General features: G+C 51.5%; 1 protein-coding gene across 1 annotated transcript; it reads right to left on the bottom strand.

Moving 5' to 3' along the window:
• Positions 1-5,554: 5,554 nt before the first annotated feature.
• GAS6 (growth arrest specific 6) lies at positions 5,555-52,922 on the bottom strand. Its single transcript, XM_081084956.1, has 15 exons — positions 52,428-52,922; positions 51,985-52,151; positions 38,898-38,922; positions 37,106-37,168; positions 25,643-25,765; positions 24,494-24,616; positions 20,509-20,631; positions 19,592-19,713; positions 17,966-18,084; positions 17,450-17,639; positions 15,267-15,431; positions 13,893-14,061; positions 9,972-10,144; positions 7,232-7,460; positions 5,555-6,116 (listed from the first exon to the last, which is right to left on the bottom strand). Exons 1-15 carry the CDS (start codon positions 52,504-52,506, stop codon positions 5,962-5,964), a joined length of 2,025 nt encoding a protein of 674 aa, XP_080941082.1. The 5' UTR covers positions 52,507-52,922; the 3' UTR covers positions 5,555-5,961.
• Positions 52,923-64,731: the final 11,809 nt, after the last annotated feature.

Raw genomic sequence — 64,731 nt, 5'->3', positions numbered from 1 at the left:
TCCTTTCACACTCTTACTAGTGCTTTTTGCAGAGCAGACGTTTTAACTTTAATGAAGTCCAGCTCATCAATTCTTTCTTTCATGGATCATGCCTCTGATGTTGTATCTAAAAAGTTATCGCCATATCCAAGGTCATCTAGATTTTCTTCTATGTCATCTTCTAGGAGTTTTATGGGTTTTGTGTATGTTTACTGATACATTTAGGTCTGTGGTCCATTTTGAGTTAATTTTTGTGAGGGGTATGAGGCCTGTGTCGAGATTCATTTTTTTTTGCATGTGGATGGATGTCCAGTTGTTCCAGCACCATTTGTTGAAAAGTCTGTCTTTGCTCCATTGTATTGTCTTTGCACCTTTGTCAGAGATTAATTGGCTGTATTTATGTGGGTCTATTTCTGGAGTTTCTATCCTGTCTGTTCTTTTTTAAAAAATTATTCTCTGGGCCACTTTTTAATAATTTTTAAAATTGGCTCTAGAGAGAAGAAGGGAGAGGGAGGGAGGGAGAGAGAGAAACATTGAATGGCTGCCTCCTGCATGCCCCTCAACCAGGGGTCAAAGTCACAACCTGGTTATGTGCTCTGACTGGGAATCAAACCTGCCACCCTTAGGTGCATGGGATGACCTTCCTACCAACTGAGCCACACTGGCCAGGGCTAGTTGTCTATTCTGTTGGTAATACTGGGCTGTATTGATTACTGTTGCTTTATAGTAAGTCTTGAAGTCAGGTAGCATCAGTCTTCCAACTTGGTTCTTGATTTTTTTTGTTTTTTGTTCTTGAAATTCTTTTTTGTTTGTTTGTTGTTGTTAATACTCACCCAAAGATATTTTCCCATTGCTTTTAGATAGAGTGGGAGGGAGGGAGAGTGGGCGGAAGAGAGGGAGGGAGAGAGGGGGAGAAACATGGACGTGAGAGAGACACTGATGGTTGCCTCCCACACATGCCCTAACTGGGGCCAGGGATCGAACCTGCAACCCAGGTACATGCACTTGACGGGGAATTGAATCCTCAACCCTTCAGTGTAAAGGCCGATGCTCTAACCAGCGAGCATACTGGCCAGGGTGAAATTCTTGATTTTACCATAGCCCAATTTTAAAATATTTTCCCTTATCATTAAGGCATTTTGTGTGTTATTTAAAAAATACTTATCGGCCTTGGGCAGGTAGTTCAGTTGGTTAGAGCATCGTCCTGATACACGAAGGTTATAGGTTCGATCCCTGGTCAGGGCACATACAAGAATCAACCAATGAATACATAAATAAGTGAAATAACAAAAATTGATGTTTCTCTCTCTCCCTCCCCCTCCTCCTCCCTGCTTTCCTTCCTCTCTTTCTAAAATCAATGAATTAAAAATAAATAAATAAATATTCCTCTGCCCTAGTCATGAAAATATTCTTCTATCAGAGAGATTAGTAAATTTTTCTGCAGAAGTCCAGATAGTATCCTAGGTTCTGAGGGTCAGTAGGTGTGTAGCAACTACTCAACTCTGCCATTTTGGTACAAAAAAAGCTGTAAATAATAGTAAATTAATGAGTGTAACTGTGTGCCAATAAAGCTTTATTAATAAAAACAAGGGAGGAGCACACTGGGCCCACAGGCTATAGTTACACATTACTTTTAGGCTTAAATATATACCAGTACTCTACCTAGAGTTAACTTTTTGGGTTATATGAGGTAGGGGTCAAATTTCCTTTTTCTAAAATGCAATAGTTTTCAACAAGGATGATTTTGCACCCAGGGGACATCTGACAATATCTGGAGACATTTTCGATTGTCATAAGTATGTGTGTGTGTGTGTGTGTGTGTGTGTGCGCGCTTTCGGTGTGTGTGGGGGTGTACTACTCATATCTAATGTGTAGTTGGCAAGGATGCTATTAAATGACCCAAATGCACAGAATAGCCCTCCACACAAAAAGGCATTCTCAATAAACAGTATCCTATAAACAAACACAAAGAACAAAAATAAATAAAATTATTACTGCTTTTCTCTTTAAAAAAAACTTTGAAATTAACTCAGACAATAAATGTGTCAATTGCATAATCCACTCCTTACTCTATCTCCACACATTCAATCAAATCATCTACTCCCTTTCTCCACAGCTCACACCCAGAACCCTCCCAGCTCCTCCTCCATAGCTCACACCCAGAACCCTCCCAGTTCCTCCTCCACAGCTCACACCCAGAACCCTTCCAGCTCCTCCTCCAGAGCTCACACTCAGAACCCTCCCAGTCCCTCCTCCACAGCTCACACCCAGAACCCTCCCAGCTCCTCCTCCATAGCTCATACCCAGAACCCTCCCAGTTCCTCCTCCACAGCTCACACCCAGAACCCTTCCAGCTCCTCCTCCAGAGCTCACACTCAGAACCCTCCCAGCTCCTCCTCCATAGCTCACACCCAGAACCCTCCCAGCGTCATCTCCACAGCTCACACACAGAACCCTCCCAGTTTCATCTCCACAGCTCACACCTAGAATCCTCCCAGCTCCATGTCCATAACTCACATCCAGAACCCTCCCAGCTTCATCTCCACAGCTCACACCTAGAATTCTCCCAGCTCCATGTCCATAACTCACATCCAGAACCCTCCCAGCTCCTCCTCCAGAGCTCACACTCAGAACCCTCCCAGTTCCTCCTCCACAGCTCACACCCAGAACCCTCCCAGCTCCTCCTCCATAGCTCACACCCAGAACCCTCCCAGCGTCATCTCCACAGCTCATATCCAGAACCCTCCCAGCTTCATCTCCACAGCTCACACCTAGAATCCTCCCAGCTCCATGTCCATAACTCACATCCAGAACCCTTCCAGCTCCGTCTCCACAGTGCACACTCAGAATCCTCCCAGCTCCATCACCATAGCTCACACCCAGAACCCTCCCAGCTCCTTGTCACAGCCCACCATCGGAGGATATGGGACTCTCTGTCACAGCCTCCTCTGCAGCCTGGCCTTGCCTGGGCTGGAGCGTGGCAAGGACGCCGACCTGGCTGGCACAGCTGGGGAATGTGTTGCAGCATTTGGCTCTGTGCTTGCTATAAGCTTTTTCTTGGCAGTAGTTAGAATAACCTCTGGCAGCCAGTGGAAGGCGAAGGAAGCCACGCCAGGGAACCTAGGTGTGTCTAGCTCTCCCTGGACAGAGGATGAACCCAAAGTCGTCAGAAAGCCTCTAAGATGCTGGTCTCCGTTGTGTGTCCCTGTGGGGGTTCCAGAGTGTCCAGGCCCAGAGCTCAGCGTGTGTCCTTCCTGGTCTTGGCCCTTCTGGCCTTCTCTGGATAATTGGGGCTGGCAGGAGGAGACTCCTAGCTGGCCAGGAGAGCATTCCTCAAGAACATTCCAGAGTTGCCTCCACAGTGGACAAAAATCAGAGAACACCACGGGGAATGCTGCAGTGACAGGGCTGAGAAACGGATGAGGCCACCGAAGTGGCTCTGGGCTCCCGTAGCTATAGGAGGTGGAGCTATGCATTCCACGCTTCTCAGAGCGGTGCTCAGCTGGCTCCGGGGCCATCCGGGCTGGGGTGAGACCTCCTGCTTCTTGAGCAGAGGGCGCCCCTGCCTGAGTCCTCCTGTTCAATGCCAGAGTCTTCAGGAACTGGGCTCTCATGCCCCAGATGGACAGCCCGAGGCTATGTCCTATAGCTCCAAGCCCTGGCCTGTGCAGCTCAGCCCATCCAGGCCGCCTGCCCATCCCAGAGCCAGCACCCGGTGCCTGGGCTTGGGGTCCATTTATAGTGTGAGCCGGCACACACATCCACCTGGGCCACAGACCGAGAGTGGGGAGACCCCAGAGCTGGGAGAAGAGGCTGGTGAGGACCCTCCTTCCACAAGGACCGTGGCTGGTGATGGGTATTCCACGAGGACACGGTGGGTTGAAGTGGCTCAGGGATGGCCTCTGCATTTATTTCTCATGCACCGATGTGAAAAACTACCTGAAGAACCTCTTAGACAAGTTTTCTGAAGTCCCGAGTCAACAAAACTTCCAACCAGATGCTGCGTAAAGGATGCAGCCAGCACAGCCTGAGCGAGCCGTGCCCCTGATGGTGGGGCAGGTGGGCCTGGTGCCTGACATACACATGGGGTTGTAGGATGGGCCGGGAAGCAGAAATGTGGGTTCGAGCCAGCAGGAACCCCAAAGACACAGGTGAGTGTGCGAAGGACCCATGGTGACCCTCAGTGGAGTGGACCCTGGCTACTCTGGCCAGCCCTGTCGGGACCTGGTTGCCTACATACCTCTGCCTTCATGTGTCCTTGCCAAGTCACCCTTGTACCTTCATGCCTCAGTCTGGTCCTCTGAGGTGAGCTTGGCCCAGGAGGTCCCTCTGGATGGGTGTCTGTGCTTGCCAACTCCTTCCAGTGACACCGGGATCCCTGCCCCTTCAAGGGGAAGCCAGGCCTCTGGTGAAAAGGACTATTGCTTCCCCTCACATGGTGCACTCGGGGTCACCCACCTGGCCCACCCAGCCAGGCGGGGCCTCGCACGCAGTCCTCGAGGCCCCTGCCCTCTTCTCGGAAAGCCAGAGGGGCGTTGCTCCTCCTCAGAGGGCCACACCAGGTGCGTTTCAGTCATTATTTAGCGGTGGGTGGATTCTTCAGGCTCCATCCTCCCTCCCGAACCCTGCTTATCTCCGAGTCAAGTTGTGACTTATGAACTCATGCTCAGCAGCCAGGAGGACGCAAAGACACCGACACCTAAGCCCCTAAGCCGCCTGATTCTGCGCTGGGCTAATGCGGCGTTTGGGGGTTAACTCCATCATGGTGGAATGACAGAGCCATGGGACTCTGCTGCCATCTGAGGAACGGGGTCTGAAAGGAAACAAACCCAAACCTGCCCGACCGCCTCCAACCACACAGGGGGTTGGTATTAAAAATAAAGAAGAAACTCAGTCTTCCAGTGCAGCCCCCACCAGATGCCGAAAGCTTCTCTGGGACCCTCTGCTTGAACATCACCGTGATGGCGCCCCCGGCTGTGGGGCACAGGCCCCCTCCCCTCCCGTCACGTCAGGCACAGCATGGACGTGTCCCACTGTACTCTCCCAGGTCAGGACCGCAGGCCGCAGTGGCCTCCGCTGTGTGTGCGTGGGGCTCCCGGCGCCCATGTGCGTTTCCCCACAGCTGGTGTTGTCATGGCCCCTCGCTCTCCTGGGGTCAGTATGAGGACTGTCTGCCCCACCCCCTATGGACCAGGAGCACCAGGAGCGAGGCCTGGGGGAGCCCAATGCGGGGCCCACCCCCTGGTTCCGTTCCAGCTGTTCACGGCCTCAGAGAAGATGTGGGGCTGAGGGGCCGACCCTGCGCTTCCATTGACCCCACTGCCCCGCTAGGAGGGCATCCGGGGCCAGCAGGGCCCCTCCCCACGGAGGTGGCTCAGCTCTCTTACAGAGCCCAGCTCCCCCCGGGCCTGGAGCTCAGGTGGGTGCTGGGGGATGCCGGCGAGTGGGCAGAGGTGAGGTCCGTGCACGAGGCCCCCCTCGGCCTCAGACCCTCGGCATAAGTCCGTCCTTCCGTCATTTCACCCCGAGCTGTTGAGCACTGACGCTGCAAGGAGCAGAGGCTACCAACACAAAGTTAAAAAGGTTTCTGTAAATAGTTTATTTCCCCATACTTTTAGGTCAGAAAGAAGCGTTTGGTAATAAAAATAACAGAGAATTATGTTCCTGGGTCCCCTCGGGCCTGCGTGGGCCCCCTGCCTCCACCCTCAGGCCGGCTCCTCGGAGCCCAGCTTCACGCAGGGCGCTCTGGGGGTTGGGGTGTGCTTCTGGGTCATTACATTAGTCTTCTCAACTATTTACACATATATTACAAGGTAAAGAAGGTCTCAAAAGAAACTCGGCTCGCGAGGAGGATTCAGTGTTTCGGGGAGCTGCTTGCGGGGCGGGGTGGGCTGGGGTGACTGCCGCCTTCCCTTCTGGCTTGTTGTGAAAAGAAAGCGCGAGGCGTGCTCCGTGGCCGCTCCTCCTGCAGCAGCGGTCACTCTAGGGGCTGGCCGGCTTGACCGGGGGACAGGAGTGCGACGTGATGTCGCTGTGCTTGTAGGCGGCCTCGTCCAGGTCCAGCGCCTTCTGGTTGACCTCTAGCGTCATGCAGCCGCGGTAGAAGGCCGTGACTGGCGCTGAGGTCACCGGCACAACTGGGCCAGCGGGGAAAGAACAAACACCGTCTTAGGAGGCCGGGCTCCCCACCCTGGCGTCCCCGCTGCAGCGCTCACTGGCACCGCGGGGCCTTCTCAGTCCCGGCCTTTCTCTCAAGGGCACTGATTCCTTTGACTCCAGAACATCCCTTGTATGTGCCCACAGGCAAGCACTGACCATCTGCCTGCCAGGCTCTGGCAAGAAACCCTCCTTTGCCCCACAAGGAAGTGCACACAGATAGTCAAGTCAGTTAAATAAATGTTATCTTCTTGGCCTGAATGAAACATTCATGCTGCAGGGCTGCCGGGCCCTCTCTCGCCCTCTTCAAAGCTTTGTTTATGAAAGCTAAATGGGAATTTGTGTCTGGTAGCCAAGACCGCAATCCTGCTATCCCCAGCAAGTGAAGACCTGCGGGGCCACGGGAGCACGTGGAGACTGGCTTACACATCATCAGCACCTGGCCCTCGTCTGCCTTTTTACCACTTTGCCCTGATCACTTGGCTCATGGCAGGCCCCAGGGGCAAGGACACTCTCCATCTGATCAGAAACAGGTCCAGCCCGGCCTGTAGGAGGCAGCTGTGCACTGCCTTCCCTCCTCGGCCCCCCTGCCCAACTCAGGAGGGGCTGGGGATTACTAGGCTCACTGCTGCAGCAGCTGGGCACCAGGCCTCAGGGGGAAGCCGGCCGGGGGCACTGGGCACCTGGCTCTAGCCTGCTCTAGGTCAGCTGGGCCTTCCCATGGGCCTTGGCTGGAGTCACTGCCTGACGCATGCCCAGCTGTTTGCTTCTGGAGGATGCAGGGGACGGGGGGTGGGGGGCTGGGGAGGCGGGGGGGTGGGGAGGTGGGGGGGGGGGTGGCAGGGGGCAGGTTCAGGCTGACGCTTGTTTCCAGGGACATGGTCTCAATCTCAACCGATAAGCTGCTAGGCTGGTGTTGATGAACATGAATGCTCACAATGCCAGCCAATAAACCTACCTGTGTTCTCTCTTGCTCTAAAAGAAAAGTGCATCTCAGTGAAGAAACTCCTAGGCTCAGTTTGGGGCAAGTGAGTCGGGGGTGGTCAGAACAGCCAGTGCCCCCACCTCTGAGCCTGCAGCCCACAGGGAACCCTACCTGGCAGTCCCCCGACGAAGGTGAGCAAAGGGTCCTGTAGGCGCCTCCCGAGGACGGCCAACTTCTCCTGCAGCTCCACGGGGCTCACTTCAGTCTGGCCTTTGGTGCCGTCAACAGCCAGGGTGGCCCCTCCCTTCGTCACAGAGATGGTCACCACATGCTCTTGGCTGTCACAGACCTTGATCTCCATCAGGGCGAGGGTGACATTCTCCACAGCCAAGATGACCAGCTGCAGGGCAGAAGCACACTTGAGCACCCAGGGGTGGCGGGGGGTGCAGCCCAGCAACCACCCGGTGTGCCCTGTCCTGGGCTGGCGGCCTGCTGGCCTTCCCCACGCCCTGCGCCCTCCGTGGGGGCAGGGGTCTCCTGCAGCCGGGAGGCATCACAGTAAGCCACCGGCACAGAACAGTGAGGGTGGGCAGCAAACATGAACAACCCAGCAGGCAGCGGGGCTCTGCAGTCTGGGGTGCTCATAGCGGGCAGGACATGCCTCTGACAACACGGGCTAGCAACACTGACAACACAGAACAGAAACACACTCTATAACGCGGGTCAGAAACACACTCTATGATTCGGGTCAGAAACACACGCTATAACATGGGTCAGAAACACACTCTATAACACAGAACAGAAACACACTCTATAACACGGGTCGGAAACACACTCTATAACATGGGTCAGAAACACACTCTATGATGCGGGTCAGAAACACACTCTATAACATGGGTCAGAAACACACTCTATGATTCGGGCCAGAAACACACTCTATAACACAGAACGGAAACACACTCTATGATTCGGGTCAGAAACACACGCTATAACACGGGTCAGAAACATACTCTATAACACAGAACAGAAACACACTCTATAACACGGGTCGGAAACACACTCTATGATGCGGGTCAGAAACACACTCTATAACATGGGTCAGAAACACACTCTATGATTCGGGTCAGAAACACACGCTATAACACGGGCCAGAAACACACTCTATAACACAGAACGGAAACACACTCTATGATTCGGGTCAGAAACACACGCTATAACACAGAACAGAAACACACTCTATAACACAGAACAGAAACACACTCTATAACACAGAACAGAAACACACTCTATGATGCGGGTCAGAAACACACTCTATGACACGTGTCAGACACACACTCTATAACACAGAACAGACACACACTCCATAACACGGGTCAGACACACACTCTGACAGAAGAAACCCTCGATAGCACAGGCAGTCTTGCCCTCGCCACCCCGCCTGGGTGGTGACCACAGCTGTTTATTGCAAACACCAGGAACTGCTGTGAATGTGCACCTGCGCCATGGTGGTGGTGAGGGCGTCTGGGCGTAAACTGAACCTGTCAGTGCCTAGTCCTGGTCAGCAGAAGAGCCTGACTGCCTTTGAGGACAGGCTAACTTGAACCCGCACCTCTGAGCGTCAGCAACGTTCCCTGCTTTGGACAGATCCGAGGGAATAAAACGTACTTCCAGGGCCTCAGCTGTTCTCTAAGAAAACAGTCAGCCCCAAGACCAGAGATAGTTGGCCTAGCATCGGGGGACAGTAGGGAGTGGTGGGGTCTGTGTTGAAGTGGACAGGACAGGCTGTGTTGGAGGGGCAGCTGTACTCAGAGCTCTTCTATAGTGTGTTCCTGACCCATGGTATAGAGCAGTGATGGCGAACCTATGACACACGTGTCAGAGGTGACACACGAACTCATTTTTTTGGTTGATTTTTCTTTGTTAAATGGCATTTAAATATATAAAATAAATATCAAAAATATAAGTCTTTGTTTTACTATGGTTGCAAATATCAAAATATTTCTATATGTGACACGGCACCAGAGTTAAGTTAGGGTTTTTCAAAATGCTGACACGCCGAGCTCAAAAGGTTCGCCATCATATACCATGGGTCAGGAACACCCTCTATACCAGTGATGGCGAACCTTTTGAGCTCAGCGTGTCAGCATTTTGAAAAACCCTAACTTAACTCTGGTGCCGTGTCACATATAGAAATGTTTTGATATTTGCAACCATAGTAAAACAAAGACTTATATTTTTGATATTTATTTTATATATTTAAATGCCATTTAACAAAGAAAAATCAACCAAAAAAATGAGTTCGCGTGTCACCTCTGACACGCGTGTCATAGGTTCGCCATCACTGGTATAGAGTGTGTTTCTGGCCATGTTGTCAGAGGCGTGTTCTGCAGCATGAGCCCTCCAGGCCACAGGGCCTGGCTGCCTGCTGGGATGTTTATGTTTGCTGCCTGCCCTTGCTCTTCTGTGTTGGTGGCTTCCAGAGAACAATGTTCTCAGAGGGTTTGCGCATCTGACTTTTCAAAAGAGACTGGAAATCTGAATTTGTTAGTGAAATCACCCAATTTAAATATGAGCAACTAATTCAAATAGTTCTAAACCTCAGAGCTGGCCAGCTGTATAGGCAGGAAGGTTGTCCCATTACACAACTGCCTCGAAGGCCCCTGGCCTCCCCAGGCCACGCAGTTTAGATGGACATTGTGTCAGGGGGTCTATGTCAAGTGTCCCCAAGCCAAGTGTGGCTGGTTAGACTCTGGTGAGAGACGTGTGAGGGTGGGACAGAACTTCCAGGGTCAGGGGATGGGTGACCGGACCCCAGGAAGGGCGCTGGGGCCTTGAGGGTGGACAGCCCCAAGGGTTGCTTGCTGGACGCAGGGGCAGCCCCTCCAACCTGGGGGCAGATGGGGAGTGGTACCTGCTTTTTGAGCTTCTTGGTGGAGTGGTAGTCGACCAGGGCCACGGAGAGGGTGACAGTGTGGTTGTCACCCACCAGCGCGAACAGCACCCCCGTGTCGGTGGCGGGGCGGATCCGAGCCACGACCTCTATTTCCCAGGTTGTTTCCGTCCCAACGTCCGGCGATGTTCGTGCTGCAATGAAGGCGGCGCATCAAGAGGCCATACAGACGCGGGAGAGATGGGAGTGAGCAGAGAGCACCCGCAGTAGCCCCAGCCCTGCCTGGCGCTGCAGGAGCAGGTAGGGAGCCGACCAAGAGCTCAGTGCTGGGCTCTTAAGAAGCCGTCCCACTGTCTGAGCCAACAGCCCTCAGCTGCAAAGTGACAGGACAGCTCGGGCACTTGATTCATTCAAAAGGCACTGGGGCCACTGAGGGCAGCTGCTTCCTTCCTGGCCAGCCAGTGCCCTGGTCTCCCGAACACCCCTGAGAATGACCACAGACCGGACAGGCAGGGTGCTGTGTGGGCCCTGGGCTCCCTCACGGCCTCTCCTGCAGGACTCGCCTCTTCCCCAGAACGTGTTGGAGGCACAGCCCCAGTCCCACTGCATCTCAGCTGTGGCTTTCAGGCAGTTCTACAAGGTTGGCTGCACGTTGGAGAGTTCAAACTGCACTGCAAATAGGAGCTGCCACGGGCATCATCCCAACAGACCATGTGCAATTGTGTATTCTGAGTTGCAGCTTTTTTACTATTCCAGTGCCTCAGTGGAGGGATTTTTATTTAGATGCATCATATGTCATATAGAAGTGATATGATATACCACACATGACGCATCTAAAGGAAATCTATACTAATAAAAGCGTAATATGCTAATTAGACTGGACAGTCAAATGACCTTCTGGAAGACCTTCCGGACGAAGCCGGGGCTGCGAGGGCCAAGCCCCTTGCATGAACTTTGTGCATCGGGCCTCTAGTATGTATATAATATGTCTATATCTTACACAAACAGTTCCAAAAACCACATTTTGGTGGGAAGGGCTGGATTGTGGTTCTTGGAGGGCAAATACCACCCCATGTTTCCTCCTTATGTTTGAATCGCCTGCTCATGAAGAAGCAAGAGAAAGCCTCTGCCCTCATGGTTTTTCAGTGTTTCTATCTCACAGGAACTTGAAAATCCTGATGGAGGAGCGTGTTCAGGCGGAATGACACTGAAGCAATGCTGCACACGCTCGAGCTCAGGTGAACCGAGGGTGAATCGTGATGCTGTTTCTGTCTCCTCCCCACTGGACTGTGAGCTCCTCGAATTATCTGTGGGTCCCGTCCCTAAGTGGGGTCCACTATGGTCCGTTCTCAGTAACTGTCCATTGAATCGAATGCACACAGAATTTAAAAATAACTATAAAAATAATTATAGATTTTATACACACACAATTTTCCTCTGTTGCCAAGTTTTCCCTTTAGTTGTGAGGGAAGCGAGAAGAGTTCTCTGGTGTGTGAATTTCCCCTGTGATGGGGTTTGGGCCCACGGCTGGCTGTTGGAGCTGTTGAGGGCACCAGTGCCTCAGCCCTCCTTGGGAACTGTCCTCGGGCACCGGCTTCTCGGACCTCGAGACCTAGCAAGTCCACATGGACTCTGAACTACTGCCAAGTGAAAGAAAGAGTATGGAACCTGATTTTCCAATGAGTCCTTCTGTTATAAAGTGGACACTAAGGGTACAGCTCAACACTCATTAAAAATGCATAGATTCTGAATACCGTTGGCACTTTGCTGTCACAGAACTTACAGATTAAACCACACAGCAAAGAGGGTAAGCAGACCGGGCCGTGTACTGTCATGGGAGTGTTTGCAGCCACTGCAGGTTATGCCTGTGATGTCTCTGTTACACCATGAAAAATGTTTAAAATTTAAGTGAAAAAAGAATTAAGCGTTTTATATTATAGGATTTAATGTTAAACATTGTACCTCGCTTTGTATGTATAAAGATGAAGACTAAAGGAATCATGTATGTATTATCTTAGGAGGTACAATTAGGAGTGAATGGTTCTTTTTTCCAAAATACCTTTAATGACACAGTAATGCTCTGATCATTAAAGCGAAGATACAAGGGGGCTGGTGATCCAGGGTCCTGAGAGGATGGCTGTCTTGCTAAGGAGGGAGGAGCATTCTCACCTCCTCCGAGCTGGATGGGCCCTCCTTGAATTCTGAGGCCCCGCTGCGTGCTGGAGGTGATGTGTGGAGATGAGGTCTGAAGGAGGGAGCATGCTGCTGGCCTTGGGCTGAGGAGCAGGTAAAAGACCGAGTGTGGAAGTTTAACGATAAAAGGCCCGGGGTTTAGGAACAGGGCGGGGCTGAGGCACCCCAGTGGGACTCCTGCAAGGTGGGAAGGCAGGGCAAACCCAGAAATGGCCCCAGGAGAGATGGCGTTGCAGTGATGCAGGGACCCTGGGCAGCGCTGGGCTGTGGAAAAGGGAGCATGAGGAATTCCCACAGAGCCTGCCTGGACCAGGATGCGGGCCAGGAGCCAGAGAGATGCAGGAAGCACCCGTAAGAGCCATCACACAGAGAAGGCTCTGGATGGGGTGCCCTGCGGGCTCCAGGGGCAGTGAACCCGCCGGAAGAGCTTGCACAATTCTGTGAGTGTGTATTTTCCTGGACCAGGATGCATGACTCTCCTAGCATTCCCAAGCTCAGAGCCACTCAGGCCTCTGAGCCCAGGCACAGTGACGATCGAGGGCTCCAACTGGGGTATGCTCGAGAAATAAAGGTTGATTTTAAACCTATCTAAGGAGAAGATTAGGGAAAACCTTGTGAGTATGGAATCAAACCACGGAGCTGTTTAGCCATCCACCACCATCCAAATCACTCTCGCCACATCCTCAGAACAGTGTTTCTATCATCGGGTAATCGATAACGTGACTTGGGATGTGAATTCATTTCCTGTAAAGTTTATGTCTATGGGAATGCTCACTTGTCAGCATGTTAGGATCATTTGTTCTTATTGTAAATTGCCACTCACTTGATAATAAAGGGAAAGAGGTAGCTGTGTTGTGTTTTGTTTTAAGAAATTGGGCCCTGCTTTACAGAAGCCAGGAGGGCCTCTGGGCCCACCCTCTGCAGCCACCCTCACTTCCTGGACGCTCGTGACTGAGTTACTGATGAAGGAGGGATTCCCAGCTGACCTCAGCCCCACCCCTCACCATCCCCACCATCCCCACACAGCTCAGTGTGTGCCAATGGCATCAGGGCCCCGCCCGCCACTCCTGCCTGCCTCTGTCTGCCCGTCTCCCGCCTTCTTCCCATTGTGCAGTATCGCACAGAGCGTCACCTCCCTTTCAGGGTGCCTTCTGTCTCCAGGTGTAAAAGGAAAGCTCCTTGGCTGCTTTCAACACTGGCTTGGGAGCCTCAATTCCTTTGGGGGTGACAGCCTTCTGGGCAGTGTCTGGGCTGGGGCCACGGGCTTCTAGTCACCCCCCTCCCCCCGCCCGTTCTCTTCTTTCTTTAACACTTGGGCTCCCTGGAGTCCCCCAGTCAGCCGCACTGTGATGTTCAGATACTGCCCCCTTTCAGTGCCTCGTGAGTCACTGGAGATGGCAATGCCAAGTACACTTCTGGGAGCTTCTCCATCCACTTGGACAAACCCAAGCTTGTCTCAGAGCTCTCTGCAAAGGCCCTCTTAGAGCCCTCCTGTCCTCCCCAGCCTTCCCAGCTCAGCCACCACGGCACCAGCAGGGGGGGGGGCCTCTTCTCTCCGGCTGCCATTTCTTCCTCACGGGGTAACTCAAAACAGGCCCGAGAGGTGGGGCCTGCATCCCCTGCCTCCAGCCCCACAGCCCATGGTGGGCTCGGCTTGCCCCCGGCACTGCCATCCCAGGTAGGAGGCTGTCCCTTGGCTTTCCATTGCCTAGAGTCTATCGGCTTCCCCACCTAGGAGCCCGGACTTACCATAGTCGAGGCTGTAGAAAGCAAACCCACTGCCCGGGTAGAAGGAGCCTTTCTCTGTCACAGAGAAGCACTGCATCTTCGTGTTCATTTTCACAGTTTCTTGGATGGTGGTGTCTTCGCCGTTCATCAAGTTCCAGCTCCTCATGCAGCCATCCAGGCGGGGGTTTATCTGGAAAGACAGAGAAATCCAAGTGGTTTCCTCACAGCCACCATCTCCCAGACACCACGAGGAGAGAACACATGGCGGGTGCCACCCTCGTCAGATGAGCAGGGCACCCTCTGGCTCAGGCCCATGGAAATCGGCTGCAAGATGGCCAAACCCTACTTGTGGAGGCCGTTTACTTCATAGAGGGGCACTGTCCTCGACAAACGACTCACTGCAGAGCCCCTCTGAGCGTGGCACACACGGTGGGCCCTCCTTCCCTGCAGTCTGAGAACGCGAATCGTGTCGTGAGCCCCACCTGCTCTGTCTGCATCGGTGGCCCCACTTACCAAACAGAGTAAGGAGCACTGGCCACTAGCTGAAAGGATGTGGGGTGAGGCAGCACTTATACCACAGTTGTACCTGGTCTTCCTACCCGGCACCCGAAAAGCACCCACGGATGTAAGTCCCGGGGCCGGGAATACTGATTCCAGCCTGGCCACCCACTTTGTAGATGGTCTTGAGCAAATCAGGGCACCTCAGCTTTGGTCTGTAGAATGAGGAGGCATAAGGGATGTAACTGGTAACTGTGGGAGGAAAGCCCTGGAATGGGGCTGGTCCTGGAGGCCGTGGGTAGGACAGGACGTCCCTCCCCTCCCCTCTGGAGGGAAGATAGTGCTAATACCACCCACTATGCAGAACACCAACTCATGACTCATATCTGGTGTGGAAACCATCGTCACAGTGCCAAAGACTCTGGCCCCGGACATCAGCATGCTGGGAGAGGGAGAAGCACGATGAGGGGCGAAGGCATGTGGTGCGGGGAGCGGTGGGAAGGGCAGGGCTCTAAACCTGACCAGTACTGACTGTCCGTTAGGCCTTTTCCCCTATGAAGATTCTGGCAAGGTCAACAACCCAAATGCTCTTAGGAATTGTCCAAAAAAGCAGATTGCTCTTTTCGTTAAAGAGTAATTTCATTGTGTTTTTATCTCCACTGCAAAATTGACATTTTTGTTACCAACTCAGATGGAAGCTCACATGAGTCTCATAGGAAGTGATGGCTGAGATAGATGCTATCCGTTGCACCTGCTGCCTGTTCACTTCTGGGAAAACTTGACCTTTCTCCGGTCCTTCGCCCAACCTAGTTAACCCTAAGCACAGGGCGGCTCACAGTAACCCTTGTCTTCAGCCCAACCCCAAGCCCCGACCCCAAGGGCGAGTGCCATACTTACAGGCTGGACGAGGTCTTTCTCCTTGAAGGGAATGCCTCCCACGGTGAGGTTGAGGTGGTACAGGCCCCTGACCTGCTGAAACAGATCCCCGGCCACCACGATCTTCATCACGGCATCCTTGTTCACCTTGATGACCAGACTCTGCTCCAGCTCCTCAATGGAGACCTGGGGAAACCAGCTATGAGAGTGGGAGTGTGCCATCTGAGGGGCACCGACCTCGGGGGACCACGCTCATCACCACCCAGGACCACAAGACACCCCACCTCAGGATGACATGCCCATTACCCACACCTCCTCCTGGCCTCCGTATGCCCACACAGCCTCCATGTGGTCGGTGGTGTGGCTCAGGTCTGACGGGCTCCCTCCCAGCACTGCTACCCATCCCCACTCCTGCCCATCCTCTCCCTACAAGGGAGCCCATTTGGAGCCATTTATCTCATCTAGTGTCTCTGAGCACTTCCCTAAACCTCAGCCAGGGAGTGGGAACTGTGGCTGACATGACAGCCCTGATGTCACCACCCCACTGGGTCAGCTCTTATGTCATCACCCCACTGGGTCAGCCTTCATGTCACTGGGCCAGCCCTGATGTCACCACCCCAGTGGGCCAGCCCTGATGTCACCACCCCACTGGGTCAGCTCTGATGTCACCACCCCACTGGGTCAGCCCTGATGTCACCACTCCACTAAGGCCAGCCCTGACATCACTGTGCCCCCATTTTGGTCCTTCTTATTCTTAGCTGTGCACCATTGAAGGCAGGAAAACACATTTTATTTCTAAATCTCCAATACTTATCTCAGAACATGGCATCCACTAGATGCTAAATGAACACATGAGTTCATTCTATGACTTTTCATCCTTTTCTACTTTCTGTGTAGAAAATATTTTAAAACCTCTCCCTCTATATACCGTGTATCTTCCAGAAATCTAAGTTTCCTCTTTGGCTAATGTGGAGAAACATTCAGGTACTTGGGTCTGAGTTTGGTCAAAAGAGCGTGGTGTCTGTGTGTGGGGTGCCGTGGGGGCAGGGACTGGTTGGAAACTGTGGGCAGATTGGAAAGAAATTGTCCCTGAGCTGACTCTGCTCCTCAAGGACCAGCTCCTTCTTAGGGTGATGGTACCTCTGTCGACCAACTGGCCATGCTGGCCCCACTTCCTCACCTGGGCACCGTCCCCAGCCACCCAGGACCCCTCACACCCACAGCCATGGAGGGAACACCTGCTTCAACCCATGTTGAAGGCGGCTTCCTTCCAGATCTATTGTTTTATCTGCAGCGTCACCGCTTTGGAGATACTTGCACTTTAAGAGGTTAGGAGAGAAGGAACTAAGCAGTACTTGACAGGATGGAAATATTAGCAAACATCTAAGTGTTTTCATTCACAGAGGCTGGGCGACTTTTCCATTTTATCTCCACTTGTAAAGGAAAAGAGAACGTTTTCCTCATTTCTCGTTCAAGTGTTTACTCTTCAAGGCCCACTTCCAACTATGGAGCCTCTGAACTGTTGGGGGGAGCCTGCGGCATCCCAGGCTGCTTTGCTCTGGGCGTGGGAGGCAGGACAAAGCAGAGTGCTCCAAAACCAACATCTGGCGGGACAGCTGCCTCCAGGTCAGGTCTCAGCAGGACTTTCTCCATAAAAAGGCACCCAAGGGTGATTTCAGCAGGAACAGGGCAGACACCAGAAGCCAGAGCCCGGGACAGTGTCAGTGCGTCCATCTGAGCCTGCCTTATGCTGAAAGGTGAGCTCCTGGAGCCTGAACGGCCACGTGGAGGCGGAGCAGGTGCCTGGACCCTGACCAGGGTTTCTCACCTGTAACACTATTAACAGTCTGAACCGGAGGGTTTGCTGCAGTGGGGCATTCTGTGTGCTGCAGGGTATCTAGCAACCTCCCTGACCTTGACCCAGTGCCAGGGCCCCCTACCCACAAACTGTGTCTCCAGATACAGACACATGCCCCCTGGAGGGATTGCCCCTGCTGACAGTCATGGCTCTCGAGGTGGGAGCCATGCTCTGATCACATGATGAGACATGCCCCATCAGACTTAAAGTTTTGGGGGGCCAGAGGGCCTGTCCTGCCAGGTGCAGTACCCACCAACTGTTGAGTGTGTGAGAGAATGAGTAACTGCCGGGGCCTCATCCCAGGAGACCCAAGCTGGCCCAGGAGGGGTCGTGGGGCTACGCTCACCGTCTGCCACATGCCGTGGTTGATGATGGGCCCGCTGCTGGTGACGCGGCCGACGCCATGGTAGCGGAGCTGCAGCTCCAGCCGCCCGGCCCGCAGGCCCAGGACGATCCAGTTGCTGCCTTGATGGCCTCCAGCAAAGAAGAGGATGCCTTCGGGGTCAAAGGTCCTGAAGTCGAACTCGGCCACCAATCTGAGTGCAGCACCGAGACAAAGTGGTTAGACGCAGGCCAGTGAGAGCCCAGACTGGCCCCAGCAAGAGAAACAGCAAAGCAGGCCGTGTCCCATGGCAACCCCTGCCAAGCCCCCCCAGGCAGCCGGGGCAGAGCGCCTACGGGACGTGTCTTGCTGTTGCTGACCCAGAGCCCAGCATGAAATCCGCACTGTGGCTGAGTCTGTGCCCAGACCGAGCTGATAGCCAGGGCAGCCAGGACCATTCTAGGTGTCACCCTGGGAACATGGGGAGCGGAGCCATCAGCCAGCTGTTTCCCAGGGCCTGCTGGGTAAGCCACCTCTCACCTTGTGGGCTGCAACCTTTTGAAGCGCAGTCTGATCACTGGTGTCCCACTGAACATGCGGCCCAGGTACAAGGACTTCACGCTTTTGGCCACATTGAAAGGCACACAGGGCAGAATGTCCTGTGGGAACGGGAGCGCGTCAGGCAGGGGCATGCCCTGGTTCAGCCCCTCTTCTGGCTCTGAAGGGCCTGCCAGGACACAGGCCCAGCCCTCTGTGTCCTGCCACTCACCCCGCCCAGCGAGGGCCCTGGCACACACACAGGTAGTGCTTGGCGTCAGGGCTCGATTCCTGCTACAACCCCTTAAGATTCTGTGAGAGCCCACCTTCCGTGTGGGGCTCCCAGGTGAGGCTGGACCCAGTCTCCCCGGAAGCCTCGGGCTCCTGCGCTCCCGGCGGGATCCCCTAGAGCACTTCTCCCTGCTATGCCACTGTCACCTTCCCTGCCAATGTTCCTTTCCCTCTTGTTTTTTTAAAATTATGAAATATTTCAAACCTACACAAAGTATAGGGAATCGTAAAAAGCAACTACAAAACATTGTAAAATCAATAAAATATGTAGGCTTGGAGGCTGGTGTTTCTGGATAGCTGCCATCCACTAACATTGGTCTCCTGATGCAGCGGTTCTCAACCTTCCTAATGCAGCAACCCTTTAATACAGTTCCTCATGTTGTGGTGACCCCCAACCATAACATTATTTTCGTTGCTACTTCATCACTGTAATTTTGCTACTGTTATGAATCGTAATGTAAATATCTGATATGCAGGGTGTATGTTCATTGTTCGCAACCCACAGGTTGAGAACCGCTAGGGGCAATGGTTAAAACGTTAGCGTTCTGGTCGCTGGAAAGCGTTTGTATGCTTTTGTTGATTAGTCAGACCATTTTCTAGGTTTTGTGTTACTTGTCTGGGCATGCGTTTCATTTTTTTGAGGAATTCTTCATAGATAATGATATGGTAATTGTGATTTCAAAAAAATCATCCGTTGAGCAGTATTTGGAGACTCGAGCGTCCCTGAAGCTCCCCTTGACCAGGTTGCATGAGTCAGTGTGCTTTGTTGTTCCCGTTGTTCCTCTGGTTACTGGAGGCTGCTCTACAGTGCAGCTTCTCCCTGCCAGAGGGACACTGCGGTGTGAGCCCCGAGGGGGTGGTCAGGGGCCAGCCAGCATCAGGAGGCACTGACCGCACATCTAAGGAACCTGAGTCAGGAGGCTCAGAGGGCACACCTGGGGAACCGCAGAGTCAGGAGGCTCAGAGGGCACACCTGGGGAACCTCAGACTCAGGAGGCATAGACGACACACCTGAGGAACCTGTGGGGCAAGGATACATCATATCCGTGCCAGCAATGCACACTGCAGATCCACACCACCTGGTCCGTGGTGGTGTAGGGAGCTGCTGTAGTGATCTCATAGATACAACCAAACCCCTGGGGCGGGACAAGCACGTCTCCCACCCCACATCTCTCCACGTAGCCCCAAGCACACTAGGCCTTTCAGCAAAAGCATTTCTCCCAGCAACCCTTCCACTAGCTTCTAAAGGACAAAAAAAAAAAAGAAAAGAAGAGCCTGCTTGGACAGCCCAGTCAATTGAGGGCAAGGCCGAGCGTCCTGGCTTTAGGTGGGTGCTACCTCGCAGGTGTTCATGTCCCGGGACAGCTTGAGGCCCCCGTGTCCGTTGCAGTGGCAGGTGTAGGTCCCCGGGGAGTTGACGCAGGCCTGCTCACAGCGCCCCTCCGTACACTCGTCCACATCTGTTGGCCACAAGGGAAACGTCCCCACCTCACTTTGTGCAATCACACATGCTTGCTCTCTGATCACATCCATGGCGTGTTCACTGTGACTTGGGAGGCACTCACCTCCAAGCCCCCACTCCCAGAGGCCCCACCCCGGCCTCCCAACTCCCGCTCAGCACCAGGCCCGCGGCCCCAGCGTCCAACCTGCTCTTTCCTAGGGGAGCAGTTACTGTACGAAGTGAGGGAGGATGTTAGGATAAGTGAAGCCTACCACACACTCCCAGGTCAGCAAACAATCTCGTCTGTACGACGCTTGGCTTGCAGGTTCTGGGGCAGGTTTGTGCCATGGACAGTAGTCCCTGGAGTGTTTGGGGGTCTCGAGAGTGGATCTGGGAGCTGGAGGAGGGTGTGGGGGCCGGGACCACCCTATCATCCCCCTCAAGTTTTGGGCAGCTGCCAGGGCACCAGGCAAGAAGCTGGGGAGAGAGAACATCTCTCTGAGCTCCCCGAGGACATGTCTGGGCTCAGCAGGGAAGTGAGAGCTCACAGGCCTGACCCCAAATACAGCTGGTTGAGTGGAGGCTGGAGAGAAGCCCCAGGAGCTGCAGGAGCACAGACATGGCCTTGTGTTGTTTATCTCTGTGTCTGTGGCATGTTGGAGAAGGTGCACAGCTGCATCAAGAAGCCCGTGTGTGCATATGTGTGTGGTGCACACATGTGTGGTGTGCATACATACAGGGCACATGTTTACATATGTGCAGTGCATGCATGTGTATGTATGTGTGTGGTGCCTGCAGCGACTGGGATGGGTACCTCGGCAGGCCTTGTCCTGGGAACTGAATGCGTAGCCCTCGTCGCACAGGCAGGAGTAGGAGCCGGGCAGGTTCTTGCAGCGCGCCTCCCCGCAGGCATCCGCATCTGCACATTCATCTATGTCTGCAAAACAACCCAGAGGACCACGGCTGTGTCCAGATTGACAGGGAGGATGCAGCCGGCCTAGGCCGCCCGTGGTGAGCCAGGAATGTACTGCCGCCCTGCTGGCAGGCTGACAACAGGCCCCTGAGAGCACCCTGGTCCCAGGTTCTGCTGGTCCTGACCCTGCCCTCTTCTTCTTCCTCCTCCCCCGTTCCTGCCTGTCCCCTTCTTTCCATCCACTGGACTTTTCAGCTCTAGGAGTGGGGACTGAGGATGGAGGGGCTTTCTGATCAGAGTCCCGACCGAAAAGGTCCATTTCAGACACTGGAGAGAGCACTGCTTGGCCAGAGGTGTGCACAGAATTGTTTAATTCAAATAACTGCAGCACAGGAAGGTAAAACAGCACCCCCTGGGGGCCTTTTGAGCTGCAGTCCCACCCTGCATCCCTGGAGCCCTTGCTTTCCCCGGGGCACCCTGGACTCATCACCACCACCAGGGACGGCCTCCACACTCCGCACACTGGGCTCTGTCTTTTGGAAATCAAACCTCAGTAATGACACATCACCAAGGCTCTGTCCTGCTATTTCCACCCACTCTGCCACTGCGGCAACCCAAAACCCTGCTGTGAAAAACCCATTCCCTTCAGCAACAGAAGGAATATCTAGAAAGTGTTGGTTCTAGAAAATGTGACTATTTCAAATAACATGTGATTCCTCCTATGGCTGCATAAAGGCCTGTATTACAAAGCTTCCCAACTATTCCTAATTTCTTTACAAGGATAGTTTACCAACAAACACAGGCTTTCAAACATGAACACGGTCAGACAAGCATGTCAAACTCAAAGGCTAACACGGGCCAAATAAATGAGGCAGGCGGCCCACAGCCCTCGGCCCGCGAGTTCGACATGCTTGCCGTAAGACCTTGCTCACAGATGTAAGAATGAGCCAACACCAACAGCGCGCGTTCCCCAAGAGAAAGTGTGTAAAACAGTCGGTTCTCCTGTGTCAGTATGGATCTGTGGTGATGCTTCTGAACCCGTATTTCATTTCAGGAGCCAGGCTGGCCAACCCCACATCGGGGAGCTGAGAAACCCGGCTTCCCCTCAGCAAGTGCATGGTGGGTGCAGACTGGCACCAGCCGCCCGAGCCCCCGGGAGCGGGGAGGAGACGGCTCTTCTGGGTGAGCACCCCGTGTACACTTGCGGCTGCCCCGACCCAGTGCTGGAGCAGCCACCCAGCACCAAGGATGGCTGGTTGGGCAAACTCTGACCATAGCAGATACTATCCTGCTGGCCGCTCCAGGATGCCCTGCACAGGATCCTCAGGCCCTAGCTGCCCCAGAGCCCCTGGAGGCCCTGCTCCACCTGGGTGGCCCACCCCCAACCTTCTGACTCCGGTGGCAGGGAGGACCCGAGAGGCGGCATTTTCCCACGTTCCAGAGCTGCTGGCCTGGGACACCCTTGGGGACCAGCGTCAGAGCAGCACCAGGGAAGGGCCTGGAGTGGGACTTTCTCTCCTGGCAGGAGTCTGTCCTTGCCGCAGCCCAGCAGCCCCAGCACTGGGCCATCTCTTCCCCACAAGAAACAGAAGATGGAACCCCGAATTCCACTGTGTCCATCATGACCCCCAGTCACCTCACTTTCTTCTCCCAGAGCAACTGCGCTGCTGCAGAGCCTCCCTCAATGCGGCTGGTGGAGCTGGGGCCCAGGCCACGCCCGACCCCCATTCTTACAGCCTCCATGACCTCAGACCCCCTCCCCTCCTTCCTCCTCAGTCCTCCTGACACTTTGCCCATTGAAGATGCCACTGTCCAATGATTAATCATAGTTGGCGACCCAGGAAATCTGAACGTGGGCAGGCAGGCGGATGGTGTTGGCACTGAGCACATAAAGCCCAAGCCCAAGCCCAATGTGTGCGTTGTGGCCAAGGGGCCCACAGGTGCCAACCCCCTTCCCAGGGGGTCCTCATCTGCTTCTCTCCTTAGGAGAGGGGCCGGCCCACTCTCCTGCCTGGCCACATGGCCTGAGATTGCTCAGTCCCTTCTTGCAGCCAAGGAGAGATGGTGGAGAGTCCTGAGCCCTGAACTCATCAACCCAGTGCCTGTTTTTCTCATGCTTCCCAGGGAAAGTGCTTGAAACAGGGGTTCAGGGCCCGCCCCCCCCCCCCCCCACCACTACCTCCCCCCTAGCATCCAAGGAGGATGTGATGAAAAGTCCGGTATCTTCCATGGTCCTCATTCCCCAAAGCGCCCTGTGCCGAAGTCTGGTGTCCCAAAGTCCCAAAAGAAATGGCCAAGAGAAGGGCGCTGTGTGAGGGCCAGTATCTGCAGGCACACGCTGAGGCCTGGCTACCAGGCGGGGTTCCTGCCATCACACTGATTACTAATCAGTCATGGTACGGGGAGAGCCTTTCGGCCCCCTGACTCGGGCAGGTGCAGACCCACCCTGCTGTCCTGCCCACACTCTGGGGGGAAAAGGCCACAGGATGCAGGGGTTCTCTCAGACCACTGTCTCCTCAGGCTTCACAGACCTGGTGGGAGGTTGAAAGTAAACTAAAGATGTGGTCACTTGGGGTCTTTCCAGGAGGTTAAAGCAGGGCTTCCCTCTGCAGAGCACAGCGTCACTGCCTGGGGCATCTAAAGAGCCCAGTAGTGAGCCTCACCCTGGAACCTGACGATGAGTGTGGGCAGCCCCAGACCCCCCTACCCCCCCCCCCCCCGCCCTGTGGCTGCAGGTGCACCAGATGCAAACTCGAGTTCAAGAGCTTCTGGTCTGCAGACAGGTCCTCAGGACTGGGGGTCCACTGGGCGCTGTGTAAAGCGCTTCTGCCCAGCAACGCAGTGTCCTCGGTTGCTCTTGGAGACAAGGACATGCCTGCAGGGCGCATGGCCGAGCCGGGGCTGGGCTTGGCGCCTGGCTGGCAGCCCTGATAGGTCGAGGAGGCAGATGGGAAGGGCAATGGGTTACTCTGTGCACTTAGGTGAGAACTGTCATATGGATGCAGGAATGGGGGCCACTGATGTGGACAAAAGTGGAAGCTGTTTTCCAAACTGGGAGCTCTGCCCTGGTCCTGATTCAGAGATGCGCCCGTGGTGCCAAGCCTGCGTTGGGCCCTCAGCCTGATGCTAGCACACTGGGATCGGAAGGGGGGAAAGAGGGAGAAGACTCCCCCTGAAAAGTGGGGTGCGGCTGCTGTGTGACTCATGGTGGCTCTGACCAGGCACCACGGGCTGCGCAGGAGCAGAGGGGATGGGCCACAGTTTGCAGTGTCCTTCGCGGGTCGGCTCAGGGTGCTGGGCCTCCGGGAGCCCCAGACTAGACTGGAAGCAGAAGGGGGAGTGGGCTGCTGAGCTGCTTCCTGCTTTACTCAGCCAGCGGGGGGCCTTTCTAGGAGGAATGCTGGCCACTGGGCGGGGAGCGGGCCCTGGGGATGGGAGCGGGGTGTGTGCAGGGAGTGATACCCTGGCACTGGGGCTCCCTGCCCACGGCCCCTGCGATGTCCTGGGCGCTTAGCTGCACAGAAAAGCCTGCAGGCTCCGTGGCACTGGAAGGAGGCCCAGCAGCCACACTCCCTCTGGGGCAGCGATCTCCATAGACACAGTGAATCATCCCGTCTGTGGTGCTGCCGAGATGGTGATGGGCAGCTCCCTCGGGCTGCCAGCATGCCCGGGCATGTGCTCCTTCTGCAGAAACCCTCCGCCCTCCTGCCCTCCCTTCCAGAACCAAAGAAGCAGCCACTGCCAAAGCCTCTTGCAGAGGAGCCAATGTGACTGCCAACTTCAGCAACTTGGCAATTGCAAAAGTGGAAGAGGGGAGGAGCCGCGAGGAGGGCGGGGCAGAGGAGGAGAGAGGCCGGGAAAGCCCGCGGTCGGGCCCAGGCCTTACCTTGGCAGCTCCGGCTGTCCCGGGAGAGCTTGTAGCCGCTGTAGCAGGCGCAGTGGAAGCTGCCTGGCTTGTTGTAGCATATTTGGTTGCATCCCCCGTTCTTCTGGCTGCATTCGTTGACATCTGGGTACACACAGGACACAGAGGGACTGGGGAGAGCCCGGAGGTGACACACATCCGCCTCGAGCACGTGGCAGTGTCTGCACGTCTCTCTCCTCTGCACCCACCCCCAGGCCACGGGCGGGAGGGCATAGGGAGCTCTCCGGTGCTGTGGGCGGTGACAGTCCAGTGCCAGCTCCGTGGCCATCTGAGTGTGCATGGGACGAGGGCAGAAGGCTGAAGTGCCCGAGGGTGGATATGGCCAGGCAGCCGCAAGGCCCAAACGCAGTCTGGCCAAGCCCCACACAGGCTGAGCTGAGCCCTCACGGACCACCTGTGGGCATGGCCTCCAGTTCTGCTCAGCGGCCCCAGGAGGAAACACCAGGAGGCCCTGAGGGGAGGCCCGGCTCTCCACCACAGTGAAGGGCCTACTGAGGTCCGGGTTCGGGGGGAGGGCGGGGTTGCAGCTTCTTTGCTGACACTGTACAACTGCAGACTCGAGGGAGAAGGAACTACTCTCGTCTCGTGTAATCACTGGGGTCTGAGGCTGAGGGGGCAGCCGCGAGGCTCCCGCGCGGGGGGGGGGAGGGGGGGGGGTCTTACTGCCTGCGGCGGCCCCGTCCTGTGCTCCAGCCCTGCTCTCGGAGAGGAACCCCTCTGCTCCTCCCCAGCTCTCTCAGGAGCTGACCGATGGCCTCTCCAGCTGGACAGCGCCCCTGTCCCAAGAGGCAAACAGGGCCTCCAGCACTGTGTTAACATTCTCACTCTGGGATGACTCTCGTGAGGGGCCGGGGATGCCCTGCCCACCCATCTTCTCCCTCTTCGCCCGGGAGCTGAGTGGAGGCCGGCCAGTGTGGGGCCTGGATCCTAGGACAGCCTGCAGGCACTTCCATGCCTCCCACTCCTGTCTCAGCCAGAATGGACCAGGATGGCCGTGTCCGCACGTGGGGCAGGGTGGTTGGGGCAGGGAGAGGAAAAGAGGGAGGGGCCCTGCAGGGAGGTCCCAATGCCCACACCTCATCCCTTATCTGGCAGCTGTGGTGGCCTTACCTTTGTCGCAGAGCCGTCCCGCCCAGCCGTCTTTGCACTGGCAGAAGAAGTTGCCCATGAGGTCTTGGCACACTTGGGTCCCCTCCTTACTGCAGGGGTTTGGAGAGCACTGGTCAGGCAGGTCTGGGATGAAAGGAAGGAGGAAACTGTCCTGAGCTGCTCCCGGCCAGCTGAGGGGGGCGGGGGGAGCAGTCATGGTGGGCAGGAGCACAGCCTCTTGTGGGACCCTGGGACACACTGGCCTCTGGCAGGAGCACTCTGAGGCAGGGCCTGGGCACCAGTGTCCTCTCCACTGGCCCAGGCCGGCCACATAGAACCCCACCTCTGGGCAGAACTAGGGTCACAGAACAGGCTGGCCAGGCCCCTGGCTGGTTCCAGGAGGGAGTGGCCACCCCCACACAGGGCCAGGGTGTTGGGGTCTTGGCCCCGCAGGGAGCAAGGGAGGAGGGAGTGAGCCTGGCTTAGCCCCATGAGCTCGGACCTCCCAGGGAGCAGGTCAACAGAGCCCTGGCTGACCCAAGGGCCCTCCAGGCAGATGTCCATAGTGGACATCTCCACCCTCTCAGGCCAGGCCCCCTGCCCACTCACACCATGAGCCCATCCACCTTTGCCAACATTCTCTCCACTGGGCTTGGCCTCTGTGGGAGCCCCACCCCATTTCCCCTAGAAATCTGCCTGCCCAGGATGGGGACTGCCCCAGGCCCAGGCTGCACTGCCTGCTCCCACAGTGCCCCGGGGTGGCAGTGCCCAGGCCGACGTGCCCAACCCACTCGCTTGGGAAGCCCTCTGCCTGGGATAATAGCATGTCAATCACCAGCATCATTTCCGCCTGTTTTAGGGACCACGGCTAAGAGACTGTCCCAGTGGGGTGCCTCCCGAGGGCTCTCCATGCGAGGAGGAGCTTCTCGCGAACACGGCTGAAGCTCCCACGACCTAGGCCGGCCGGGCACTTACCCCGTCCGTGTGGCGATTACACGCTCCCACGCTCAAGCAGCGGAGATCAGAGACCTGGGGAAGCTATGACTGCACCCAGAGCTCCAGGAATCCTCCCATGAGGCTCCTGGCCACACCAAGGTGGGCCTGGCCGGGAGAGACAAGTCTTTCTGGCCCTTTCTCTGCCATCGGCACTCAGTCAGGACACCGTGGAGAGGCCGGACTCCACTGGCCTGAGGAAGGCTCATGCCTACAGACAACACGATGGCTGGGCCGTTTCTGGAGGTGGAGGAGCCCAGAGCTGGCCAGGCACAGCTGGTGGGGGAACACAGGCAGGTCCTGGGAACAGCAGGCCCTGCATCCACCGCTGCTCACCTGCTGAGGTTTCCCAGTGACTCTCCTCGAGTGCAGGTGTGTCCTGACTCAGCCCAGCCCAAGCTGTGTCCACACTGGCCTCCGCAGCATGTCTCATCCAGCTCAGACAGAAAGCGCCACGTGACCGTCTGCTCCTGAAAGGCCCTTTCTCTTCCCTCATTTAAAGCTGCTTTTGCCTTTGCTCCTCGCAGAATCTACTGACTGTCTTTCCCTCATGAGTCTACAGACATCAAACATCTCCCGGTGACTCTCTGCTGTTTTCCTACTTCTCTCTCCTCCAGTTCTTATCCAGGCCCCGAACAGCATGGGGTTCATGGCCGAAGCTGTCTCGTTCAGTCAGATGGGCAAGGCACCCAGACTGCCCTCCGGAAACTCGTCAGTGCCCCCGGTGAGTGGGTTTTAGCTGCATTGACAACCGAAAGCAAAATCGGCTTCTCGGTTTTGTTTTTAGTTAAGGGCAGCTGGGTACATTTCCTCAGCAGCCCTGGAGATGTGGTCACCCAGGCCAATTGACTGTCACAACCTCCAGGCCCAGGCAGGTGGCACACCAGGCAGCAGCAGGGCAGGTGACACCAAGGGCGTGCCACCCAGGTACGGCTCAGACCAGCTACACTGACACCCTCTCTGACACTCAGAACCCACTGTCATTCACACCATGTCACTTGTGTGGTTTCCAAGGGCCACACACCCATCGACAGCACGTGAATCAGGTATTATCACCTTTTTAATGTACAAAGTGAATAGCTCAGCTTAGGTAATGTGGCAGGTGAGTAGAGGATCATCTGACCCCCGGGGACCTAGGATTCAATGGTTCTTCAGCTTTTCCTTTCTGCCCCCACCCCGTCCAGACCTGCAGACACCACGCATTCCACTGCCTGGCCCCTGGGAACAGGCCAAGCTGAAAGCACCAGGTGTCACGTACGGTTGATCACTTCGTTCTTAAAATGACTGATGTTTCCAGCTCGACTCCAAATTTGGGGACAGCGTTCCCACCGCAGGGCTTGCTCTTGTCACCACAATGAGTCCTGGTAGACCTGCTCCCCTGCCACCAGCACAGGATGGCAGTGGTCTCTGCGTTCCTCGCGGGACCCGGCGTGGGCCCCCATCGCTGTGCTTTATGTTCTCGGCTGCCCACGCGGTCTGTGCACCCGATCCTCGGGGAATCTGCATAACCTTGTCTACAAACTGGAACCCAAGTCTCTCATTGTGTTTTTCTTGTGATCTCCCCATGGCACACCTCAAAGTGGGCTTGTATGCATGGTCACAACCAACACAAAACACTTGCGAGTGTAGACTGATCATGCCTCCCAGTATTTGTGAGGCACTGCACAGTTGTTTTTGGCAGGGAGCTGTAATGCCTTCTCCCAGTAAGCAAGTAGGAACTGGGTCCGGCGATCACAGGAATTTGGTCATGGAATACTGGGTCACCCACAGCTGCCTCAGATCCTCCCGAGGTCAGCCCTGAGGTTCCACATGCTGCATGGATGCCTTCCCAGGCTGCTGCACTCGCTGTAAAGAGGGTTATACTCTGGGGGCAGAAAGGACTAGACTGTGAGGTCAAGTCTAGCCCCAGGACTAGGGAGTTGAAGGGACAGGTCTGCTTTCCTGACTTCGTCCTGACAGGAAGGGGCTCTGATGGCAGAAGGGTCAGAGACTGGAGGTAGGCGACATACCGGCCTGGCCAACACCTGAGCCCAGGTGGAGCAGCTGGTTCACCTGACACCTCCCACAACACTCAATCCAAAGCCCAGATGGGCCCCCACAGGAGAAAAGGGTCAAGGAGGTGGTATGGGTCTCCACTTGACATATTGGTTAAAGATTTAAAGTTAAAGGTACACACATGTACCTTTGACGTGAAGAGCTGGTTAACTTTGTCTAGAATTTGCCTAAAATGCCTAAACCCTCCTTAAAAAACAACTCACACAGTCCCCAGGGTTGAAAGGCCAACACCAACTTCTACTGGGGTGGGGTTTTCTGAGAGATTCCTACGCAACACCCATCCCAGAAGAAAATCCCTCAGAGCCCCTTCCTGCCAAGATATGTCCCTTCATCTCTCTAGTCTTTGGGCTAGACTTGACCTCACCCTCCCCATCCTTTCTGCCCCCAGAGTATAACTCTTGTTACAGCGAGTGCAGCAGCCTGGAAAGGCATCCATGCAGCCTGTGGGACCTCAGGGCTGACCTCGGGTGGATCTGAGGCAGCTGTGGGTGACCCACTACTCCATGACTAAATTCCTCTGATCGCTGGACCCAGTTTCTACTTGCTTACCGGTAGAAGGCATTACGGTTCCCTGCCCTCGCCAAAAAATGTGCAGTGAAGGAAGGAAATAATAACAATCAGAGCAGAAATAAAATCTAGCAAAAACAATATAAAAGACCAATAAAACCAAGAACTGTTTCTTTGAAAAGATAAACAAGATTGACAAACCTTTAACGGTTAACCAGACCCATCAAGAAGAGACAGAACCCAAATAAAATCAGAAATGAACGAGGAGAAGTAACAACTGACGCCAAAGAAATACAAAGGATTGCAAGAAAATATTACCAACAACTGTATGCCAACAAATTGGACAATCTGGAAGAAATGAATAAATTCCTAGAAATATCCAATCTTCCAAAACTGAATCAGGAAGATTCAGAGAATCTGAATAGATTGCAACTAGTGAAATTGAAGCAGTAATAAAAAATAAAAAAACTCCCCCAAAACAAAAGTCCTGGACCAGATGGCTTCACAGGTGAATTTTACCAAACATTCAAAGAACTAAAACGTATCCTTCTCAAACTATTATAAAAAATTAAGATTGCCGAAACCGGTTTGGCTCAGTGGATAGAGCGTCGGCCTGCGGACTGAAAGGTCCCAGGTTCGATTCTGGTCAAGGGCATGTACCTGGGTTGTGGGCACATCCCCAGTAGGAGATGTGCAGGAGGCGGCTGATCGATGTTTCTCTCCCATCGATGTTTCTAACTCTCTATCTCTCTCTCCCTTCCTCTCTGTAAAAAATCAATAAAATATATTTTAAAAAAAATTAAGAAGAAGGAAGACTCCCAAGCTCATTTTACAAGACTAGAATTATCCCATTTCCAAAACCAAATAAAGACACTACAAGAAAGAAAATTATAGGCCAATCTGCTGAACATATATGCTAAAATCCTCAACAAAATATTTGCAAACCAGATTCAGCAATACATTAAAAAGATCCTATACCATGATCAAGTAGGATTTATTCTGGGGATGCAAGGATGGTACAATATCCATATATCAATAAAAGTGATACACCACATAAAATGAAAGATAAAAAGCAAATTATCATATTAATAGATGCAGACCACGCATTTGATAAAATCCAGCACCCATTTTTGGTAAAAACACTAAAAAAATGGGAAGAGATGGAACATACTTCAACATAATAAAAGCAATATATGACAAACCCACAGCCAACATCATACTCAATGGGCAAACACTACAAGTGCTTCTCTTAAGATTGGTAACAAGACAGGAATGTCTGCTTTCACTACGCTTATTCAACATCATAGTAGAAGTCCTAACCACAGCAATCAGACAAGAAGAAGAAGAAAAAAAGGGGATTGAAACTAGAAAGGAAGAAGTAAAACTTTCATTTTTGCAGATGACATGATACAGTATATAGAGAGCCCTAAAGATTCCACCAAAAAATGACTAGAACTGACAAATGAATTCAATAAAGTAGTAGGATACAAATTAAATATCCAGAAACCTGTTGCATGTTTATACACCAACTAGAGGCCTGGTGCATGAAATGCATGCATTGGGGGAGGGGTGTCCCTCAGCCCAGCCTGCACCCACTCCAATCTGGGACCCCTCGGGGGATGTCTGACTGTTGGTTTAGGTCTGATCCCACAGGTCAACCCTCTCACAATCTGGGACTGCTGGCTCCCAACCGCTCACCTGCCTGCCTGCCTGATTGCCCCTAACCGCTTCTGCCTGCCAGCCTGATCACCCCCTAACCACTCCTCTGCCAGCCTGATCGATGCCTAACTGCTCCCCTGCCAGCCCAATTGCCCCCAACTGCCCTCCCCTGTCAGCCTGGTCCCCCCAACTGCCCTCTCTCCCCTGTAGGCTCAGTTTCCCCCAACTGCCCTCCCCTGCTGGCCTGATCACCCACAATTACCCTCCCCTGCCAGCCATCTTGTGGCATCCATCTTTGACCACATGGGCAGCCATCTTGTGCGAGGGCATGATGGTCAATTTGCATATTACCTCTTTATTATATAGGATAATAAACTATCAGAAAAGGAAACTAGGAAAACAATCCTATTCACAATTGTTTCAAAACAGACAAAATACCTAGGAATATATTTAACCAAGGATGTAAAAGACCTATACTCAGAAAATTATAAGACACTGAAGAAAGAAAGGTAAGAAGATATAAGTAAGTGGAAGCCTATACCATGTTCATGGATAGGAATAATTAACATCATTAAAATGTCCATATAATCCAAACCAATCTGTAGATTTAACACAACCCCTATCAAAATATCAATGGTATACTTCACAGATCTAGAACAAATATTCCAAAAATTTATATGGAATCACAAAAGATCCAGAATAACCACAGCAATCTTGAGGAAGAAGAACAAAGTTGGAGGAATTATGATACCTGATATCAAACTATACTACATGGACAGAGAAATCAAAACATCATGGCAATGGCATAAAAACAGACATATAGAAAAATGGAACAGAAATAAACCTATGCCTTTATAGTCAATTAATATTTGACAAAGGAAGCAAGTAATGGGATAAAGGTAGTCTATTCAATAAATGATGTTGGAAAAATTGAACAGATACATGCACCCCGCCCCACCCCCCCCCCCCACGCAAATAACCAGACCACCTTCTTACACCATACACAAGAATAAACTCAAAATTGATTAAAGATGTAAACGTTAGACTCAAAGCCATAGAAATCAAAGAAGAAATGGGACTACATCAACCTAGAAAGTTTTTGCACAGCAAAGGAAACCATCAACAAAATAAAAAGACAACCCACTGAATAGGAGCACATATTTGCCAATGATAAATCTGATATGCGGTTAACATCCAAAATTTATAAAGAACTTACAAAATTCAACACCAAAAAAACAAACAATCCAATTAAGAAATGGGCAAAGAAAAAAGAAAGAAAGGGGCAAAGAACTTGAATACACACTTCTCCAAAGAGGACACACAGAAGGCTAACAGACATATGAAAAGATGCTCAACATCAGTAATCATCAGAGAAATGCAAATGAAAACCACAATGAGATATCACCTCACGCCTGTCTGAATGGCTATCATCAATAAATCAGCAAACAACAAGTGTCGGAGAGGATGTGGAGAAAAGGAAACCCTCACGCACTGTTGGTGGGAATGAAGACTGGTGCAGCCACTATGAAAAGCAGTATGGAGTTCCCTCAAAAAATTAAAAATGGAACTGCCTTATGGCCTAGTGATTCCACTTCTGGGAATATATCTGAAGAAACCCAAGACACTAATTTGAAAAAACATATACACGCCTATGTTCATTGCAGTGTTATTTACAGTAGCCAAGGGCTGGAAGCAGCCCAAATGCCCCTCAGGAGATGAGTGAATACTACTCAGCCGTAAAAAAGGAAACTTTTATGTTTTGTGACTGCATGGATATTATGCTAAGTGAAATAAGCCAGTCAGAGAAAAACAAGTACCATATGATTTCACTTACTTGTGGAATATAGTGAACAAAATTAATTAACAAAGTAAACCAGACTCATAGACACAGAGAACTGACTGATAGCTATCAGAGGTGAGGGGGGCAGGGGGGCTGGGTGGAAAAGGTGAAGGGGTTAAGCAAAAGAAACAACAGCTCATAGACAGAGACAACAGTATGGCAATTACTAGAGGGAAAGGGGGTGGAAGAAGGTAGAAGAACGTATAGGGGGATTAATAGTGACGGAAGGAGGCTTGACTTGGGGTGGTGAACATGCCATACGATCTACAGATGATATATTATAGAATTATACACCTGAAACCTGTATTACTTTATTAACCAATGCCACCTCCATAAATCCAATAAAAAAACAAAAACAAAGTTTATCCCCAGGTCAAAAGGAAGGAGGAATGAGCATCTGAGAGCCTGACTGACACTCAGCAGGTGCCCAGCACACCTCTTTGGAATTGAGACAAACCTCTGCAGGCCCAAATGCATCCACTAAGTCCCCATCCCTGACGCCCCTCCCCCTCCCCCCAGCAAGCCTGCAGAGGGTTTCTGAGTTGACAGGTGGTCTGTGCCCTGACGTCAGGCCTCTGAATGGAAGGAGCTGTTTAGGAGATAATGGGCTTATCTTGGCCTTGAGACGGCTGTGTTGAAGGAGAGGGAGGAAGGAGCTCCTTTGTTGCTGTGGCCTGGAATGTGAAACGTCTGCTGACACCCAACAGGACCGCTTTCTCAGGTGCTTTTTACTCCCCCCAGACTGGAAGGTAATGACAAGCTATAGCCTGGACAGCATGCTTCCACGGGGAGGCCCACTGTTCTGACCGAAGAGAAAGGGCAAAGGGATCCTCCCTCACGAGGAGAATCAGGCCTGGATCTCCTCCAGCCCGGCCTGGGCAAAGCAGAGAAACCCAGGCCTCAGAAACCGACCGCAGGCCCTCCCGCTGGAGGCACACCAACGTGCTGAGGGAATCTGTGAGCAGGGAAGGCGGAACTGTCAGTGGGAAAGTCTGCCCCAGGCCTGGGGCTGGTCTGGGATGAACACTTTGAGGCCATTTGCTTTAATTTTAACAATAATTGATAATCAAAGCACTCAGCCATAAACTGCCCGTCATCACCAGATAGGACTATTTTTAGGAAGAAACAGATGAAAATTATCTATAATAATAAAAGCATAATATGCTAATTGGACCAGACGTCCTTCTGTATGTCCTTCTGGACAACCTTCCTGACAAAGCCAGGGCTTCGAGGGAAGCCTGGGTCCCGGGTGCCAGAGGGAAGCCAGTGCTGGCAGCCGGGGGAAGGAAGGCCTACTCTTGCACAAATTTTGTGCATCAGGCCTCTAGTACTGTTATAATAACCTGGTTATTATTTAACAAGAAAGGAGCAAAGGGGAGACTACATAATATAGGCATGCTATTTATACAGCTTTGCCAGGAAGCTGTAGTTAACATTCTCCAAGTCTGCTCCCTGTAGATCGTTGGAGGGACTAGACAATAGATGCATGTCCTGTAAGGTCTGGGTGACATGGGAAGATGCTTACCTGTCAGTCACACCTGGGAGCGAGTCAGTGGTCAGAACAGGCATGATGTATTCTATAATACAACATCTGCTTATGTATGGTATGTTCATCACTGCAAGGGCGTGAAATCTGAGAAACTTAACTCCAGAGCAAAGGAAGTTCCCTCTTTTCTCTCTTGGGACTCCTATTTCAGGGGGCGTGCTCCCCTACGTCACCCATGTCGCTCACAGCCACGTAGGACCCACACAGTGGATTATAGACAGCAATTAACCTGATGCGACGTCGGACTCAGCTCCACCGTGGAACGGAAACTCTGGACACTGGCTTTGCTTTTGGCTCTGCTAGAGCCCCAGCTACACCTTTTCCAGGACTGGATTAAGGGACCTGAGACTTTGCAAACTGAGGGATGTAACTCTATGCAAATAAAAACCACTCATTCTCCCCTGCAAGTCTTAGAAAATTCCTTTTCTCAATATATCACAAGCACCCCATTCCCCACTAGTGACGGAGAAATTCTACCCGCTCAATCCTCCAGCAATAAAAACAGTGCAAAGTTGCCTGAATTGACCCCATGTGCACTCATGCCTAGAAGGCACATCTTCGGGGCCCACAAGACAGGGTGTGCGTATTTCCCTGAATGACACCCCAACTCCCTGCAGTCTTTACAGCATCCCTCCGTAAGGACAGCCGGTGCATTTGTGCGGGACCTCAGGCTGCAGAGACTCCTGTCACGCCAGGAGCCATCGGAGAAGCCCAGTGCCCTGGCCCAGTGCCCGAGGAGGAGGTACTGGGTCCACAGGGAGGGAAGGAGTGAGAGGCTTGCTCAGTTGGGACGAGCTGGCCAGAGAGACCAGGCATGGAGGCAGCTTCCTAAGTTTCTAGGAACTGCATTTAAAACATCTGGCATAAGCAGCAGCTGCACGAGATTTCCCCTGTAAGCATCAGTTCAGGAAACAGCGCTGAGATTCTCCCTCCTTCCTCATTTCCCAGGCTGCCCGCCACCCAGGAGGAAAGTCTCAATCCCATTAAGAAATCATCTTTGTTGTTCAAACAATTTAAGTCACTTTAATGCCATGAAATCTCTCACATAGGAACAACGTAGCCCGGGACTGTGGTGGCCCTTCTCTGAGCCAAACCCCAGCGCTTTTACATAAATGGTGCTGGACCAAGGGGGCTGCTATCTGGGAAAATATGAACACACCCAGACCGCTCCCTCCTCGGGAGAAATTCCAGGCGGATCCTACAGTTAAACATAAAACTTAGATAACTTTTGTTATAACCTCAAAAAACGGGCAATTTAAAACCCAGGAACTAAAACAGCCTAATGAATTTGAGTACATTATTATAAAATAAGAAATTGGCTTAACAAATGGACAGAAAAGTGCTAACTAAAAACAGCAAGCCAAAATGACACGAAGCTGACCTGCTCCCACATCTGCCTCAGGCCCCAGTGAGGTCGTGGATGACCCCGGGGAGGCTGATGTCATGGCCTGACCCTGAGGGGAGGGGCTTGCTCCACGTCTCCCTCCAGGCACGGCCATGGGTTGTGGCCCCTCTGCGTTAACAGGTGCTTCTCCCCAGGGGGAGAAGGGATTCTGGGTCGCACAGCCCTCCCACCCCGAGCCCCTGACAGCCAGATACTAGGAGCAGCTCAGCGTCTGGCCAGCCTTCTAGGCTATCCCGGCGATGGCAGGTCTGACACCAAGTACAGGGAGCGTCCTGCTACGTTGCGCCTGGCTGTGCTCTTCGAAGCTCAGTTTTCCTCCCCTGTGAACAGGCGCAGTGAACCTTCCAGCACCATGGGCTGTACTTTGAAACTCTCAGACCAAGGAAGGCCCTGAGTCAGGCTCAGCGGAGGTGGTTGCAAAGTTCTGAGTGGGTTAAAATTCATGCAACAAGAGTATCCTTTTCACCGTATGATAAGTTAAAATAACAATAATAAAAAGAAGCATTATGGCCCAAGTAAAAAATGTTGCTACCTTTGGTACAAATGGCAAATTTGCAGAAGTCTAATCAAGAGCTCCTATAAATTGAGAGAAATAGGTCAAGAATGTGAACAAATTGTTCACAGGAGAAATACAAGGCCTTAAACACATGAAGGTCAGCTTCGCCCATTAGTAAGAAAAACATAAACGGAAATGACTGAATAAAATATAAAATAAAGTGTCATTTTCCACCACTTATATTGGAGAAGATAAAAAAGTTTAAAAAAATACATTAGACTGTTGAAGATGTGGGGGGTGGGCGCTCCTGCTCACCCCCTGCTGAGGGGGTAATTAGGGTCAGATCTTCATCAAGAGGAAAAATAAATATAGGTTTCATTCTGCAATTCCATTCCTAGGAATTTATTCTGCAGAAATACTTAGATGTGTGAGAGGTGACAAAGGCACAAGGATGTCATTCTGGTTTGGTTTATAATAACAAGAAAACTGGAAATAGCTTACAAGTCCACCAATACACATTGGTTAAATTATGCCCCTCACCCATGGCCAATGTTGACAGCGGGCAGCTCTGTATGTACTGATACGGGAGGTATCCACCGTATCTGGTGGCAAAAGTGGGGTCAGATCGTGTGTAGGGGGAGCCACCCTCGACACTGCTCATATCATGTATTCTTAGAGCTGGTAACGTGGTGGCCTCTGGGAAAGAGAACTCCCAGGCTCACTAGGAGGCAGGGCCAGGGATGTGCCTTCTCTTTACACCCCCGGGAAAGGTTTATGTTTCGTACCCTGTGCGCTCCTTGCTGATTCAAAACCAAAACATGCTTGCTTGAACAAGACAGTTCACTGAAAAGGGAGACCTCAGGCAGGTGCGATAGCCCCTTCAGATAATGGAAATATTCAAGATCCCCCCGAAAACCACAACAAAGCTTACAGTTACCCAAACTCACGGGGCTTTGAGGAAGACAGGAAGGAGACGGACTTACTTTGAACGCATTGAACAAAGTCTGGGTTTTTTGAGTACGGAGATCCATGTTTACTAATGCACGCTGCAAGAGAGAAACGGGTGGCGTGTCACTCTTCAGGCGGGAGGCGGAACAGGCTTTAGAGACAATACCACAGCCTCTTGGGACCTCTGGGAAAGCAGACTATTCACGCTGACCTGAGTGCTCCAGTCCGCCAGCAATAACGCAGTTTAGCTTTTGTTAATACACTTGAACGAAACATTTTGGCACTGACCCATGAAAGTGCCTCCACCGAGGGGCAGACTGTGCACACTGTCCGCAGCTCCTCCAGTGGGCTCCCTCTGCTCCTGTACGGAAGGATCACTAAGAACATCCAGTAAGTTTTCTGGTCGTGGTCGGAGAGCTAAACTTCCATTTCAAATGGACCCCCTGTTTGGAAACACTGCCCTTACTGTGAAAGTCAAGCTGTCTGAGGTGCTGTATGCCAATGGTTCTCAACCTTCTGGCCCTTTACAATACAGTTCCTCATGTTGTGACCCAACCATAAAATTATTTTCGTTGCTACTTCATAACTGTAATGTTGCTACTGTTATGAATCGTAATGTAAATATCTGATATGCAGGATGGTCTTAGGCAACCCCTGTGAAAGGGTCGTTCGACTGCCAAAGGGGTCACGACCCACAGGTTGGGAACCGCTGCGTATGCAGACGGACACTGGCCGTTGCGCACGGGCATGGGGATGGGGACGGGAGGCTTGGCCTCTTGAGCACATGCATCCCGGGATGATAGGAAACTTGAAGTTGTGCAGAATGGGTGTTGAACCAATTCATCGGGTCCTTCCACAGGTCCCTGCTACTTCTCCATGCCTAAGGGGACACTGGCCCGGCAACAGATGGCCCCTAAAGGGTGGGCTCATGGGATAACTGGTCATCCTTTGCCTCAGGAAGCAAACCTCGCATACCCAGGAGCGAGGCTAGCAGAGACCAACAGAGCGCCCAGAGGCAGGCAGCTTCCCGGGTTTTTCAGGGCATCACCGGTCCATTCGGCCTGTTGCCAGATACGGATCCCAAGAAGATACCTCTAGGAGAATGTAAGGCCAGTGGAACATTTACCCACACGGACTTTACAAAATTAACAAGGAAGACCGGGAACACATTTCTCTCATTGTAAGTGATATGCATCCCAGACCATCTTAAAACGGTATTTGTTGAAGGAGCAGTTCTCAGGGGAACCCAGAGCCCTCCGGGTGGTTGGGGAGGTCAATGTCATCGTCCTGATAGGACTCAGTTGTCCTTTGCCCTTTACTCTCACTCTCCCCGCAGCGTACAGTAGAGCCACCCTCACACAATGACATCACTGCTCAGTGGCCAAGCGTGTTTGCTTGTACATTCCTGTCATTCAAATGAAATAGAAACGTTCTTTAATGTTCTCAGTTTTAATTACCAGCCACGTGAATAACAGCTCTTTGGCATCCTCAGTAATGTCAGAAATGCAGAGTCCTGAGATCAAAAAGTCTGAGAATTACTGAATCGGTCATATCCCCAAAGAATAAGCTAAACTTGGACTCAGAGCAGAAAAAAGGTTTGCAAATAATGGCATTGGATTGAGGTTAACACGGATCATTATGGTACAAAAGACACAAGTGTTTTGACCTACGTGCTCTGGATAGTTTCAAACTCTCTATAATTAAGTGATCTTCCCTCCAGGAATAACTTGGTAAATGAGGTTTTGACCCCTTGTTTCTCTGACATGTAACGACCATCCCCCAACTATGCCTTTATGACAACTAAAGGAAGCAGTGATTTAAACTTACCTAAGTATCTGGGATAAAAGTATTCCTGCGGAAAAAGAAAAAGGGCAACAGTTTACTGGCACAATATGAGGCTTCCTACACAGCACAGCCCCCCGTTGGTTCATCGAGCCTCGCCTTTCTCCCCCCGTAGATAGAAATAGACTCTCGGGGAGCAGGTGTCTGAGGAGAGCGGAGAATTTCTCCACAGATGGCTCAGTGACAGGGCCAGCAGAGCGAGCACCACCCAGAAAGCCACTTCCTGCTTGGAGGCACGAGGGAAGTGAGAGGGGACAGCCCAGGCGGCTTCTGCAGAACCGTGAACGTGGTTAGACTTTCTGTAACCAGCAACAGCGATGCCCTTTGTGGCGACTTTGAAGGCGCCACTCAAAGTATCTCAGAGGACGAGAAATAATGCAAGTAAAGGCCAGGTCTTAGACCCTTGTGGATGGAGGGGTCCTCGCAGACATGTGGAGACCTTGTGTGACTATCCACACATAGGCATTGATGTGCCTTGACTGTGTCTGTAAACCACAGTGGTGCTGGGTGAGTTATGGAGGGTATAAGCGAGGAGTCTTCTGTCCGTAAATGCAAGCTAAAGACTTCTGCACTGCATAGGGGACTGTCAAATACGAGAACCACCCGCCCTGCCTCGGCGAGCAGCAGGGACCTGCTGGGAAGCCCTGCAGGCTGTGGCTGGTTAAAGCAGCCCCACCACGTCCACTCTGATCTCCCCCTTTGGGCCAGTCATGGGACAGTTAGGCCCTAATTACCCCCCTTCATGGAACCGAGCGGCTGGCTAAGCAACGTCAGCCACTAGATCAGTGATGGCGAACCTTTTGAGCTCGGCATGTCAGCATTTTGAAAAACCCTAACTTAACTCTGGTGCCGTGTCACAGATAGAAATCTTTTGATATTTGCAACCATAGTAAAACAAAGACTTATATTTTTGATATTTATTTTATATATTTAAATGCCATTTAACAAAGAAAAATCAACCAAAAAAAATGAGTTTGCATGTCACCTCTGACACGCGTGTCATAGGTTCGCCATCACTGCACTAGATGTTGGCTGTCAACTGCATGCTGGTGACATTCCACATTTTTACACTATTTTGTTTGATTCTCACAACCACGTCCAAGGAAGGTCTTTTGTATTAACCCATTATCACAGATGAGGACACTGGAGCTCAATGGGGGTGGTGGAGTGTGACTGAGGTCATGAAGCTAGAAAGGGCTCCCAATGGCACACTGCATCCCGGAAGAGCGTGGACGGGAGCAGGTGCGTGGCATTTGAAGAGTGATAGGCAGAGGTGCCCCCAGGGCCACCCACACAGGGCGCTGCTCTTCCACAGATGTGCCAGCTTCATACACTGGTCTTGGCACAGCCTCGTCTGTCACCTTCACTCGAATGTGTGGCCAGGCCTCCCTCCTCACTGTTTGTGAAAGAGGCAGGCTGGGTGGTACCACGTGAGGGCAAAGAGAGTTCTTAGACTGGGTGGAGCTGGGAACGCTTTGCTAAGATGCACACAGATGAGATTTTAGAAAGTCATGTTCTAGTAAAGGTGTGATTTTAAAAACCAAAACTCTTGAACCCGTTAAAGGAAAAGTAATAGAGCAAGTCTGCTATTTCAGCTTGTGTGACAGTCGCAAAGATAACATTCAGTGACAAAGAGGTCAGGTTTGGAGGTCAGAGCTACGAAGTCAGGAGGGATTGCTCCTCTTTGCCAGCTTCAGAGGCCCCTGGCATGCCTGCTTTCACTTCCTTCTCTTGCTTTGGGTCAGGGATTGGCCAACTGCCGAGCACAGGAAAGGAGGCCAGGCCAGGTGCGCGCTGGTGAAACCTCTCGGACCAGAGGGTGGAGGAGGCTTGCTGCCTCCTTCATGGGGTGCAAGCAGGCCGTGATGTCTTTCTGGGTTTAGAGGGAGAACAAAGGCCGCAGAGCTTTGTCACAAACGGAAAGGTGTTGGCTCCGAAAGAAAAGACTTAGAATGAATGCAAAAAGCGTGCACTCCGGTTCCCAGAAAGGTGTATCATATTGTTCAAAATTGTGCTTAGTTTATAGTTATGAGTCGTATGCTTTAATAACGAGTTCTACTGTTGTGAAAACAACAACACATTATTAATAGAAAAACCGTGCTCATTGCTCCTCACTGAACCACACCTAATGGGAATGTGGTTACTGAAACCACAGGGTCATAAAACCTGGTGACAATTTATCCTAATTCGTGTGTTAGATTTATTTGGGGTGGGAGAGGGCTGTAAAGCATGTGCTAATTTGCCTGGTAATCTAGGAAAGAGAGAGGGTTAGCCCCGAATAAAAGCAAAGCTAACACAAATACACATAAAACGTGTTACACACTCTCCCCGGAGAAAGAGACATTCCCATTTGTCCTTCAACGTTCTGACAGAAGAGGAGGGCTATGAAAATCGTCCTCCCCTTTGTTCTGTGAATAAAGGCACCAACCACAGAACACAGAGCCGGCCCCACCTGCATCACAGGTTGGTCAGGGCGTAAACCCTGGCCGAGGGCCCAGGAGCTGCGTTGGCTCGATGAGCAGCACGCCATGGGGATCCACCGAGCAGAGGCACACCCGTCACTGACCGCGAGGTCGGCTGCAGCTCTGCAGGGCCTGTGCGGCCTACAGTCCCCAGATCCAGGCCCCCTCCTCCTCCACGGCCATCCCCTTGTGCCCGACACACAGGGTGGGGCAGGGAGAGGGGCCTGAACCAGCAGGGAGCTCGGGAGTGGATGCAGCCCACTGGAAAGCCAAGGTCTCCAAGTTCATTTTCCACAGCCAGTGTTAGGACAAAACTGAAACACGTGAAACCAAGGGGAGTTGACACATGCTCTTCTGGATGGTCAGGGCTCTGGTATGAGCAGCAGAAGCTCTTGGGCCTGTGAAAACTTTGGTCCCCTCCCTGAACCTCAGTGACCATGTTCGCTGCACTCTGCACCTGCCCACAGCACGTCCCTCTGCACTGTGCACATACGCTTCGCATGTGCTGTGGGCACCCGGCAACTGCAAGGAGGCCTGAGTGGAGCCCCCGGCTCCTCTCCAGCCATGCCTGGGCCCCCAACGATGAGGGCTGCAGCCCTCCCCTCATTGCCAGCTGCAGGTTGAAAGGTGACTGCACAGGCCCAGCGTGGGACACCAAGGAATGGAGGGGAGGGCTGGTCCCTCCACCAAGTATTGCATTAAAAGGTACAGCAGATTGTGTGAGTGTAGCTGGAAAGACTCGTGTTGAGAGGTGGGTTGTGCAAAAACTCTTAGGCACGGCTAATTACAGTGTCTATCACCAGGCTTGGAAATATTCACAGGAATTAACCTCATAAAAGAGGCCCTAACCGGCTTGGCTCAGTGGATGGAGCGTCAGCTTGCGGACTGAAGGGTCCCAGGTTCGATTCCGGTCAAGGGCATGTACCTGGGTTGCGGGCACATCCCCAGTAGGAGGTGTGCAGGAGGCAGCTGATCGATGTTTCTCTCTCATCTAACTCTCTATCCCTCTCCCTTCCTCTCTGCAAAAAAAGATCAATTATATATATATATATATATTAAAAAGAGGTTTGTTCCCAAATACCTTTTCCCCATAGCAGAGATGCCCAATTCTCCTTCCATCCTTAGTAATAGAACTTTGGGTTTATTTCAGAGCTGCACTGCACTCAGCCAGCTACACTACTTTCCCAGCTTCTCTTACAAGGAGGGGTGGCCATGTGACTAAATTCTAGCCAAGAAGATGTGAGCACAAGGTGAAACTGAGTGAAGAGAGTTGGGGGAGGGGAGCTTTGCTTCTCCACCTTCCTTGCTACAGTGCAGATGTGATGTCTGGTGCTCCAGCATCTTGGCAGGCGTGTGAGGAGGCCTTGAAGACAAAAGTCACGCACAAGTACAGGGGAGCACAAACAGGTCATGTGAGTCTGTGGGCGCTACTGAGCAGCACGACTCAGCCTTCCTCCCGCCTTTTGCACAAGAAATACACTTCTATCTCCTTGTTTACATTTTTCAAATGTATGCAGCAAAAAAATATCAGGCTAGCTGAATTTGACAGATCAGTGCCAACAGAACTGTAATCACCCGCAAAGTGAAATTATAAATCTACCAAGGGTCAAGATCTCATGAGTTCATGAGAAGGTCTGGAAGCCACCCAGTGCAGAGGCATTGACAAGTCAGGGTGTAGGCCAATTAACAATAAAAGAAGGAGACATCTGTGAGTGTCATAGAATGGCTGCTTCCAAGAGAATAACCTGATGATTAAGAATATGGACAAAGCCATCACACATTTTTTTGTTGTTGTTTGCAAAAATATCTCCATTTATGGTCAGAAGAAACATTCTAAAAATCAGGGTTTTCGGAAAAATCGTGCCTGGCTCCCTCCCCAAATTCTTACTTCCGTCTTCCTTTGTACTAAAAATTTAGTGCCTAATTGCATTTAGACTCTGACTTTTATAGAGTATGAGATGGACCAGATTTGTTTCTATATTTTACAGTTTCATTTCCCAAGACTGATTTGTATACTTACTGTGTAATGTGATGTGTTTTAACTGGAGTCACTTTCAAAGACCTCTCTTCCTGTACTCATGGGCTCTCCTGGCAAAGGCCTCTCTGGCTTTTCACAGCGCTGGCTGATCATCAACAGCTTTGCTCAGCAAACTCCTTGGTTCTCAAGGCCAAACGCAGCAATGTCACTCACTGAGTGAGGAAGATGTGCTGACAGGAAGGAGCAGGAAGCAGCTAGCCCTTGTGGGATTTGGGCGTGGTGGTGGGCCCTGCCTGCTAGGCCAGCCACCTTCTTACTGGGGAAACGAGATTCACAGCGGCGAACCAACGGAACTTTATTCAAATTATGTCTATACTATCCTCATAGTGGAAGAAGGCAGAGAGAGAACCAGAAATGGCAGCTATGGAGGCGGAGGAGGGGCTGCCAGCCAGGGCATGTGGCCGCTCTAGACACTGAAAGGTGAGTGAGGATGGATTGTCCCCAGGGACCTCTAGAAGGAAGCAGCCGTGGGACACCCTGGTTTTAGCCCCGGGGACCCATCCCGACTTCGGACCTCCAGAGCTGTGAGTTTATGCTGATTGGCCACAGCCCCAGCGAGGAAGCAGCTGTACTCCCTTTGCTTATGTCATCCTCACCGAGTCGCATAAGGCGGCCGCTCCGGTCTCCAGCGACAGGTGGCCGCTGGAACTTGGAGAGCTCCAGCCGTTGCCCTGGCTGCACAGCCCCTGGGCTGAGATTTGAGCGCTGTCCATCTGCCAGAATCAAAGACCACACCCCGAGGGCCCCAAGCAGGGTGCCTGCGGGTAGAATATACACAGCCAGGAGCGTGGCTGGAGCAGAGAAACAGGGAGGGGAATCCGTCTGTTTTGGACACGGAAGAGGCCTGGTGATCTCGGGTGCTGGAGAGGGCGCGCTGCCTTGACAGGCCCGGTGAGAGGTTTGGGCTTGATCCCAAAACGTTCAGGGGAGCGGCTGTGCCCGGTTGTTTGAGGGTGTGAATGGGCGCAGACAGGCCAGTTGCTGGGGGGCCGGGGGGGCGGGGCTTTACAGACGGGATGGAATGTCAGCCTGTCCACCATGGCTGAGGGCGGTCAGGGAGGCGATGAGCAGGAGACATGCCCTGGGAGGAGGCTGCTGGTTACAGGCAGTGGTGGGAGGGGATGGAGAGCAGAGGGGACGTGGGACTTCTACCCAAGGCCCGAGAGGCTGAGCAGCATGGACCAAAATGGGGGAGGAGGAACGAAGCCAGTGTGAGGGAGGAAGAGAGAGATGAGAAGCGGAAAAGAGGAGAGTGTGGTGGGAAGCACCGTTGGCACCCACCCACAGTTTACAGGTTTAACGTGGCGGGAGGAGAGCCCATGACCACCTCCCCTCCTCCTTCCCCCCTTGGATGGCACGGTTCTCCCTGCTTTAGGGAAACCTGCCTTTCGGGCAGGTACTAAGGAATACACAGCCACATCACCAATGCAAAATTGCACTTCTCTTTTTACGTTTCTTTGGGAAAAACAAAATGATGCATTTTCCCATCATGTAAACTAGAAGGAAATACTTACCAGAGTCCAGGATTAACAACTTAGTAGTTTAAAGCAATCCTTGGGGCAAAGGTATTTTTCTCTAGAAGCCACTATCTAGCCGGTTGTATAGACAATTCTTTGGACCCACCCTCTGAAGGTCTCTATCACTTCAGCATTTGCATGTTAAACTTGGAGTTGGGGGACCTGAGTTTCTATCTGAGTCCTCCCACTAACTTGACAAGTCCTGAGCTAACTTGGACAAGTCCCTTAATAGATTCTTGGGCCCCAGTTTCACGGGAGTGCTTAAAACGAGATGATGCCCAAGACTCTCATCTGCCATAAACATTATTGCAAAATTCTTGTTTGTGCCTAGCTTATGGAAGGGAAATTTCCGAGCACCTGGGTGCCTCTCTGGGTCCATGCTAAATCACAGCGTGCATGTGGTAAGCGTGATGTGGACAAGGATAACTCGGAGAATGCATCTGGTGATTACGGCTGTAGCAAGCACGCAGGAAACAGATTCCTACATCAGAAACGGTGGGCTTGCCTTTGAAGTTGAGGCGTTTGCTATCCCATGAGGCAGGAAGGAAGCACAAACCCACATGCCTATGTCAGCCCCTGGACAACTGCCAACAGGACCCTCCTAAGCAGCCTTCCATTCCTTTCTGAAGCGTCGTGCTAAAGAAATGAGTGTCCACAGCCGAGGGTTCCAGGCAGGCTGCACCTGCAGCCGCCAGTCACGCAGCCATTCCAGGCAGATGGCCCCAGCCCGCCCCAGGGAGGCCCTGGGCCGCTGAGTGTGAGCTGCAGCAGTGACCAGGGCACCCCGCCCAGGATCTGGCGGAGCCCAGCCTGTGATTTCCAAGGAGCCCAACATTCCAAGAAGAGACCTTGGAAAAACTGGGTCTAGATGGCAGGCTTTAGAGACCAATGTGGGGAAAATGTATTTTATTATCATGGGCACTAACACCAGAAAGAAACAAATTTCAGCTGCAATTTAAAAAAACAAGCCCAAAGAAAACAAGTATGGTATTAAAAAGTATGACAGTGCTATGTTACTATCTCTTGGGAATATTACATTTTGAATCCCTGCAATCAGTCCAAGCAGACCTGTGCCTTTGTCAGAGGGAGATAAAGGACTGATGTCCTTCTGAACTTATTCCACTTCCAGCTCCCTTTTAAAAATTAATTCAAAGCTTTTAATGAACGACTGTGTCAGGGTCAAACGTACACGGCATATGCACCAGGTGTGCAATGAAATCCCTGGCCTATTATAGCCACTGAAGAGGCAGGGTATTTCCAACATCAAATACGAACCCTTAACCCACAACGACTCTGTGCATTACAGAAACAGCTCCTGGTTTGACCTTAGAAACGCCAGGGGAAACGAAGCGTGAGAGAGTTGGGACACCTGCCAGTGGTGCTGGAGACTGTTCACCTGGGAGGTGTTTGAAATGTCCTGGCCCAGCCCCTTGGAATTTCAAGAAACAGGCCATCAGCATCAGTTTCTTAAAAGGGCGTTTTGTTCCTAAATAACAAAGGCAGACGTTCGGTGTTTTTTTGAAATGTCTTTAATTGGTTTTCCGCAGATGTTGAGCCCCTTGGCGAGGATGAGGTGTAATTTATGGGCCCGGCCTGTTATTACGCCGGAGAGCCTGGCACTAAGTCCCTGCAGACTCCTAGGATTAAAACAAACATATAGGTAGGCACAGGGACAGCAGAAGGCGACATGGGGGGGGGGGGGAGTGGGGAGGGAGCCAGGCAGGGTTTGTATCTCACTCAAGGCCCACCCCCAGACAGTGGCAGCCTGGGTGCCAGGACCTGTGGGTGCCAGCTCGGGTCTAACCAGCCGTCTGCAGGCCTCTGAGCTGTGCAGGAGCCAACTCCAGAGAAAGCACAACCGGTCGAACAACAATTCAGCGACCCAGCCCCTGTGACGGGCTTCCTCAGGCCTCCAGTGGCAGCAGCCCAAGTGGGAGAGGTCCCAGGAGGGGAGGCCGGGGCCCAGAGCGGTCAGTGGGAGCAGAACCACTTGCTCTGCAATCAGGATGCTCCACAGAAGAGAGGACAGGGGCTGCACAGGGTGAGGGGCCTGGGCTCAGTGGACCCACAGTTGCAGAGAGAAGAGTATGTGCATGTGTGTGGCTGTGTGTGTCTGTAGGTGTGTCTATGTGTCTGCGCGGGTGTACTGTGTGTCAGTATGGGTGTATGTATCTGAGTGTATGTCTGCATATATGTGCATGTGTAGGCAACCCAATAAATGCCAATTCTGGTGTAGCCTTCACAATTTTTCGTACCAACAAGCTGTGTGTGTGTATGTGTGTGTGTGTGTGTGTGTGTGTGTGTGTTGGGGAGGCAGAGTGGGGTGTGGAGGGCAGGTGGGGGGCAGGAAGGTGCAGGTGAGCAGCAGCTATTCTGGATGTCACTGCCAAGGTGTCACCACCCCGGCTCAGGGTCCTACATTTCAAAGGCAAGTCACTGGGGCTGACAAGGTCCCCCTCCAACTCCCTCCCCATTTTCCTGCTAGGGCCCCACTTCTGCCCCCATGATATCCCTTAGGTCACCCCAAAAAGGGGTAACTTGAGGGAGGGGCTTTCACTTCTGTATGGGGGTGCTCCTCCCCAAGTTGTCCCCAAAGAATCTGGGATCTCAGGAAGACAGGTGTCCTGGGAATGCAGACGCAGTTCTGAAACTGACTGTACCCCGAAACTCTCCTTGGTAGGGAACCCATCACAACTGGGTTCCCCGGCATTTGCAAGAGCTGGAGGTGGGGTGAGAGAGATGGGACGTAGAGTCAGAAAGAGTGAGAGACAGAGAGAGAGAGGCAGACAGACAGACAGGCAGAGAGACCAAGCTAGAGACAGAGAGAGACAGAGACATAGAGAAAGAGAGAGAGACAGACAGAGACAAAGATGGAGAGACAAAGAGACACAAATGCACTCCAGCACCGGCCAGCGGCCAAGCATGTTGTGAAGTCTTCAGGGTGCACCACTAGCCAGTTGAGAATAGTGTAAATATTACTGTTTGCATCTCAAATTAAGCCGGGTGGTGGGATAAGAAACTGCAGCCTGGAATTTTTTCTTCCCCACAAGCTGAGGGGCAGGGGCAGCCCAGTGCTGCCAGGTGGTGACGTGTACCTGGACAGCAGGGCGGGCAGGTCAGCCTTTTGTCCAGAATCCTTTCAGAAAGCAGAGGGTGATTACTGAGGTGGTATCTTTAAGGTGTTCAGAACCCACCTGCCTTAAAGGATTTACGCAGAAAGATGACCTGCGGGGCTGGCCTGGGTGACCTTTCAGAAGAATTCAGGAGAACCCCCGTGGAGACAGCTGGGGGATGGACTACCCAGGGCCCTAGAACAAGGAAAAGCAGGGGAGAGGGAAATGCCAGGAACAGAGAGTAACAACACCAAGGGAAACAAGATAAGGAGGGAATGTAATCACCCCTTGGGCTCTGGAGAGGAGAAACATGATTAGCAGTGGCAACAACGGGGCCTGGGCCCCTCTCCTGGGCCCTGGGACACTCTCCTGGGGCCTGGGACACTCTCCTGGGGCCTGAGACACTCTCCTGGGCCCTGGGACACTCTCCTGGGGCCAGAAAGAATGTGGGTGGGAGACAGTTTGCCCCCAGGAGGGAAGCAGGTGACCAGAATGCCTGAGAGTCCCTTCCTTTGCAGCCAGGTATGTGATAGCCCCAGGAATCAGGAAGAGGCATGGCACTAACAGCTACTTGCTAAAGAAGAGCTTTAAGATTAAAATATTTTTGATTGATTGATTTCAGAGAGGAAGGGAGAGGGAAAGAGAGATAAAAACATCAATGATGAGAGAAGATCATGGATTGGCTGCCTCCTGCATGCCCTCTACCGGGGATCAAGCCCACAACCCCCAGGCATGTGCCCTTGACCGGAATTGAACCTGGGACCTTTCAGTCCTCAGGCTGATGCTCTATCCACTGAGCCAAAACAGCTAGGGCAAGAAGAACTTTGAAGGTCAGACTCCTTCCCTCGTCCCAAAGAGGAAAACAGCCCAGTCTGGAAAGATTCAGATCAGAGAGGAAGACCTAGAGCACACCCAGCGCACAGCACATGCTCAACAAGCACAAACCTCTGAGCTCAGGGGAAGAGGGTTTGCAGCCCAAAGAGCTGGCTCCAGGGGCCCAAGTCTACCTCACCCCACCCCCAGCTTCCCCTGTCCCTCCTGGAGGCTTCCTCTACCAGGGTGTCCCCAGAGGCCCAGGAATGGGAACGGAACACGCAGTACTGCCGTCTCAGCCAGCAGGAAAGAGCAGTGTTGCAAACTCCACCAAAGGCAGAACCAAAATTGGGCAGGTGTGATTACAATGGAGCCAGACACACTGCAGACAGGCAGGCTGCTTCCAGCATCCTAACCCAGCAGACAGCAAGGTAGGGCAGGTGGAATCAGCCACTAAGGTGACCCTGGCCTCTGAGGACTGGCACTGCCTACAAGCACACCCATCAGAGGGTCAGGTGATTACAACCAAGAAGTGCCAATTCTGGTATAGCCTTTCACATCAGGATACTATGGCTCTGGAGGTCCTGTGACAGTCACATGGCCAGGTCCAGGGGACTTCTTAAACTAAATAAGGCCAGTGCTCATCATCCTGGGTCACTCCATCAGCCTCAGTCAAAAAATGCAAAATGAGCTGCCTTTGCATGCAAGGAATAAACATTTCCTAGTGAGAGCCCTAAACTTTTTGGAGCAGGGGAACTCATAGGACTACCTTTTTCAACAGGTATATTTACTAAAATACATTAGCAGTGAGTAGTGTTTGGAGGATCTCACCACTGCCAGGGAGATGGAGTGGGAAACCTGGACACATCCAAGTGGACAACTGGTCTACCAAAACAGCTGGGACTCAAATCAGCCCCTAACTCCTAACCCTGACTCCTGGCCCTTAACCCTAACCCAGCTCCTCCCAGCATTCCACACTGCCTCTCAAGGAAAAGGAATACAAGCCAAGGGCCAAAACCAGACAACATTTTCTGCAGAATAAATATTCCAGGCTAGGCATGTGGATGGAGAGCACTGCACCTGTCACACAATCTCACAGCTGGGCAGGGATCTTGGATGGCCAGGCACACAGCCCTGCTACTAGGACCTTCAGAAAGCCTCTGCAGAAGCATGAGTCACTGGGCTGTTAAGATTCATCATCAAAGAAAAGGGAAAACAGTGAGGCCAGAACAGACCCTGCAAAACTGCTCCATAAGACAGGATTGAAACTGTGTTGCTATTAACACTGAAGGCAGTAACACTGGAGAAAATAACCCTATCATAGCGCAGCAGAGGCAACAACTAATGGTGCCAGAGAGAACCACACAGTGGCGGTCAATCATTTTAGAGCTTGTTTTCAGAAAGGTGACCTAGAAGGGATGGTCAAGTCAAGTGATCAGAAAGACAAGTCCAAAAGAAGCCTGCATTGGTCACACAGAGCCTTTCGTTTATTGCATGAGACATTTATTTCATTCCAGAGAATTCTTTAAAAGAAAAAAGCTGCTACCAAAGCTGCTACCAAAATCAGCTGTGAAATCACCCTGACCTCTCAGCATGAAGTGAAGTAATGTAAGTCCACCCCGTTTCTTTCACTACTGCTTCCCAAAGTCACTTGCCCAGGAACAGATAGACATCTAGGGCTTTCACGGGTCCCACAGGTCACAACCACCAAGGACGCTCTTACACATCTCCTCCCCTTAAGATGGCACAGCTCCTGCACAGACGCCAAGCCCACACCTGGGCTGCTCCCTGCCTGCACTTGGCTGTCTGGCGAACTACAGTCTCCAAGGACATTATTAATAGAAATATGTCCTAAGCCAGCACCATTAGGCTTCTGAAATCACCAGCTGTTTCTAAAAGAACACCTTGCTGAAAAGGGCTGGCGTGTGTGCGTGTGCGTGTGTGCGTGTGTGTGTGTGTGTGTGTGTTTGTGCGCCCACACTGAGGCCCTTTCCTAACTTCCACCCTGAGGCCCCCTGACCTTGTGCCCCCTTACAGGTACCCCCCTCCATATATATTCTAGCACCATTCCTGTAACCATATTTTGGGACCTACTGCTACAAGTCATTCCTCTCTCTCTCTCTCTCTCTCTCTCTCTCTCTCTAAATATATATATATATATATATATATATATATATATATATATATAATTGATTTTAGAGAGAGAAGAAGTGAGAGAGAGAGAGAGAGAGAGAGAGAGAGAGAGAGAGAGAGAGAGAAACATCAATGTGAAATAGCCTGGCTCCACATGCGTCCCTACTGGGGATCAAGCCTGCAACCTGGGCATGTGCCCTGAGCGGGAAGCAGACCAGTGACCTTTCAGTGCACAGCACAACACTCAACCAACTGAGCAACACCGACCAGGACCCAGCCTGCACATCTTTTAATTCCTCTTTCAGGCAAACCCTCTACTCCTCTTCATGAGGATCAAGAAGCTGTGGGCAGTGCTACTCCTCCCATCCAGTTAGGGAGGGGGGAGAGGTAGGAAGCTGTTTGTTTTTTAACCATGGTATTTCTTTCACATTTTACAAACAGCCTCTAGTTTATTCTGGTGGAGGTGTCCTAGGTTGCGTATTTCCTTAAAGGTGACTGCCTTCGGAGGACTACTGAAGAAGAGAGCTGCAGGGTCTCAACAGGACCCCCGCTCAAAGCTCTGTTTCTGCCTCCAGCTAACAGGAGCACCTGGGGGTCACCTAGAGAATTGAGGCTCAAAAAGTGTGGAGAAGCCTTGAGGGTGAGCCGGGTCCAGATACCCCATATTCCTGGCCTTTCACCATTCCCAAACGCAGTATCTCCGTATTGAAGAGTTCTGGGCGTGACTTGCAGCACGGTCCCCCCACGTGAAGGAGACGCATCTCAGATTCCGTAAAGGGAAGTCTGCGGAACTCTGGGACTCCCTACAAGGGCGCGCACGGATGCATGTTCGCAGAAATGCGGCGCTGCGGGGACAGCACTCGAGGTGACCTGGCCGCTTTAATGCTCCGCGCCGCGGTCCCGGTCCCGCCCAGTCGTGGAATCCCGGGGCGCCAGAGGCACACCTCCCGGTTCTCCACCTCCCCCGCCGGCGCCCGCGCCCGGCCCCCCGCTCACCGTCTCGGGGTCGTTCTCGAACACCTCCCGGGCCTCCTCCTTGCTGCACAGCTCCTCGACGCATTCCCTCTCCAGGTGGCCCTGCTTGGCCTCCTCGAAGACCTGGTATGCGCGGCGCTGCCTGGGCCGCAGGAACTGCGCCGCCTCGCGCGCCCGCAGCATCACGGCTACCGGGACGCGAGTGGGAGGACGGCGCGGGAGGAGCGGGGAGAGAGAGAGAGGGGGGAGAGAGAGCGGGGGCACGCTGTCAACCCGGGGCCCCGCACGCTGTGTCCTTCCAGCAGCGGGCCCGGGGATGCAGCGGCGGGCGGGAGCGCACGGAGTCGGGGCGCACGGGCCGGGTTGGCACGCGGGCACTGGCGTGGCCCTTGCCCCCGGGTGGCGGGGTCTTTCGGAGCGGGTCTCTCGATCAGCCCCCGCCGCGGCCCCCGCGCGGTACTCACTGTGCGCGGACTCCGAGGCCAGCAGGAGCAGCAGCAGCGCAGTGCCGAGGGCGGCGGCGGGCCCGGGCGGCGGCGGCATGGCGAGGCCGCGGACCGGGGACCGGGACCGGGACCGGGGACGGGAGCCGGGCGGGCAGCCGGGAGCGCGCGCGGTCAGAGTGCCGGGGAGGCCGTGGCGAGCCGCGGGCGCCGCGGGGCGGTGGCTCCGGTCATCCTGTGAGGCGGCTCTGAAGGTCACATCCCGGCGGCGGCGGCGGCAGCGGCGGCGGCGGCAGCAGCACCTCGGACTTGCGGCGGGTCTGGGCGGCGGCGCGGAGGCCAGGGTGGCCGGGGCGGGGCGCGCGGCCGGGGGCAGGACTGGCCTCGGGGCCGCGCCGGGCGGGCGGGGCCGATAGCTCCCACCCGCAGCCTGGCGCCCGAGCTGGTTTCAGCTGGGAAGATCAAAGATTGAAGGGGAAACAGGTCACGGGCGTAGCTGCTTCTCACGCCGGCTGCTTAGACTGCTAGGGGAGTTTCTACTAAACCAGCGATCAAGGTATTAATCCGAATGGGGTGAAAGGAAAGAAGAAAGAACACCCAGGTACGACGTGAGCAGGTGCTAGAATATGACCATTTACTACAAATAAACCTCTTTCCCCCCCACCACCCCCAACTCAAATCTACCATACCCTTTTGGATTCTTCATTCTTAGGCAAATTTTCTCAAGACTTAAAACCCACCAAAAAGAAGACAAACTGAGGTCAAACTGAATCCCAACGAGGGCCAGGAGTGACATTGGATTACTTCCTTCTGTAATCTGTGTTTTCCATAATGATGACATTGAAAACCTTGAGGTTTCCCAGTGGACATTTAAGCTGAAAGCAACAGTGTGCTGGTTCACAGAGACCACGGCTTTCTGTCTCTCCTTCCCGAACATTTCGCAAAGTTATAGGCAAACACACACAAACAAAAACAAAACACAGCAGACCACTGGCTCTGGGTGTGTGTGTTGGGGGGGGGGGGGGGAGGAGGGGGACGGCAAGACAGTGTGCGCCCGGCATGCAGGAGGAGGGGGTCCTGGAAACCGACAGGCCTCTGGTGACTCCTATTCCAATACCCCCCCCCCCACCCCAACGTGATGAGAAAGGGGACAGCATGTCACCTCCTCCCCAAATGGTTGGTCATGTTGCTTGTGGGTTCAACACTTGAGGTCCAGACCCGTTTCTTCTCCCCTTTCACAGTAGGAGAATGAAATGTCATTGCTGGTACAATTATTTTTAGGCCATGGGTTTAAAGGTAGGTTAATGAGCATTAATACGTTAAATTCGGGGAAGTGAATGCTCAAGAGGACCATCTTCAAATAGAATTAACAATTTAATAGATAAGTCATCTGCATCTGTGTCTGAACCTCGCCAGGCACTGCCTTGTCAGCTGGCGACTCACTTGCAGCCTAGGGCTGAGAGTGCTGCAAACACCGCAGAGCTTGGAAAGACCAGTGTGTGGGCACTTCTATTCATTATTTCTTGGGGGTTCTAAACCAGTGGCCCACGGGTAGATTTCCGGAAGTGTGCAAACTACTGGAAATTGTTTGCAATTAGTTTCTGCATCATGTGTGTGTGTTTGGAGAAGAGAGTTTTTAGAGCGCATGTAATTCCCAGAAGCTGATCCCAGTAAGAGTGAGATCCTGGCCTCTGCAATGTCCCTCTGGAAGGGTCTGTGCGGGGTGGGCTCACCGCTTCAGGTGACCAGGCACCAGTATGGTCCCACTGGATGGAGCTTTTCAGGTCCCCTGACCTGTTAGCATGGACCTCACTCCCTTCCCCATTCACCCCTTCTACTGAGTTGGTACCCCAATAATTACCATACCTCCCATTATGCAGAAACTTCGTTTAATAAAATGCATTCACACTTGCTCATTGTGATTTTGATAACTATGGAATGCAGAAAGCAAATATGGGGAGTAGAGGAGGAGGTCTAATCCATGCTAAAGCCCACAATTTTCAACCTAGTTACCAATGCAGGAAATAGATAAGAAATAAACTGGATAATGTGTTCCGAAATTGGAAAGAGTTGTCGGGCACTGTTTTATATACCCTGAAATAGCAACGATGAAGTAGACAGCTCACCTCCACAAGGGGAAGGTTAGATCCAGGGCAATGGAAGCTTTATGTGGACAACCAGCTTGTAGTCAGGAGGTGGAGAGCCAGTGGCTCTTTCTAAGGATAAAAACTGAGATGAGCCCTAACTGGTTTGGCTCAGTGGATAGAGCGTTGGCCTGCAGACTGAAGGGTCCCAGGTTCGATTCCGGTCAAGGGCATATACCTTGGTTGCGGGCACATCCCCAGTAGGGAGTGTGCAGGAGGCAGCTAAATTGATGTTTCTCTCTCATCAATGTTTCTAACTCTCTATCCCTCTCCCTTTCTCTCTGTAAAAAAAATCAATAAAAAATATATTTTTTTAAAAAAAACCTGAGATGAAAGTGTAGAGGTGGGGTAGGAGGCAGGTAGGAAATGAGGTGTTTGTAGGGAAATGAAAGTTCTGTATTCTCCTGTCACCACATCTGTGGGTGATGATTTCAAGGCAATAAAACCATGTATTTAGGTGTGCACTCAATAAATGTGAATTGAGTACAGCTGGCCCTTGGACAACTTAGTGCCGGCCCTCCCCACATATAGTCAAAAATTCATGTATAAATTTTGACTCCCCCAAAACTTAACTACAGTCATCCCTAGGTATTCAGGGGAGATTGGTTCCATGAACCCCACTCAGATACCAAAGTCTGTTTATGCTCAAGTCCCTTATAAAAGATATTATAGAACAACGCATAGAGTCAGCTCTCTAAGTCCATGCATTTCCAACCAGGGATCTAAAATACTGTTTTCTACCCATGGTTGGTTGGGAATCTATGGACATGAAACCCAGGGATATGGGAGGCTGACTGTGTATTTATTTCAAAAAATCTGTCTATAAGTGGACAATTCAAATCTGTCTATAACTGCACAATTCAAACCCATGTTGTTCAAGGGCCAAGTGTCTTAAAAGAAGACATAGTGCTGGGTGCTGACCAGACCATTCACAATTGGTTTTTATTTGATTTTTTTGAACAGTTTTATTGCACTATAGTGGTAATACAATATACTGCTCACATAAGTTTTGATAGATCTCTGATGTGTGGATATACCTGTGAAACCACCACCACAGTCAAGCTAGGAGCATGCCCATCACTCAGAAACATCTCCTCAGGCCCTGTGGTAAATCCTCCCTCCTGAACATAAACCCTCATACCCATCACTAGGCAAAACCACTGGCCAGCTTTCTGTCACTATAGGATAGTTTGCATTTTCTGGAGTTTTATATAAAAGGAGTCATACAGTATGTAGACTATTTTTGTCTGTATTCTTTCACTTAGCAAATTTATTTTCAGATTCATTTACATTGTTGCATGTTTCAATAGTTTATTCCTTTTTATTACTCAGTAGTATTCTCGTGTATGGATGTGTTAAAATCTGTTCATCATTCACCTGTTGTACATTTGGCTTGCTTCCAGTTATTGGTTATTACCCATAAGGTGGCTATGAACATTTGCATACAAGTTTTTGTATGCACATAAACTTTCATTTCTCTTGGGGATATATCTCGAAACAAAATGATTGGACCATATGATAGGTATTTGTTTAACTTTTTAAGAAAGTGAAAAACTGTTTTTGAAGGTGATTTACCATTTTACATTCCCACCAGCAGTGTATAAGTTTCAGTTGTGCCACATCCCCACCAACACTTGAGATGGCTAGCCATTTTAATTTTAGCCATTCGAGTAGGTGACTTGAATTTGCACTTTTCTAATAACTAATGGTGCTGTTAATAACTAATGATGTTGTTTAATGTGCTTGTTGCCATCCAAATATATATTTTTTATGAAGTCTCTGTTTAAATTTTCTCTTTTTTTCCTTTTTCTTGGGATGTGTGCTTTTCCAATTAGTGAGTTATTTGTTGACTGTTAACAGTTCTTTAAATATTCCGGATATAAGTCCTTTATCAGATGTGTGATTTACAAATAATTACTTCCAATCTGTGACTAGTCTTTTCATTCCATTAAGGAATGGAAACTCTGCTTTATCAAAAGGCAGAGTTCTTAATTTTGAAGTACAATTTATTATTTTTAAGTGAATTCTACTTTTGCAATCATATTTGCCTAACCCAAGGCCACAAAGACTTTCTTCCAGAAGTTTTATAGGTAAAAGTTTTTCATTTGGGATTATGATGCATTTTGAATTTGTTTCTAAATATTTTGTATTTTTCATTCTATTGTAAATGTTTTTTATTTCAGTTTCTGATTAAAACACTTGATTATTGTATATTTACCTTCTATCCTACAACTTTGCATAACTAAATTTTTTGTTTCATTGCTTTTTTGGTAGATTCAATAACATATTTTACATAGATGATCATGTTGTTTATAAATATAGACACTTTACTTTCTCCTTTCCAATCTGGGTGCTTTTTACTTCTTTTCTTGCCTTATTGATTGTCTAGCAACCTTCTCTACTAGTAGAAATAGTAGATAGTGGGTATCCTGGTCTTATTTCTGATTTTAGAGAAATAATTCACCATTAAGTGTAATGTTAGCTGTAGGATTTTCATAGATGCGTTTCATCAATATGAGGAAGTTTCTTCTATTAATAATATCATGGGAGATTTTTAAAATTAGGAATGGGCATTAGATTTTGTCAAATGCTTTTTCCGCATCTATTGAGACAATCCTATGTTTTTCTTTTTTTTCATTTATTAATATGTGAATTTCCTTGATTGATTTTCAAGTGTTAAATAAACAAACCTTGAATCCCTGGAATAAACCCCATTCGTCATGATGTATTATTTATGATGGTATTTCCATTTCCTGTATTAACTTTATCTGGCTTAGTATCCAAGAAATGCTGGCCTCATAGAATTAGTTGGTAAATGTTTCTTTCATGGTTTGTAACCCACTGGTAGGTTTTGAAATCAATTTAATATTTTGTTAATGAGCAGTTTTTTAATGATACAGAATAGATAGAGGATATCAGAGTTTATCAGATGTGAGTTCTTCATTTCCACTATATTTGTTTTCTGAGTGTGCACTGGGTCATGATGTAAAATGTCATTATAACTGTGGGTTGTGGTAAAAAGTTTGTAACACTGCTCACCATAGTGAGTGAAGGTGGCCAGATCTCGTTAAGGTGAAAATCCCTTTGTGGAAAAGTCCTCAGGGCCTTTGCTGAGGGTGACCATCTTATTCTGGTTTTCAAGGGAAGATTTGTTTTTAACATCAAAAATCTTGCTGTAGAAGATTTTTGCTCTCCCTACTCTGTGCCCTTTGTATCCTGTTACTGATGGTGGTATTTAGTACTAAATATAAGTGGTTGTATGGAATTCCGTAGAGATCTTTTCATAGAAGCAACACCAATTGCCAGGCAAGGCTGCCTACCATAGCCTGATTAACCCCTCCTTAGTCTGAAATGTGGAACCTCACCTTTGTGAGTCCTGATTCTAGTCCTGGTGAGTTTGCTGAGCAGGTGCAGGGAGGAAGGGAGGCAGAAGAGGGATGAAAGAAGGGAGGGGAGAAGATGGGGCAGGGAGGAGGTGCATGGTGGGAAAAAGAGGACCTTTAAATTGGAAATACACAGTTCACCTCTTCCATGTAATGTAACCTTTCCCAAGTCACTTTTATTCTCCACCCCAAACTTCCTTATCTGCAAAATGGCATGACACGTCCTAACTGTTGGTGCGTAGTATGGCAGTTCAATGAGACAGTGAATGGGAACTGCTTGGGATGTCCAAATGGAAGCCATGCCTGACTCCCCAGCCCTGCTGCAGCCACACGGCTTCCACTGCTGACTCCCTGCTGGTCTTAGAAGGGAAGAAGAGGTCTACAGTCTCATTATTGAACACGTCTACTGTAGAGGGGCTACTACTGACCAAGTGTTAGTTCAATCCCAAACATCCCCATGCTCAGCTCTAGCACAAGGAGCTGCCAGAACCGATCACCCCAGAGACACCTTGTGGGAGCTGAGAATCATGGGAAGGGTGCGGCTGGATGGTTGATGATGCCAGGTCGGGTCACTGAGACATCCAGCCAGGTCCATGGCTTGCCGGTCTGCGGGGACCCCAGAAGCAGGGATGGCCAAGGTAGCATAAATATTTTGCCACAGTCATCCTCATGCACCTGTGTTTGGACAAAGCCTGTGTCCTGGGATGCCATTGCCCAGGGATAACTGCAGTAAGACTTGGAGATTTCAGTAATGTGTTGCTTAGGGCCAGTTTGGCTGCATGAGCAGAAACTCAATGCAAACCTGCTTACGCTGCAAACGGGAATGCATTGGTTTGAGTCACTGAGAAGTCCAGGCTTGCGCTGACCTCAGGGTTTCAGATGGATTTCTCCTGAAGTTCTGTTTCCTTTGGGAGTGGCTCCGTTGGCACAACCGCTCTCAGCTTGCAATGTCCTCAGGTCCGAAGGAAGCTTCCATGGTTCCACAGCACTCCCACTGGCATTCCAGGGAGGAGTCGGCTGGCCTTGCATGGGCTGTGCTCCCACTCATGATCTGTGGGACATGCATGGACGGCTCTCGCTGGAAATATGCCATGTGATCAACAGCCCTGAGCGGCAGGGCAGAGCTCCAAAAAGGAAAGGTTGCTGGGCAGACAAAATGCAACAGATGCCCCTTATTTAGAAGAATAGCTTATTGTATTGGAGGTGTAGATAAATGTCCAGTGATATAAAAGTTTACATTTTTAGAGCTTTCAGTAACTTTTTTTTAGAACATTTTTTCCCTTCTGGCTGATAAAAATATTTGTTAGAAAAGCTTGTGAGTCAGCTTACTAGTAGACGTGTATTTTAAAATTCTGAAAACTTGGCATTATTTTGTGGGGCCTCATCTGTCTACTCTTTGCTGCCGTGACCATATAATGGAGTCATAGTTTCCAGAAAACGTCTTCATGGGGTGCTGGACTGTGGCATCTGGCACCGACTGATGTGTCCATGGAAGGAGGTAATGTCACATTCCCCCACTCATTACACCACATAACAGGTGGCCTTTAATCTTGTAATTGTGACAAAGATCTATATTTTTGCAAAGCCAAGGAAAAATGTTCTTTTTGCACCCATTTAGCACCCCCAGTATATTTTGTTAGCTAAGTAACTCTGAACACACTTCAAGTGGATTTCGAATTGAAGTCTCCCCTTTGCAACGGGTTCCTTGACAGTCAGGCTCTAAGAAGGCCCAGGAGGGGTGGACATGGAACTTCTTGGCTGAAAGCAGGACGGTCTTTGATGCCGACAAGATGCTGTGTGGCCAAATGAGGCCTCTCCCCCAACCCTGAGATGGGAGAGAGCCAGCATAGCCAGCGTACCTGCCTTCACTGCCAAGGCTTCGTTAGAGGGAGGGGAACTCTTGGCAACGGCCCTTTGGCTGAGAGCAAGAGCCTGGGGCTGCTGACTGCAGCTGGGCTGCCTGCACCGCACTCTCTTTTTCGGGAGAGAAATCAGCCAGAGCTACACAGAAAGCAGGTATGTTCCAGAAGCTTGACCTGGATACTCTGCAGCTTGGCCCGCAACACCCAGACATTTGGGTCTTGTGGCCTCAGGAAATCAGGCGCTGCTTTCAAGGACAGGAAGCCCCAAACTGCCCCCGCCATGCTCGGCACCACTGGTACTTCCTTTTACTGGGCCTGTAAGGCTGTGTTCGCAGATGGGCAGAGAGCACCCTCCCCCTCCACCCGAGGGATGTCTTGGCTGAAATCCTTCTCACTTGAGATATGAGGGGTGAGGGCCGAACATGTCCCCGCGAGACACAAGCTGGTACAACACGTGAGGGCTTCTTGATAATGTTCTGAGGACCGAACACTCCAGCCGGGTGGCCTGCTCCTGGAAGAGGCGACCTCGGGATGTCCCAGAAGGAAGTCAAAGCACTCCGCAGCAGTTGGCAGTGCTCAGCCGGCGTCCCCGCTCCCCAAGGGACGAGGCTCATGCCCTGGAAGTCTGGATTCACATCCTCCCATTGAGACGGCTCAACTGTCAAAGTTATGACTCATGGCCTCTGACCAGGATCCTTTCAGACTGGGCCAAGCAGGGACACACACACACACACACACACACACACACACACACACACACACACGGCATGAAACGCGTTGTGTGTTCAGCACAGGAGAGCTGGCTTTGCTGTGAGCTGGTGTTTTGCTGGACCCGCTGCTTGGAGCTTGTGATGCTTCCTCCTCCCATTGCTCTTCTAACTCCCGCCCTCAGGCTGGATCTGGTCTCTCCCTCCTCAGAAGTGCTTTAGCGTTTCATTGTGGTTTCCTTCTGGTGCTTGAGGGGTTGGTAAGAGTGGGGAGAAGAGCTGAAGAAATGGGTGGTGCAAGGTCCTGCGTTGGCCATACTCACTGGCACCCCTCATGTTGATGTGTAGAGGTGCTCACAGCCGTGGTGACCCTTGGGGCTGGAGAGTGTGTGGAAGTCATTTCCATTGTCACGGTGATTGGGGAGCATCACTGGCAATTAGAGGAGAGAGCTGGGGGTACTGAACGCCCTGCCTTGTGCAGACAATCTCACCCACAAATTTACCACACGAAGCGACACGTGTGCCTCTCTTGATGAATTCTGGAATGGCGGGGGGCGGGGGGGGGAGCAGAGGAGAGTGAGGGGTTTGTGTTCTCAGCTAAGGCATTTGGACCTTCTTTAGATGGTACACGGAAGCCATTGAGAGTTGTGGGGAACTGAAGTGCCATGTGACTGTTTTGGTCTGGATGGGACCATCCTTTCAGTCCCAAGTTTGGCCGTGAGTGAATGCCCAAGCCGAACAAAGGGCCTATGGTTTCTTCCTCATGGCCCGCGTACAAAAGACAAGTGTTAGATGATGGGCCTCCTGCATCACTCGGGTCCCCCCAGAAATGTCTGGTTCAGGTCTCTTTGAGGTACCGGAAGGAAGGAGGCAGACCACCTGCTAGGAGGCCCGGCCTATGGGAAGCTCTGGAAATGAAGGCCTGTGAGGGCAATGGACAGTGTAAAGGTTTTACCAAGATGGCGGCCCAAAACAGGTAGATGCTTAGACTCTAAGGCAGCGGTTCTCAACCTGTGGGTCGCGACTCCTTTGGGGGTCAAATGACCATTTCACAGGGGTCACCTAAGACCATCGGAAAACTCATATATAATTACATATTGTTTTTGTGATTAATCACTATGCTTTAATTATGTTCAATTTGTAACAATGAAAATACATCCTGCATATCAGATATTTATATGACGATTCATAACAGTAGCAAAATTACAGTTATGAAGTAGCAACAAAAATAATTTTATGGTTGGGGGTCACCACAACATGAGGAACTGTATTAAAGGGTCGCGGCATTAGGAAGGTTGAGAATCACTGCTCTAAGGGAATCGCCAAAGAACCATGGTTTCTAGGATAATCGGCAGCTTTCGCAGAACCTGAGAGAGAGATGCCATATTCTAGGGAAGGTCCTTTCTGATGATAAGCTGTGAGCATGTGTTTCTAGGAGGGGCTGAACGGTGGCCTCCGAATGTCCCGGGTCAAAGCTGTAAGAAGGAGGGAGGAACTGCCATATGCCTCGAGTGGGGGATGTGTGTGGAAAACACCATCTCCATGACTGCTTGGGTCGTAGACAGCCTGGGGCCACGCTGCTGACAGCAGCTACCTGTGGGAGGGAGGGGAAATTCCCTATTTGCTTTATTTGTATCTTTCTGCACTTACTGAATTTTTCACAATGAGCATGTATTACTATAACCTGTAGAATTTACAAATACCAACGAAGCCCTCTGAGGGTGAGCATTCACTGTTGCATAAAGAGGAACTTTTATAGAAACCGAGAGGGTTTAAGTAAATGACAGAGGCACAACCGCGTGTGAGGCCGGGGACTCTCCACCCAGACAAGCGTTACACACGCTCAGCTGAAAGCGTCTTCCCTGGGCGGTCTCTCTGACGTTCCGAGGCCAGCTGTGAGGCCAGCTGTGTGCACGGCGTGCATGCGGTGTGCTTAGGTGCTTAGGCTAAAGCAACCTAATTACAGGGTCATTAGAATTGCTTGGTTTGTTGGGGTGAATTATCTGATTACTCATTTGACTGTTCCCTTCTCTTATCTGTAACAGTCATCAAGGATCTTCGAAAAGTCATATAACTTAGTTTATTCATTTGGAAAATTATACCGATAACCATCTTCCCCAGCAAATGGTCTCTGCAAGAATTAGGAAGTGATTCCAGTTGTTCTGGAGAAGGCACTGAATGGTACTGCTGAGCCCAAACCTGGCAGCGTAAAGGAGCAGGTGGCGGTTAGGGTCTCTCGGGGGAAAGTGGGGCACCCGCTCTGGCCCCTGCCTTGGAGGGGCCATGTTGCACCCTGGGCACGTGATGGGTTGAAACTGGGGAGAAGCGTGGAAGAGTTAGCAGGCCTAGACAGGCCTCGGGTCTGCTTTGTCATTCAATGTTTACCTAAAAGGAGTCATGGGCAGTCATAAAAACAAGACTTAGAGAATCCCTGGGAGTTTCAAATGCCTCCCCTCTTTGATGGGGACTGGGGAAGAGTTTTTAGGGAAACCAAGCAAATGCGTAGAAAGGGAGTTTAGTACTCGCCTCTCCCCTTGAGTCTAGGAAGGAAGTGTGGTTATATGAACTGATCAAATCAGAACTGGGCTTCAGCATGGATGGCACCCCCCCACTTTTTCTCTAATAGGTGTGTCCCAGATGACTCTCCAGGAGAGGAAGGATTTCAATGCAGCTCCGTACGGGCAGCAGTGGGGATGGCAGTAGAGTATTTTGGTCGGATCCGCGTTCATGGCTGGCTGGAAGCCGAGGAAAACGTGATGGAAGGCAGTCTTGGGAGGAACGGAGTCATGCTGTGAGCTCAGTGGGAACACACCCACCAGTGCCGACAGAAATGGAATCCTGGACATGAATGCTGGTGACACGTAAACAAAGTTATTAAAAGGAAATTGAGTAAACTGTGGCACACATCTCCTCACGAGTGCTGACGTTTTGCTGAACCCTGCAAGTTTCAAATAAAACGATGAGCTCTGCTTTAATTAATTAAAAAAGAAGAACTGTTTTCACATGGAGCTTGAAGAGGTCTAGAAATGTTTGGAGAGTATCCAAAATATTTATAGCAGCCTCCCGAGCCTTTAGGATTGACTCAGCTATTTGAACACATGAAGAGTCAGTTTTTAACCTCCACGGACCGGCCAGTTGTCACGCTCAAGGCACCACGGTGGAGCTGCCACGCCCTCTCAGCGCAGCCAGCCAGACTCAGTCCCCAGGAAGGCTGTGCACATTGGTGTGTCAGTCTCCTGGCCACCAAACAAGGACCAAGATCGGGGTGTTAGAGGCCCCACGCCCCTGGAGGCCTCGGGGGAGGATTCTTTCTGCCTCGTCCAGCTCCTGGAGTTGGCCAGCAGACCTTGGCTTGTAGACATGTAACGTTAATCTCTGTCCTTACACAATCTTCCCTCTGTGTCTCTTCTCTTCTTATAAAGACACCAGTCCTATTGGATCAGGACCTCATCTTAACTAGTTACATCTGCAATGACCCGATTTCCAAATAAGGTCCCATCCTGAAATACTGTGGGCTTAGGACTCTAGCACATGAATTCGGGATGACACCTTTAACCCATAACATTGGGTGATGGATGGCAATGCTGGCAGAGCTTCACAGGGACTTGTCTGCCCCCTGCGTGCTTCAAAGGGGAGATCGTGGCGCTCCATTTCCCCAGGACAGCAGAGCCAAGTGGACCCATCTTCTGGGTACTCCCACCTGTGCTGCTTTCAGGCGATGGCTTGTTCTTCTGGCTTCTGGATATGACATAATTTCAAAGCCTGACTCTCACTCAAATATAGAATGAACAAGCGTCAGAGATTTATTAACTCGCCCTAGCCTGTGTGGCTTAGTGGTTAGAATGTTGGCCCACACCCAAAGGGTCAAGGGTTCGATTCCCAGTCAAGGGTACATACCTGGATTGCAGGTTCAATCTCTAGCCCCAGTCAGGGCTTGTGCGGGAGGCAACCAATCAATGTGCCTCTCTCACATTGATGTTTCTCTCTCACCCTCTGTCCCTTCCACTCTCTCTAAAAAATCAATGGAAAAAATATCTGTGGGTGAGGGTTAATAGAAAAAAAGAGATTTATTAACTTATTAACGAGGGAGCCAGGAAGTTGATAAAGCTTGTTCAAAGAGTATTTAAGGAGCAGGGTACTCACAGACATTAAAGGAGGAATGTGAGAGCAAGCAGGCTGGGTCAGATACAAAGCTGGTGAATGTCTTTCAAGGCCATTTATATATATTC

Source organism: Myotis nattereri, assembly GCF_964212035.1.
Source record: "Myotis nattereri genome assembly, chromosome: 2".
Taxonomy (NCBI): Eukaryota; Metazoa; Chordata; class Mammalia; order Chiroptera; family Vespertilionidae; genus Myotis; species Myotis nattereri.
The sequence above is the reverse complement of the archived record's forward strand: the minus strand, read 5'-3'. Positions and strand labels throughout refer to the sequence as shown.

Excerpts from the sequence above, each read along its gene's own strand:
- GAS6 (XM_081084956.1), bottom strand. The coding sequence starts at position 52,506 with ATGCCGCCGCCGCCCGGGCCCGCCGCCGCCCTCGGCACTGCGCTGCTG. Across the intron at positions 17,640-17,965 it reads AAAAGGTTGCAGCCCACAAG|ATTGGTGGCCGAGTTCGACT; the intron begins GTGAGAGGTGGC and ends TGCTGCACTCAG. Across the intron at positions 15,432-17,449 it reads ACCACGGCATGTGGCAGACG|GTCTCCATTGAGGAGCTGGA; the intron begins GTGAGCGTAGCC and ends TGGTTTCCCCAG.